The following is a 72,089-nucleotide window of genomic DNA, read 5'->3' as shown; positions in this document are numbered from 1 at the left end:
CCCTGAGAGTTTGCCAATTCTTAGCAGGAACTCAATCAAAGATTATATTCAGGGGCTACTAACAGGAGGCAGACACATCAGCAGAAAATTTGGAAGTCCCAGTTAGCTTTAGAGATAAAAACTGGAGATCAGAGCTAACAAAGTACCCATATGTGTAGGGTGTAGGACACTAGTGAAAAAGATATGTAAGCAAGTGAGCCTGGTATTCTAATTCCAAATTCTTGAATTCCTCAAAACAGGAAGATACAAAACTAGGACGGAAACAGCAAAACAGCTGAAGGATGTTTTCCACAAAAGAGGCAAAAATTAATAATCTTCCAAGGAGAAAAAGATTTAGTGAGCAAGCCCAGGTTCCAGTTTCAAAGACTAAAGTCCTAATTGCAAAGAGAGAACATTGGTTAACAAAGCCTTACAAAAACTGCAACACATTTCTAGTCAGCTGAAATCTTGAGCACATTAATTTGTGGTGAACCTTCTCTAAAAGAACTTAAATTACTTAGGTGTTTGCTAAAGAACCCAGATCCTTTAGAATTTATCACATGCAATGCCCAATATCATGTCATAAATTATAACACTACTTGGAAGCAAAGTGAAAAGTCAGACAATAAAAACACATACATAAGACCCAGTTACTTGAATTATCAGACATAAAATGTTCAATAGCTATGATTAATACAGTCAAAAATAGATTATAACTTTAAAATATAGCAAAGAATATAAAAGAACATAGCAATGAAAAAAGTTCTAATATTGACGCAAATAGAGTTCCAGAAGCAGAGCGTAAACAGAACAGAAACAATACTAGAAGAGATAATTGCCTAGAATTTTTTGAAACTGACAGAAGATATGATGTCACAGTATCAAGAATCCCTACAGACCTCAAGAAAGAAAGATACAAAGGAATCCACACCTAGAAACATCAGAGTAAAACTATTGAGAAAATTAAGATGTCATTGAGAAACACCAAAAATATCCCTAGATAAATGGTAAAATACACTATTTTTATGAACAAGAAAACTCATTATTATAATACAATAGACTTCCCAAAATAACTTATAAATTCAAAGCAATTTCAAACAAAACCCCAGTAGGATGTTTCATTCAATTTGACAAGCTGTTTCTAAGATGTATTCGAAAGAGTAAGGAAATATGAAGACACTCCTAAAAAAGAATGAAGTGAAACACTTGTCCTACAACAGATTGAGGCTTTTTATAACACAATGTGATATAGGCTCAAAAATAGATAAATGACCCAAAAGTACAGAAAAAAGTCTAAAATTAGACCCATGTATAAATTAAAACCTATTTCATTTGAGTGCTGTTATGGTAGATCCTAGGAGGAGGAAAATTTTAAATGCTACTGGGCCACAGGTCGTCCATATAGAAAAGAAGAATAAAATGGTAATGTACAGTAAATTTGACATGAAAACAAATATCAGATGGATTACATTTTGTGAAAAGCAAAACTAAAAGCATATAGGAAAAAAATAACTCTTATCCATACTATAGTTAGTAAAGAATTTTTTAATTAAAATATAAAAGCATAAATTCTAAAGGAATAGTCAAATTCAGCTATATAATAATTTAAAAACTATTATTAAAACAATATTTAAACCATTCGAGGACAAGAGAACAATTGGGAGAAGTATTTGCCCCACATTAACCAATGAATGGATTATTATTCATGATGCATATATGTAAGACAGTGAGAAAGAAGAACAAAAGGTATAAATAGGCATTTTACAGATACATCAATAACCAAAAAAAAAACAACAAAAAACTCCTCTCTCTTACGATAATTGTAGATAAGCCAGAATGGGATACCATTTTAAAGCCACATGAGTAAAAGTGAAAAAAAAGTTTAAGTTTTATAGTACCAACTGTTGCATGAATGTATAGCAAAGGAGATACTCATACACTACTGTCAACTGGTAGAAACTGTCTGTAAAACAGCTTAGTAATAATTAGTAAAATTGAAGACGCTTATTCCATAGGATCCAGTAATTCAACTTTTTGTTACATATGTTCTACAGTAGGTCTTGCAGAAGTGTATCAGGAAAAATGCATGCAAGACTCATGGCAGCATTGTTTAAAATAGCAGGAATTTGAAGGAATAAAAAGTCACTTATGAGTAGAATGACTACCAAAAAAGTATCAAATATTCATACAATGAAATACTACATACCAATGAATAAATATAAATTAAAGCTTCATGTATTAACATTGATGAATATCTCCAGCAGAAAATTAAGAGGGGAAAAGTAATGCAGAAGTGCACACAGTGTATTTTCAGTTTTAAATGTTTATGTTGTTTATGACAAGTTAAATATATAGAAAACCTATAAATAAAATCAAAGACATAATAAATAAAAATTCCAGATAGTAATTACTTCTGATTGGAGGGATGGATATTCAAATCTTGTACAACAGGCTTCAGTGGTGTAATGTTTTACTTCTTAATGTGGGCATTTGCACTAAGAAATGTACATTATATTTTTATTTACACTTGTTATATCTGCTATACACCTTCTAGTATATACATGAGATATTTCTAATATATTTACAGAATAAAAATATGCAACAATGATAATTCTTTGTTGTACAAAATATGAAAAAATTAAAAAATGTTTTAAATTAATGCATATATGCAATTATTACTGTATACAGGAAGTTCTTTCAGGGTTAAACTATATAAGTCAAACATGGATGATTGTTATAAACATTGTATGTTGGCTACACAGTATCAATTCCTTCCTGCCTCATTTCTCATACAACCTCATTTTTTTGTTTTGTTTTTATGTCTATATTTAATGTTCAGACAGAAAGAAAAACTCTCCATATGATCCCACCTTTAACAGGAACCTAATCAACAAAATGAACAGGCAAGAAAAATATAACCAAAGACATGAAATGGAGAACAGGCTGACAGTGACCAGAGAGGAGAGAGGAGGGGATTATAGGGGAAAAGGATGAAAGGTTTGCAGGAATACTTGTAAAGGACACATGGACAATAACAAGGTGGGGTGGAAACAGGGGAGGGGGGTGGGGAAGGCTAGCATGGTGGGGAGGGGTGGGGGGGAAAGGCAGAAAATTGTACTTGAACAAAAACATTAAAAAAATGTTTAAAAAAAGAAAAGAAAAAATAAAAAAGAAAAAAAAGAAAGAACTCTGAATAAGCCCCAGCAACAGTTATTTGAACAGGAGAAGAGGTGACATAAATTGGCCAAATTAATTTTACCCAATCAGACTAAGAGAAGTACTTATATTCCATGTTTGGGGAGTTTATTTTCCTAATACACATAAACAAGGAATCATATAGGATCAAATGCCACAGATGGATATCTGGTGACCAAAGGAGGGCCAAGCATAGGGTAAGACAGACTAGAAAAGCCCAGTGAAGAGAAAATACCTGTATCTTTGAAGACAAAACTTGAACCAGTCCTAATTCCAGATTACTATGTACATGAGATAAACTTATAGATTAAAGGCAATGTGCATTGAAGTTTCTGCATTTGTAACTGAAATCAGACTGACTGATAAATTCATTGAGAAGGTAAAGATTAAGACAGGAAAGGTAAACAAGTAGGTATGGGCAGACAACGACAAATGGGTAGGGCATTTGTTGGATGAAAAATATTTTTTGAAATGAACTGACCTTTTGTTACTTTGATTCTGAAGGACCAGCTCTTCTTTGCTCCATTTTAGTTATTCATCCTCAGAGTGGACCGTATTTGGTGACTTAAATGTCAATATGGTCAATGAGTCAACGTGGAGAACATCCATCCCCCTCTGAGGGTAGCACACACTTTGTAGGAGTAGAAGGAAGCAGGAAGTAAGGGTTCATTCTGCCTTTCACCACTGCCTTTTATCCTCATTTGCATCCTATGATGCCCTTTCTTAACAATTATTCTGAAAATTCAAGTATCTGAATATACAAATGAGAAACTTGTAAACTTTAATTTTACATTTTTAAAAAGTATATCTAGGACTCCTACTTTGAGAGGTAGCCTAGCCTTGAGGTAGTCACATAAATAAAGTTTTGAATTCTAGCTCAACTACTCATTAGGCATGTGATATGAATTGGTTGCCTAATCCCTCTGATATTTTCAGCTGTAAAATGGTGATGTTATATAACCTGACTGATGTAGCTCAGTGAATGGAGTGCAGGCTGTGAACCAAAGTGTCACAGGTTCGATTCCCAGTCAGGGTACATGCCTGGGTTGCGGGCCATGACCCTCAGCAACCGCATATTGATATCTCTCTCTATCTCTCTTTCTCCTTCCCTTCCCTCTCTAAAAATAAATCAATAAAATTTAAAAAAATGGTGATGTTATAATGAGATTTAAGATTTCAGTAAGTCAGTATGTGTAAAGTACCTACAAATAAGGAGGCCCTATTTTAAGTGCTATTCCCCTATCTTCTCCTCTTTCAGTTATGAAGGATGTCCTTGATAAGTTTGCTTTGTAGCACTATAAACATAACATCAACTTTGAAGAAAGTGAATGTCACACAATAGATATATATGAGGTGGTTAGATTGACCAGTTAGCAGGTGAGATTATCACTAAAATCAGTACAAGTAATATGTGTTAACTAAATGAGCCATCACATTTGCATTTTTAAAGTTATGCAAATACCTGGATCCAAGATGGCAGAAGGAGTAAGTGGAAACTACACTAACCACCTCCTACGACCAATCTGGAATTACAACTAAATTATACAGAAGTCATCCAGAATAACCACCTGAACACTAGATGAAGAGAAGCCTTATAACCAAGGACAGATAGAAGAAACCATTACACCACACCAATACTGGTAGGCAGTGCAGAGAAGGCATGGCAGGGCTGGTTGGGCTCCCACAGGCAGTAGCTGAAGTTCCAGAGGGATATTTCGGTGGCCAGGTGGAGAAGTTCCCCCTGAGAGGTGTGGGGTATAAACCCCAAGCTGAGCTCCCCAGCATATAGTACCAGAGTTGGAAAGGAATCCAGATAACATCCAGCTGTGAAAAGCAGCAGGGTTTCTGTCTGCCCACCTGGGAGAAACTGCTGGAGATGCAGGGAGTCTCTTAAAGGGCCAACACAAAATTTCATTTGCAACCACTTACCATGGGCTCTAGAAGAGGGAGGGGCAGAGTCGACTAGAGATGCATGAGGGAAATCCAGAGCTAGTGACTCTGGGGAGAACTGAAGGAATAGCTCCAAAGATCCCTGTGTTGAGTCATTTTCCATACTGCAGAAGCCATCTTTCTCAGGCAGAGCACTCCTCTCCTATTGGCAACAGCCTGAGGAGAAACAATAGCCCCATCCACAGGAATGACTCTGCCCCACCCTGTGGTGTTTAAGCCCAGCTGCTAAATACAGCTTGATAAGATTAACAGCTGATCAGTTTAAGGGCTGAATTGTATAACAGCTAAAACAGAAAATACAAAAAAGAAGCCAACATGGAAAGAAAAAGAAAAAGACCCCAGATGAAAAAACACAAGAATTCTCCAAAAGAAAAACTAAATGAAATAGAGGCAAGCAATTTATCAGATAGAGAGTTTAGAATAATGATTATAAGGATACTCAGTAGCATGAAAAAAGACATAGAAACCATACAAAAGGACCAGTCAGAAATAAAGAACACAATATCTGAAATAAACAATACATTGGAAGGAATAAACAGTAGGTCAGATGAAGCAGAGGATCGAATCAATATTTTGGAAGATAAGGTAGAAAAAACATCCAGGAAGAGCAGCAAAAGAAAAAGTAATTTTAAAAAATGAGGAGAACTTAAGAAACATCTGGGACAACATGAAGCATAACAACATCCACAATATGGGAATACCAGAAGGAGGAAAGAGTGAACAAGGGATTAAGAACCTATTTCAAGATATAATGACCAACAACTTTCCTAATCTGGTGAAGGAAAAAGCATACAAGTCCAGGAAGCTCAGAGTGTCCCAAACAAGTTGGAATGAAAGAGGCCTACATCAAGACACATCATAATTAAAATGACAAGGCTAAAAGACAAGGAGATAATGCTAACAGCTGCCAGAGAAAAGCAGGTAGTTACTATTAAGGGAGCACCAATTTGACTGTCATCTGATTACTTAACTTTTCAGGCCGGAAGGGAGTGGCATGAAATATTCAAGGTGATGAAAAGCAAGGACCTACAATCAAGGCTAATTTACCAGGCAAAGGTATCATTTAAAATTGGAGGAGAAATAAGGAGCTTCCCAGACAAGACAAAACTAAAGGAGGTTTTTTAACACCAAACCAGTAATACAAAAAAAAAAAGTTAAAGGGCTTACTTTAAGAAGAAGAAAAAAAGAGAAAGAAAAAAAAAACGCAGTAAAACAGTATAACAATAAAATGGCACTACATATATATCTATCAATAATCACCTTAAATATAAATGGCTTAAATATTCCTAACAAAAAACATAAGGTAGCTGAATGGATAAGAAAATAAGACCCATAAATATGACCCATCTCAGATCAAAAGATACTCAGAGATTAAAAGTAAAGGGATGAAAAAAGATATTTCATGTAAATGAAAAATTAAAAAAGCTAGGGTAGGTAACAGTACTTATATCTGACAAAATAGACTTTAAAACCAAGAGACAAAGAAGGACACTACATAATGATAAGGGGAACAATCCAACAAGAGGATATAACCCTAGTAAACATTCACACACCCAATGTAGGAGCACCTAAATATGTAAAACCAAATCTTAATGGACATAAAGGGAGAGATCAACAGAAATACAGTCACAGTCAAGTGTTTAAACACCCCATTGACTTCAATGGATAGACTTCCAGGCAGAAAATCAACAAGGAGACAGTGGCCTTAAATGAAACACTAGATCAAATTGATTTAATTGATATCTTCAGAGCATTTCACCCTAAAAGAGCAGAATACACATACTTTTCAAGTGCTCACAGAATGTTTTTAGGATAGATCATGTTAGGACACAAAACAAGTCTCAATATATTTAAGAAGATTAAAACCATACAAAGCATCTTCTCTGACCACAATGCTATGAAACTAGAAATCAATCATAAGAAGAACAATGAAAAACATGCAAAGACTTGGAAACTAAATAACATGTTATTAAACAATGAGTGGGTCAACAATGAGATCAAGGAAGAAATCAAATGATACCTTGAAACAAATGAACATGATGATACAATTCAAAATCTGTGGGACAATAAGAAAGCAATCCTATGAGGAAACTTCATAGCATTATAGTCCTGTCTCAAAAAAAAAAAAAAAGGAAGAAAGAAGGAAAGAGGTCAAATAAACCATCTAATTTCACATTTAAAGGAACTTGACAAATAACAACAAACAAAGTCTAATGTGAGTAAAAGTAAGAAAATAATTAAGATCAGAGAAGAAATAAATGAAATAAAGTCTAAAAAAATGATACAAAAGATCAATGAATTCAAGAGCTGATTCTTCGATAAGACAAACAAGACTGGCAAACCTTTAACCAGACTCATCAAGAAAAAAAGAGAAAGGACCTAAATAAATAACATCAGGAATGAAAGAGGAGAAATAACAAATGACACCATAGAAATACAAAGGATTGTAACAAAATATTATAAACAATTATATGCCAACAAACTGAACAACCTGGAAAAACAGATAAATTCCTAGGAACATACAATCTTCCAAAACTAGCCAGGAAGAATCAGAGACTCTAAATAGACAGATTACACCTGATGAATTTGAAGAAGTAATCAAAAAACTCCCAACAAACATGAGCCTGGGACCAGATGGCTTCACAGATGAATTTTACCAAACATTCTAAGAACTAACACCTCTCCTTCTCAAACTATTTTATAAATTTCAAGAGCAGGGAAGGCTCCCAAATACATTTTATGAGGCCAGCATTATCCTAACTCCAAAATCAGATAAAGACACTAAAAAGAAAGAAAATTATAAGTCAATATCTCTGGTGAACATAGATGCTAAAATCCTCAACAATATTAGTAAACCAAATACAGCAATGAATCTATAAGATCACACATCATCATCAAGTGGGATTTGTTCTGGTAAAGCAAGATTGGTACAACATTTGCAGATTAATAAATATGATTTCCCACATTAAAAAGGAAGGATAAAAACCACACAATCATATCAACAGATGCAGAAAAGCTTTTGATAAAATCCAGCCCCATTCATGATCAAAATGCTCAGCAAAGGGGTAATAGAGGGAACGTACTAAAACATAATAAAGACCATATATGACAAATCCATTGCCAGCATACTCAATGGGCAAAACCTACACATGCTCCCCTTAATGTTGGGAACAAGACGGGGATGTCTGCTTTCACCTCTCTTATTCAACATAAGTCTTATTCAACTGGAAGTCCTAGTCACAGCAATCAGACAAGAGGAAACAAAGGCATCCAGTTTGGAAAGGAAGAAGTAAAATTGTCTTTATTTACAGATGACATGAAACTGTACATAGAGAACCCAAAGTATTCCACAAAGAAACTACTGGAACTGATAAATGAATTCAGCAAAGTAGCAGGATACAAAATTAATATCCAGAAATCAGTTGCATTTTATATGCCAATAATGAGCTAACAGAAAGGGAAATTGAGAAAATTATCCCATTCACAACTGCTTCAAAAAGAATAAAATACCTGGGAATAAACCTAACAAAGGATGTAAATGATTTGTACATAGAAAATATAAGACTGAAGAAATTGAAGAAGATACAAGTAAGTAGAAGCACACACCATGTTCATGGAGAGGAAGTATGAACATCATTAAAATGTCCATACTACCCAAAGCAATTTGTAGAATCAACACAATTCCTATCAAGATTCTAGTGACATTTTTCACAGATGTAGAACAAATATTTCAAAAATTTATATGAAACCACAGAATGCCCTGCATAGCAACAGCAATCTTGAGAAAGAAGAACAAAGTTGTAGGAATCATTACCTAATATTGAACTATACTGTAAGACCATAGTAATCAAAACAGTCTAGTACAGGCATAAAAACAAACACATACATCAGTGGAACAGAATAAAGAGCCCAGAAATGAACCCACACCTTTACAGTTAACTAATATTCAACAGAGGAAGCAAAAACATACAATGGGTTGAAGATAAATTATTCAATAAATGGTGTTGGGAAAATTGGACAGATATGTTCAGAAAAATGAAATTAGACCACCTTCTTACACCACACACAAGAATAAATTCAAAATGGGTTAAAGACTTAAATATTTGACCTGAAACCATAAAAATCATGGAAGAAAACATAGGCAGCAAAATCTCAGACATTGCTTGTAAGGATTTTTTTATCAGATACATATTCCCAGGCAATGGAAACAAAAGAAAAAATAACCAATTGAGACTACATCAAACTAAAACGTTTTTGCACAGCAAAAGAAATCAACAAAATTAAAAGGCAGCCCACAGAAGGGGAGAATATATTCTCTGATAGATTTGATAAAGAGTTAATATCCAAAATTTATAAAGTACTTATAAAAATCAACACCAAAAAAACAAATAACTCGATTTTAAAAAAATGGGCAAAGGATTCAAATAGACACTTCTCCTAAGAGGACATATAGATGGCCAATAGACATATGAAAAGATGCCCAACACCGCTAATCATCAGAGAAATGCAAGTTAAAACCACAATGAGATACCTTGTCACACCTGTCGGAATGGCTATCATCAATAAATAAACAAATAACAAGTGCTAGTGAGGATGTGGAGAAAGGGGAGCCCATTTGCACTGTTGGTGGGAATGTAGACTGCTGTAGTCACTGTGTAAAGCAGTATGAGGATACTTCAAAAAAGTAAAAAGGGATCTGCCTTTTGACCTAGCAATCCCACTTCTGGGAATATATCTGAAGCAACCCAAAATACTAATTTAAAAGAACATAAACACACCTAAGCTCTTTGCAGCATTATTTACAATCTCCAAGGTATGGAAGCAGCCCAAGTGTCCATCAGTAGATAAGTGAATAAAACAACAATAGGACAATTACACAATAGAATACTACTTGGCCATAAAAAAGAAGAAAATGTTACTCTTTGCAACAGCATGGATGGACCTGGAAAACATGGATGGACCTAAGAGAAATAAGCCAGTCAGAGAAGGACAAGTACTATAAGACTTCACTCATATATGGAGTCTAATGAACAAACTAAACTAACAAGCAAAACAGACAGCTCATAGATGGGGAGCAGGTGACAGCTAGGGGTAGTTGCGGGGGGGGAGTCAGGAAGTAGAGGAATTGAGCAAAAAGGAAAAAGAACTCATAAACATGGACAACAGTGTGGTGATTGCTGAAAGTGGGGAGGTAATAGGGGACTAAATGGTAATGGAAAAAGAATACTATAAAGATTAAATCAAATAAATAAATAGTTATGCAAATGTCTATTAAAATCTATAGCAATGTTATTTCTTCTGACTTTAGAAAATAAATTTTAAATGTTTCTTTTAACTCAGATTTGAGTTATTCAAAATATTCAAATAGAATTCAAAAGCAGTGTTCTTATAAAAACTAAAACTCACAAATCCTTATGTTAAATAAGATTTTTAAATATTTTTATCACATCTCCTGTGGTGGTTCATTTGATGTTTCAACCTAATTGGGCTTATATTGCCCAGTTACTTGTCCTACTACCAGTTTAGATGTTTCTGTGCAGGCATTTTTTAGACGTGACTAACATTTAAGTCAGAAGGCTGAGTAAAGCAGATGACCCTCCATAGTATGAGTGGGTGTCATCCACTCGATTAAAGTCCTAAAGAATAAACACTTTCTTCTTCAGAAAGAAGTAGTTCTGTAAATAATACTGCAGTGAGCACAAGTGTTCAGACAGATATCTCTGAGATAGTTATTTCGTTTCCTCAGAATATGTATCTAAAAGTGGAATGTAAAATCTTCTAAAAGTATATAGAAAGAGAGATCAGATTGGGCGTTGCCAGGGGTGAAGTATAGGAGCTGGGGAGAATGGGTGAAGGGAGACAAAGGGTACAAACTTCCAGTGATAAGATGCGTAAGTTCTGGGCAGGTAATGCACAGCATGGTGAGTACAGTTAACACTGTCTTGTATATTTGAAAGTTGCTAAGAGAGTAGATTTTTTAAAGTTCTTAGCACACACATACACAAATTGTAATTACATGAGGTGATGAATGTGATGACTAAAATTGTGTTCATCATATGTCAGTTATAGCTCAGTCAAGCTGGGGGAAAAAAGGAGAAACAATTCTACCTCCAAACTGCAACATGGAAATCCCACCTGAGCACCCAGTCTGAGGATTTGGCCTGAAAACTGAAACATCAACTCTCACTTGGATTTTGAATCTGCATGTCTGCTCGTCTTCTCTACATATTTCAGACTCACCAACCCCCACCACAATGTGAGCGAGTTCTCTCTATACATATCCTATTGTTGTGTTTCTCTGGAGAATTCTGACTGATATGTCCACTGAGTCACAATGTGAAAAAACCTTGAAAGATAAAGGTAGGCTTGATTGATTAACACTGAACTATACTCTAATTTTCTACAATTAAATATAATTTTTATGGATAATATGGCAATTCTCATGTTGACCACAAAGGATAGTGATTTTTAAAAATATTTTATTTATTTTTAGAGAGAGGGGAGGGGAAGGAGAAAGAGAGGGATAGAAACATCAATGTGTGGTTGCCTCTCACGTGCCCCCCACTGGGGACACGGCCTGCAACCTAGTCATGTGTGCTAGACTGGGAATTGAACCAGTGACCCTCTGATTTGCAGGCTCGGGCTCAATCCACTGAGCTATGCCAGCCAGGGCAGGATACTGATTTTTTTATACTCTATACTATATAGTTTTTAGAAACTCAGTACCAAGGAGAAGCCATTCATCAAATTTACAACTTTTCCTGTGTATCTTTCCTCAATATCTTCTGTTAAATCTGACTTCTGCAGTGATAAAATACCACTGCTTTCTGTGGCCAATCATGTCCCACTACCACATGATTACACTAGCAGTAGGACAGTGTTAGCACCTGTCAGATAAGTAATGGTCCTCCAAGGATTATAATTTTGCCTACTGTTTTTAATAAAATCATTGCTAATCTATGAAACCATAACATCAGACCTCTATCAAGAAAAAATAAAATCTAATTTTATGGAGTATACATGTGAATGAGATTCATATTTCAAGGTGTTTGATGGGTGAAAATTCTAAATAATCATCCCCAAAACCCAAGAAATTAAACCATTTGCAAAATCCTCATAAGAATTTACATTTACAGCCCTGGCTGGTATGGCTCAGTGGATTGAGAACCAGTATGCAAAACAAAGGGTCGCTGGTTCAATTCCCAGTCAGGGCAAATGTCTGGGTTGCAGGCCAGTTTCCCAGTAAGGGGTGTGCGAGAGGTAACCACACATTGATGTTTCTCTCCCGCTCTTTATCCCTGCCTTCCCCTCTGTATGGATGGGTGGTGCAGTGAGGAGTGGTGGGGAGAAATGTAAGACGACTATACTTGAACAATAAAAAATAAATAAATACAAATTTTAAAAAAGGATTTACAATTGCCAATTAATTGATAGCAAGATACATAGTGGGATCTTCCTCCCCAAAATTGTGGCATAATGTCAGAAAAAAATAAATTAATTAACTTTTACATTTGTATTGATAAATGGTAAGAAAATTTAAAAGGAGTAGAAATTATAAACCACTTCTGAATAATGAAATTTCCATAGATACCAACTTTTATGTGTGACTTCAACAATTTTTATATTACTCTAAAGTTAAAGTAGGTTTCATCCGCTTAAAAATACCAAGAGATAAAGCGTGACCTCAATTAGCTTTATATCTTAGTCATGTTAATAGCCTCTATGGTGGTTAGTAGAAACATAATAATTCTTTTATTGCTAGTATTAAATTAAAAATTTGGGCCATTAGAGTAATTTAAGTGAAAATAGATAGTGTCAATTACCCTGTCTGTGACAAAATTCCAATATAGCCGGTGGGTATTTTTGATTATCTGAGCCTCGTTAGTCATCACATCTCTATGAAATTTTTCCCCTCCTCCACTGCTAATGTCTTTCCTTCTTAAATCAGCCACTTTAAATTTTTGCCTTAATTTTTAATAGCTTTATTGGGATATCTTTGACAATGCTCTTCACATCTTGGTTGAATGACTCAAATAAATTTTGTTCAAATTACTTGCCTCCCAATTTCCCTTGTCAATTCATTTTACACCCTCTAGCAGACCTCATTGCTTTTCTCTAATCTCAGAACAATGTCACTTGTTTCCTGATCAGATTTCCTCAGTTTCCATTGCCTATGGGATGAACTCCTAATCTAGTGTGGCATGCCAGACTCTTCATTGTGGTTCCTCTACTTACTTTGTAAATATTCTGCCATTGCAACCCAGACTATGGATATATCTTTCGCTGTAGATGAGACCTTCTCAGGCCTCTACGCCTGTGCATAGGATATTCCCTTTCTCTCCCCACCAAATCCTTACCCATCTTCTCTGATGACAAATACTATTCATATTTTTAAACCAATCATTTCTTGACACTCATCTCCAAAGCATTTTGTCAGTCTTCTGCATGCTCATAGCACTTTTATTTATGCCACTGTCATAGCACCTATCAAGTTGTACTATAATTCCTGTGTACACACTTCTTTTTGCCATGAGACAGCACATCCTGATGAAAGGAACCATCTCATACTTTCTTGTGCCCCACCTAGCATCAATGACCACAACAGTGTCAGCACATAGTAGGTGTTCAACACTTACTATGTATAAATTAATGAAATGACTTTCTTTTAAGTAAACAATTGCCTCAAGCAAGGAATTTTTGAAAAAAGAATTTAGTGTATAGTCTAGATTTGGGCATAAGTTTTCAAATTTTAAAACTAAATATAATTCAAGAACAAAGTGTTCTTTCAGTTCATTTAATCTGGCCAAACTCACTGTGCTGCAGAAGACCTGGCCCCTCCACTGTGCTTGACCTGATCTGGTTCATGCCTACTGCTCTAACCACAGTGTGATCCACTGTTCTCTCCTTATGGGATGTTATACCATCGTCTACAGCATCATAAACTAATCATCTTTGGAGAGATACCTCAAGATCCATTGTTTGAAAGGCAGATCTCTCTTTCTTAGCTCATTATTTAAAATGGTGGCTCAACATATAATGTAATTTATTATTTTCTAATTATTGCCTGTTTTTTTCTAAATAAACTCAGATGATCCTTCAGAAATAATTTACACTCTGTACATATTTAGGAAACCCTGTTGCCCTCATCTGCATCACACCTAAAATATGCCAGTCATAAAGTCTTTATCAAATTATTTTTGATAGATTTTGAATGGAAGGGGTATGTCCAGAGGGTATCCAGCCATTTATTGAAGAAGGTGCAAGATACAAGAAACATCGAAAATAGGACAATGATGCTTCAGTCTCCTTCAAAGTAGGCACCTTTGCACCTCACACAGTTTTCCAAAGGGACATCATCTGCCCCATTGTATTTTCCTGAACCTCATAAATGGTCTGAAATCTCTTTCTTTCCAAAGGTGATTTCAGTTTTGAGAAAAGCCAGAAGGCACAGGGCACCAAACCTGGGCTGCAGAGGAGCTGACTCACCTGGGTGGTTTGATGTTTCACCAAAAAACTCTGTACAAGATGTGATGCATGAGCAGGCATGTTGTCATGATGATGCTGCCAATCACCAATTGCCCATAGCTGTGGCCTTCTGAATTACCCAAATAGTTTCTGTGAAGGGCTTCACACAAAGCATCACACATATTCAAGCTTAACACAAAATTTGATGTAGATTTGTTGTTCTACTCACTCAGTAGTTTTGGATGCGATGGCCACACAGAACACATGCTCACTCAACAGCATCTACTGCCCCCACTGACTGGCTAGTACAGTGAAGTTGTCATTGTTCATGCATGCACTTTCCAGTACACTCTCTTTTGCTGCCAGATTATATCGACATTGCACAAACCGTTCTCATTATATTAACAATGGCTGGACATTTGGGGGAAAGACCTCATATACTGAGTGAATATATACTTCTTTTTTTCTAATTGTTGTTCAAGTACAGTTGTCTCCATTTTTCCCCACCACTGCCCTCCACCCCAGTCCCTACTCCCCACCCTTGATCCTGCCCCTCTTTGGTTTTGTCCATGTGTCCTTTATAGTTGTTCCTGAAAACCTTTCCCCTTGTCCCCCATTATCCCCTCCCACCTCCCCTCTGGTTACTGTCAGTTTGTTCTTAATTTCAATGTCTCCAGATATATTTTGTTTGCTTGTTTGTTTTGTTGATTAGGTCCTGCTTATAGGTGAGATCATATGGTATTAAAAAAAAGAAAAAAAGAAGAAAAATTTAGGAAATGGGCAAAGGATTTTTGCCCTGAACCTTTGTCATACTTCTGCATGAACAGGTTTATAAATTTAAAAGAAAAGAGAGGAAAGTACTTAGCTTTCATAAATAGCTGAATTCTGATTCTATTCTTCCTGAACTAGTTCATTTTCTAGTTGATAAAGCCAGCTTGTAGGAAGTAAATACAATTTATTAAGTGGAATTTTGTGTTGCATAACAGATAAGCTATGATTGCAATAGAAAAGTCTCATAAAGGCCTGAAATGTAATTTATAATAAATATAAAGGCTCCTGAAGGGATTGAGAACTCTTGGATACTTTTCCATGAACTTATAATAGTCATTACTGACAGCATACACATTTTTGTGAGATCACAATTTAAATCTTTTCCATTATATTCATATACCACATAGAAGAAGCAAACTCAGAAAACTTAAGTTCATGCTGATATTATGTGTGTTTATCTTAATGAAGGCATTCTCCAAATAGGTGGGAAAAATATAAATAAAATGCCAATTTTCTTATATTAGTGTATATATTTTCTAATAGAGCTTTCTTGTTGCTAAGTGTATATCATTATGGCTTGTAAACTTGATATGCACAATGAACTTGATATGTGGAAGAAGAAAAGGAAAATCTGAATAATTGTCTCAGTTCTGCCTCATACTAGAGTCTTATGACCTTGAGCATCATATTTGACAACTCTCTTAGTTTTCTTTTTATCCCAAGAGATCAATAATCACTATATTATTTACAGAATGAATATAATAATATAGTGTTATAATAGGAGAAAATAATATATAAATATTCTTATAAACTGTAAAACTAATATATTTAAATTATTATTACTTGGGTATTTCAGCATTTTAATTTAATTTATATAATTTAGAAGTATGAAAGATGTGACTTTTTAAATTGAATTTATTGTGGTGGCATTGGTTAATAAAATTATAAAAGTTTCAGGGTTACAATTCTATAACATACCATCTGTATATTGTATTGTGTGTTTACCACCCCAAGTCAAGGTTCTTTCCATTATCATTTATTCATGTTTTACCCTCTCCTACCTCCCCCCACCACCCTTTCCCTCTAGTGAGGGAATCATCAGTAAATCATTATACTGTTATCTGTCTATGAGGGTTGTTTTTTTTTACTTAATTCAGTTGCTTTTTTCACCAGCTCCCCTATACCCTCCCATCTGACAATTGTCAGTCTGTTCTCTGTATCTATGTGTCTGTTTCCATTTTGTTTGAATTTCTTCTTTAGATTCAACATATAAGTGAAATCATATAGTATTTATCTTTTCATGACTTCCTTATTTCACTTAGCATAATGCTCTCCAACTCTATATCCATGTTGTACCAAAAGGTAAAATTTCCTTCTTTTTTTTAAAAAGGTTTTATTTTTATTTATTTTTAGAGAGGGAAGGGAGGGAGAGAGGGAGAGAAACATCAATGTGTGGTTGCTGGGGGCTGTGGCCTGCAACCCAGGCATGTGCCCTGACTGGGAATTGAACCTGCGACACTTTGGTTCGAAGTCCGCACTCGATCAAACTGAGCTATGCCAGCCAGGGCTGATTTCTTTCTTTCTTAATGGCTACTAGTATTCCTTTGAGTAAATGTACCACAGATTTTTTATTCAGTCATCTACCCATCTACCTATGGGCACTTGAACTGCTTCCAAACTTTGGCTATTGTAAATAACATTGCAATAAATATAGTGGTGCATATATTTTTTCAAATTAGTGTTTCATGGTTTTTTTAGATATATTGCTGGAAGTGGAATCACTGGGTCATAAGACAGTTTGATTTTTAAATTTTTGAGGTAACTTCACAATTCTTTCTACAGTGGCTGCAACAGTCTGCATTACTAACAAGAGTGCACCAGTGTTCTCTTTTCTCTACATCTTCTCCAGTGCTTGTTTGTTGATTTATTTATGATAGTCATTCTGACAGGATTTAGGTGATGTCTCATTGTGGTTTGAACTTACATTTCTCTGATAATGAGTGACATTGGGCATTTTTATAAATGTCTATTGGCCACTGTATGTCCTCTTTGGACAAGTGTGTATTTGGGTCCTTTGCCCATTTTTAACTGGATTGTGGTATTTGGTGGGGGGTGTTGAGTTTCATAATTTCTTTATGAACTTTGGATATGAACCCCTTATCAGATATATCTTTGGCAAATACATTCTCCCATTCAGTGTGTTGTCTTTTCATTTTGTTGGTGGTTTCTTTTGCTAGGCAAAAGCTTTCAAGTTTGATGTAGTACTTTTTTAAATTTTTTCATTTGCTTTCCTGGCCAAGGAGATATATCCAAAAACAAATATTACTGCAAGAAATGCATGAGATTTTATTGCCTATGTTTTCTTCTAGTGTTTTTATGGTTTCAAGTCTGTTTAAGTCTTTAGTCCATTTTTAGTTTATTCTTGTGTAAGGTATAAGAAAGTGCCTTAGTTTCATTTTTTCCACACAATTGTTTAATATTCCCCAAATCATTTATTGAATAAAATGTCATACTCTGGTTTCTATTCAGATTGTATAAGTTTTTTGCCTTATTGAATACATTATCTTTATCCCATTGTATGTTTTTGCCATTTTTATCAAAACCTAATTGATCATAAAAACATGAGATTATCTCTGGGTCCTCTATTAGGTTCTGTTGATGTGTGTGTGTGTGTGTGTGTGTGTGTGTTTATGCCAGTATCATGCTGTTTTGATCGTTCTGGCCTTGTAGTACAATTTAATATCAGGTAGAGTGATTTTTTCCAGCTCTGCTTTTTATTAAGACTGCTATAGCTATTCAGTGTCCTTTACAGTTCCATATAAAGTTTTGGAATATTTGTTCTACTTCTGTGAGATATACCATTCTTTTTTCAGTATCCTATAATTTTCTGCATACAAATCTTTTAGATCTTTGGTTAAATGTATGTCTAGGTATTTTATTTTTTGATGCAATTACAAATGGGATTATTTTCTTAGTTTATCTTTTCAATAATTCATATTTTATGTGTAAAAAATCCACTAATTTCTGAATGTTATTTCGTAACCTGCTAATTTACTGAATTCATTTGTTAGATCCAGTTGTTTTTCAGAGGAATTTTTAGGGTTCTCTACATAAAACACCATGTCATTTACAAATATGACAGATTTACTTCTTCCTTTCCAATTTGGCTGCCTCTTATTTTTCATCATGTTTGATTGCTGTAGCTAAGACTTCCAGTACTATGTTGAATAAGAGTGGTGAAAACAGACATTATCATCTTGTTCTAGATCTTAAGGGAAATGCTTTTAGATTTTGCCCATTGATTACAATGTTGGCTATAGGTTTGTCATACATAATTTTTATTACATTGAGGTATGTTTCCTCTAGTGCCATTTTGCTGAGAGTTTTTATCATAAAAGGATGCTGGATTTTTTTTACATATATTAATATATTTTTAATTTTTATTGATTATGCTATTACAGTTTTCCTAATTTTTCTCCCTTTATCTCCTCTCCACTCTGCCCCCCACAACCCTCCAGCTTTCCCCTCCCTTAGTTTATGTCCATGGGTTGTACATATATGTTCTTTGAGTCCTCTGTTTCCTATACCATATTTAATCTCTCCCCATCTATTTTATGCCTATAATTATGCTTCTTCTTCCCTGTACCTTTTCTCCCTATTCCTCCCTTCCCATCCCCACTGAAATCTCTCCATGTGATATCCATCTCTCTGATTCTGTTCCTGTTCTAGTTCTTTGTTTAGTTTTTGTTTTCATTGTTTTCTTTTTTTAGGTTCATTTGTTGATAGTTGTATGTGTGTTGTCATTTTACTGTTCATATTTTTTATCTTCTTTTTTCTTAGATAAGTCTCTTTGACATTTCATGTAATAAGGGCCTGGTGATGTTACACTCCTTTAATCTGACCTAATCTGGGAAGCACTTTTACCTGCTCTTCCATTCTAAATGAAAGTTTTGATGGACAGAGTATTCTTGGATGTAGGTCTAAGAATGGACCTTTCATGAATGGACCTTGCCTTTCATGACTTCAAATACTTCTTTCAAGCCCCTTCTTGCCTGCAAGGTTTCTTTTGAGAAATCAGCTCATAGTCTCATGGAACACCTTTGTAGGTAACTGTCTCCTTTCCCCTTGCTTCTTTTCAGATTTTCTCTTTATATTTAATCTTGGGTAACTTAATGATGATGTGCCTTGGTGTGTTACTCTTTGGGTCCAGCCTCTTTGGGACTCTCTGGGCTTCCTGGACTTTGCCAGATTGGGGAAGTTTTCCTTCATTATTTGTTCAAATAAGTTTTCAATTTCTTGCTATTGTTCTCCTTCTGGCACCCCTATAATTTGGATATTGGAGCATTTCAAGTTGTCCCTGTGGTTTGTAAGACTCTCTTCACTTTTTTAAGTTCTTGTTTCTTCATTCTGTTCCCCATGGATGTTTATTTTTTTCTTTTGTTCCAAATCATTGCTTTGGGTCCTGGTTTCCTTCCTGTCACTGTTGGTTCCCTGAATATTTTGCTTTATTTCATTTTGGATATCTGGCATGTGCTTTTTCAGTTTTTGACCAAGCTCAATCAGATCTGTGAGCATTTTGATTACCAGGGCTTTAAATTCTTCATCAGATAGGTTGGCTATGTCCTCATTGTTTAGTTCTCTTCCTGAGGTTATGTACTGTTCTTTCATTTGGGCCATATTTCCTTATCTTGACCAGCTGGTAAGCTGTAAGGGGTTGGGGCCTTAGGTATTCACCCAGGCAGGGCAACCTTCTTTGCTGTGCTGCAATGCTGCTTGTGGGGGAGGGGCCAGAGAGGGAACAATTCAGCCCCCCTGCCTGTCCCTAGCACACTTTCGGTGGACTCTTGTGTGAGACTGGGAGTTTCTCCCAATTTAGCAACCACTGTAGCAACTCTGAGTCTATTTCCCCTTAAGTCAGCCCCACCCCCAAGGTCCACCGACTCACCGAGGTTTATCCCAGCTGACCAGCTTCACGGTCCACCGCCTTACCAGTCTGGTTGTTCTGATTGATTTTGTCTTTAATTCCTTGATTGTTGGAGTTCAATGCAGTTTGGTTTTCTGGTGCTTTTGGTTGTTTATTGACTTTAGATTGGTTGTTATCCTCCTTTTGGTTGTGTAAGGAAGCAAAGGGTTTCTACCTACACCTCCATCTTGGCTGGAACTCCAGATGTTGGATTTTTAAGATTTTATTTATTTATTTTTAGAGAGAGAAAGGAAGGAGAAAGAGAGAAAGAGAGAGAAACATCAATGTGTGGTTGCTGGGGGCCGTGGTCTGCAACCCAGGCATGTACCCTGGCTGGGAATCGAACCTGCAACACTTTGGTTCGCAGCCCGCTAGCTCAATCCACTGAGCTATGCCAGCCAGGGCCAGTAGTTGGATTTTATCAAATGCTTTTCTCTGCATCTATTGACATTATCATGTGGTTTTATTCATTTTGTTTATGTGGTGTATCATGCTTATTAATATGCAGATATTGTACCAAGTTTGCATACCCAGAATATATTCCACTGACCACAGTGTGTGTTCTTAATGCACTGTTGGATAGGGTTTGCTAATATTTTTTGAGGGTTTTGGCATCTATATTCATAAGGGACAGTGGCCTATAACTTTCTTTCTTTATAGTGTCTTTATCTCATTTTGAAATTAGGGTAATGCTGGCCTCAAGAAGAGCTCGTGATTGATTTCTAGTTTTATACCATTTCAGTTCTAGGATCTGCTTCATGTGACTTTAATCATCTTAATTTATAGAGACTTGTTTTGTGTCCTTACATTTGGTCCATCCTAGAAAATATTCCATGTGCACTTGGAACTAATGTATATTTTGCTGCTTTGGGGTAAAATGCTCTGAAGTTATCAATGAAATTCATCTGATCTAGTGTGCTCTTTAAGGTAATCATTTTTCTTGTTGCTTTTCTGTCTGGAAGATCTGTCTATTGAGATCAGTGGGATATTAATGTCCACTACTATGACTGTATTAATATCAATCTCCTCCTTTATATCCATCAGGATTTGCTTTATATATTTAGGTGCTCCTATGCTGAGTGCATAAATGTTAACAAGGGTTATATCCTCTTGTTGGATTGCTCCCTTTATCATTATGAATGTCCTTTGTATTTTTATAGCCTTTGTTTTGTAGTCTATTTTGACAGAAATAAGTATTGAAACCCCAGCTTTTTTGTTGTTTGTGTCTCTTTTGTTCTCTGATGGGTCTCTTGTAGAGGCCAATTTTAATGGGTTTTCTAATCTATTCAGTTCCCTACATTTTTGACCGGAGAATTAAGGTGACTATTGATAGGTAGATATTTGTTATATTGTTTAAATCATGATCCTTTTTATTTCTCCTCCTCCTCCTCTTCCTTCTCCTCCTCCTCCTTCTTCTTCTTCCTCCTCCTCTTCCTTTTCTTCCTCTTCTTCAAGCAGGCCCTTTAACATTTGTTATAATATTGGTTTGGTAATAACAAATTCTTTTATCTTTTTCTTATCTGGGAAGATGTTCATTTCTTTTTTAATTTTAAATGATAGGCTTGCTGGGTAAAGTAGTCTTGGGGTAGATCCTTGTTTTCATCACTTTGAATATTTCATGCTGTTTCCTTCTATCCTAAAATGTTTCTATTAAGAAATCAAGTCACTGACTAATGGGAGTCCTGTAAGTAATTAAATGTCCTTCTCTTTGCTTTTAAAGTTCTCTCTTTGCCTTTAATCTTTGGCATTTAAATTATGAGGTATCTTGCTGTGGGTTTCCTAGAGTTCATCCTGGTTGGGCCTCTGTGCATCCTGGATTGTGTCTTTCTTTTTCCTTCACCAAGTCATGGAAGTTTTCTGTCAATTTTTTTTTCAGATAGTTACTTGATATCTTCATCACTCTCCTCTCCTTCTGATATCCCTATAATGGAGATGTTGGTTCATTTTATGTTGTCCCAAATGTCCCTTAACTACTTACAATTTAAATTTGTTTTTTTCCTGCTCTGATTGGGTGTTTTTTTCTCCCTTGTCTTCCAAATCACTGATTCAGTCCTCTGCTTCTTCCAACTTACTGTGTTTTCCTTCTAGTGTATCCTTCATTTTAAATATTGCATTTGTTATTTCTGACTTTTTTTTATTATGCTTTCTATAATTTTTATGCTTACTATCATTGTTTAATGATAGTAATGATACTACATTAAAGGGATTGCCTGTAGGAGTGGACAGTGCTGGGTGGAGGGAGACAAAGGAGGAAAAATCAGGACAATTGTAATAGCATAATCAATAAAATATAATTTAAATATATATATATATATATATATATATATATATATATATATATATATATATATATAGTCTCTAGTTGATATAAGCAGCTGAGACTTCAGTGCATTATTCATTTTTACATATATAACACCCAAAAATCTAATAATAGTTTTCATTGATTTTATCCATTCTTCCCCTTAGTTCCTTGATATCCTGATAAACATTGTTTTGAACTCTATATGTGGTATACTGCTTGCCTCCATAAACAAAATAATAATGTGAAAATACCAGGATACCCACTCTCAAGTAGGAAACAATAACAAAGACAATTTTGTGTGGACTAAAATAGATTTTACAGGATGGATATACATGGTATATTATGGCAACAAAATCTAGCCAGAAGTATCTTTAATGATAAAAGTCAGGGAAACCTCAAGAATATTTAAATCTACTGATAATTTTAAAATAATTTCCTTAACTATTAAAAACCATAATTGAGATATTATTTTGAAAATTTAATAATAGTTTTATACATTCTTTCAGTCTACTTGGTGGAAAGTACAGCATCATGTAACAAGTTAAACAACTTCAATAGGCTTTTTTATTATGAAGCACTGAAAGTGTGGAGCACTGAACACTTAAGAAAAACACTACACTATACATACAATGAACAATACTGAAATGCATTAAATATATTATTGTATCTTCATTTCACTGAATTTATATGACCTTGAAAATGAGCTTACAGATAACCTCCTATTTAACATTGATAAAAAAATATTAACATTGATAAAAAGCATCTGTATTGTATTAAATGCATGTAACTGAGAGTAAATAAATTTTATGAATGAAATATAATTTATACAGTATGAAAAACAAAAATCATGTATTACTTTGTTTTCAATAATTACATAAGTTATAATTATTCTTTCAGATAGGCCAAGCTGCCTATAATCCTAACCAACATCAGTATCAGTAAAATCAAGAAAGCCAGATAGTATATACTTCACAATGTAATATAATAGAAAGTATATACTACCACCATTTGTTGGTCTTCAAAATATAAAATAAAAAAATCAACAAAGACTTTATTATAGGTATCAAAACACAGAATGTCAGTATCAGCCTGACAACATAAAAGTAAAGTACAGTCTTCACACTCTGAGAAATGGAGAAGGATAGGTTAGGTTCTTTACTACATTAAAGGGATTGCCTGTAGGAGTGGACAGTGCTGGGTGGAGGGAGACAAAGGAGGAAAAATCAGGACAATTGTAATAGCATAATCAATAAAATATAATTTAAATATATACATATATATATATATATATATATATATATATAGTCTCTAGTTGATATAAGCAGCTGAGACTTCAGTGCATTATTCATTTTTACATATATAACACCCCAAAATCTAATAATAGATATATGCCTTATTTAGAGAAGAGAAAAGGGAAAGTAAAGATTATTTGAGCTGATTCCCAGAAAACTCAGCTAAGTCAAAAGATAATGCCTAGATCAGATAAATTCAGAAATAGTACTGTAACTATGTTCTCGGGATAAAATAAAGCCCTTCATGAGCCAGTGTATGAGAACTGATGCTCAGAAAAGCTCAATGTGTTTGTTTTGAGCCAAAGGGCTGGTGAAGGCAAAAAATTGTTGCTTTTTTCATTATAATCCTGTATTGTTTTTTTACTGTTGTGTAATTCCTATAAACTTAGTGGCTTAAAACAACACCTATTTATGAGTTTGTGGTTGTACAGTTTAGAAATTCAGACATGCTATGACTAAATTCTCTGCTTAGGATCTCAATGGACTGAAGTCAAGACTTTGATAAGGCTTGTGGCTTTCATCTGGGCCTCAGGATACACTTAAGCTCACTGTTTGTTGGCAGAATTCATTTCTTTTTGGTTGTGGGGCTGAGGTCCTTGCTAGGTGTCAGCTGGGGGCTGCTTTGAGCTTCTAGAGATCACTCACATTTCTCATCACATGGCCCGTCCACCTTAAAGCCTTGACACTGAATCCTTCCTGTGCTTTGAATCATTCTGATTTCCTCTATTGCCACCAGCTGGAAAAAATCCCTTCTTCTTTTTAAATTTTTATTTTTTGTGATCAGAACACTGAATAGGAAATCTACCATCTTAACAAAATTTTAAGTGTACAATACATTATTGTTGACTATAGTTACAAAACATTGATACAGAAGATATCCAGAGATTATCCATATTTTCAACTGAAACTTTACCCCCACTGATTAGTAACTCCCCATTCCTCCCCAACTGGCAGGTGTGGCTCAGTTAGTTGGAGTGTCATCCCTATACCACAAAAGGTTAGGAGTTTGATTCCCAGTCAGGGCACATGCCTAGGTTGTGGCTTCACTCCCTTGTTGGGGTGCGTATTGGAGGCAACCAATTAATGTTTCTCACATCAATGTTTCTCTCTGTTTCTCTCTCTCCCCACACTCCTTCCCTTCCTTTCTCTCTAAAATCAATAAACATTTTTAAAAATATTTTAAAAAAGAGAAGAAACAGGAGGTTCTTATCAGAAGAAGAAATAACAAAGGGTAATGGCTTTCATGAGAAAATTTCACGGGAATGAGAAATTTAGCTTGGATATGACCATAGGTCTAGACAGGATGTCATAAGATTAGGATGGTACCATGATCATGAAGCCAAGTTGGAGGTGCTGTTCATTACAGTTGAGAAAGTCAAGGATGGGCCATTGATTCAAACACTGAAATTAAAAAAAAGAAACACATAGTAGGAAGAAAAACCTAAATAGAGTGGTGCCATGAAAAAGAGGGAGTTGAAAAAAGGAGAAATGGAATGTGCATGCGAGGAAGAGAAGGATGCTAAGAATTCTTAAGCACTTTTGTTCACATTCTGTCAATGTTATAAGGTGGGTAAATTATCAATATATTATTTATAGTTTTTCAGTTGAAAAAGTGATGCTCAGAAACTTTTAAGTAAATTTACTAAGATTACACTCTTATTAAATGACAGATATAGTACTGTACAAAACCTTCTGATTACAAATCCAGTAGATAATCAGCACCAATTTTATTTATAAGCTTTTTCATTCTGGATGAGAACATCGGTAGAGGGATGAAAGCTAAGAATCTTTTCTGGAAACATGATAAAAACAAAAAAACTTTTCCAAAAATAATGAGGCCTACACTGGCATGTATTTTTTTTCTTCTAACTGAAAGCTACTACACTGATGTTTCTCTAATGAGGTGCAACATAGCCATGCTTGAAATAACTTTGGGTATTTAGATGACTTTTATTAATCTCCTTATGAAAGACCCTGTTCATTAATTAGGTTGGGCAGCACAAAAGCACAAACAGTGACACTCCTGTTTCAGAATGTCAGCCAGAATCTAATTAGAAATTAGTGGCTGAAAGGACTCAGATATTTCTACTTACCTTGGTACTGGCTTAAAAGTACTCAGCTATTATAAATCATTTCATGTTTGAGACAGCATACGTAGGGGAAGCCTAGGGTAGAGGGGTTGTGGGTGAGTGTCAGATCACACATCAAGGTCAAGGTTAACTTCCAGACAGTCTCTTTTAAACTTTCCAAAGATAAAGAGGATTATTCAGAAAGTAAAGTAACAAAATCATCGCTTTACCTTTCTTCTCTCTCCATGGTCTTTTCCTTCCCCACCCTCCTTTGCACACACATACACACAAACATACATATATGCACACAAAACCACCACACACATGATCCTGAAGCTGTTTACAAAACTACATGTGTGTAATAATATAGTTGCTTATACTTTTATCTAATCAATCTTTATTCCTTTCAAATTCTAAATTGTGTTGGGAGGTCATTAAGAAGACAAGACAGACCACCAGTCTGACCCAAGAGCTGGTCCCAGACAATTGGAGGCTCCTCCCTCTCCAACTGGACTGGGTATGTGCCTGAGCCCTGTTAAGGCCACCTGTGTGTGACTGACCCCAGTTAAGGCCTTTATATAAACGTTTAAGATTTGGCAGATGGGTGTAGAAATCTACTACCACTCATCCTGCAGCTTCCCAAGACAAGCCTCATAAGTAAGTTTCCTTGTTTATTAATCCTGCCACTTATCAACCTGGGGTGGTTTGGCTTTTTGTCTAATCTCTCCTTGCCCTCTACATGCAGGGCTAGTTTCAGAATACATGCACAGAGTTCCTGGGAAGCTTGTGAAGGAACCAATTGACAAAACAGACAATTTCATTTCTCTCTCTCTCTCTGTCTTTTTCCCCACCGTAAAAAATGCCCCAAACCACTTTTCAGTGAAATTTCCTAAACACTTATTCTGTCAAAATCCTAGGAGTGAAATTTCTGTTCTGAAGCATGGAATAATTATTGAGTGATTTTAGAGATCCAGTAAGTCCATTCAATGTCCAAGGGTAATACCATGAGGAATAAACATTTCAATATTATCAATTACCTTTATATAATTTTATATAAGTTGGATGGTTCCTTTCATGCAAATGTGTTATATAATATTACTTTGCTCCTCAGCTCTATATGGGCTCACATTTGCCTTAATATTGTTTTCTAAATCAGTTCAATGGGCTCTAGTTTTCAGCTTTTTGTCTTGAAATCATAAGACAATATATTAGCCTGTAAACTATATCCCACTAGAGAATCTCTGTATGCTGAATTCGGTAGTATGTCTCAGACAAGAACTGAATTATTTTGTTGTCACTTCTCATTACTTTCTAAAGAAATGTGGCATACAAAATGTCTAACTTTGCTCGAGATAAATGTCTATTAAGTGAATGAAGTGACTGAATTGGAAGTTTCACCATTACCATGAAACATATTTAACAACTTAAAGGAAAACCCAGTGATCTTTTCCTGGCACTAGTCTAGACTAAGTTTCCTCTTTGCTCAGAAAGCTGGATGGTGTCTCTTGCAAATAGGGATAGTAGTAGGAGAATGGCAGGTTATAAAAGGGAGAAGATCAATACTACCCAAAAACATACATGGAAAATTTACCCATAGAAAGTGCCCTGCACAAAGTAAGATAAATGAGAATATATGTGAAGCAAAATGAACTCAAAGCAGAATGCTAAATTTTAAAAAACCAAGTCTAGGGAAAATTTGAATTCCCATATATATTGTGTTGAATTTGAAAAGAAAGGGTAAGATGAATGGTCAGTCTGTGAAGCTTTGCCTTCTCAATTCTTTCTACTCAAATTCTTAAGCAAGTATCAGCAATATTTACTACTGATAATGGCATTACTGATATGTATTCCTCAGTTTGTCTCTTTTCCATGGATTAAGAGAGTTAGATTTAGAGGCAATGTGGAGTTTATTTAGTCTATCCTCCCTGTAAATAAAGAACTTGAATTCTGGAGAAAGGAGTGACCAGATCAAAATTGTATGGTCAAGAGAATCCTGCCCACCCCTAATGTTATCTTTACCCTGGGATGATTGGATCTGATCTTGTCTTTGATCTCTGGGCTTGACCCAAGGCAGCCCTCTTCCTGCTGTGATACAGGTGTTGATGTGCTAATCAATCTCTGTCATAGAGTCTGAGCTCTTCAAAAGTAGGAAACACCTTTGGACTTTTTATTTCCAGCTTACATGCCTGGCAGGGAAAGGGTATACAACCATCATGTTCGTTTATACTCATCCCAAGTGAAATTTAATCATTCCACTTCTAATTTCAATACTTAGGAACTTGGGTCTACCTATATTCCTATTCATATTTATTCTCCTTCTATTGAGTCCTTCCACCTCCTGAATCTACCTCTCATTATCTCATGCATGCTATGGACCAGCCACACGATTTCCTTAAATTAACCCATTCAACTGGCTTTCAGATTCTCTTCCTTTGCTCAGCACTAGAGGCCTTAACATGTGCTCACCAAATCCTCTTTCTATTTTCTCCTGGACATACAGCTAGACTACCTTTTCCAAACTTCCTTGCAGTTACAATACATAATGCTACATAGTTGAGATCTGGCCAATAGAAAGTCAAAGTGATACATGTCACTCCCAGGCCCAATCCCATAAAAACATCCAACACAATCCTTTAAGATAAATGAAAAGAATTCTGGAAAATGCAGAAGATAGGTCATGAAATGGAAGGAACCTGGATCCCTGAGTTACTGGTTCTAGAGGAAAATTGACCAGGAGAGTCATTCAGCCAGGAACACTGTTTAGAATTGGTATGCAAATGAAAAATAACTCATTGTCCTAACCCACTAAATTTTGGGGGTTGTTTGTGGTAGCAGTTCACCTATTACATATTTAATATTCTCATGCTGTTCCTTCTTTCTGGAATGTGCACTCAAAACTTTTCTACTTGACAAAGACATACTTAGCTTTCAAGATTTAGTCCAGGGGCAAACTTCTACATGAAATTTTCCTGACAATCCCTTGCTTCTCCTCCACAACCCCTGCAAACCTACTATATCCTCACTTTACTTATACTCCTGCCACCTTCTGAAGCCAGTATTTGCAGACCCCTGCAAAAAGCATAATGCCTAACCCATAATAAATATTCAGAAGATATTGAATTCATGAATTAAAGAATTAATTCTTTGCACAATTTCTTCCCTTCAATGTTTTTGAATTGGGCTCAGGAAAAATCCTTTAGTTTATTATTATTACTTTTCATCATGCTCTTACCTACTTCTTTCACACTGAAGATGCTCTTTCCTGCTTGCCAAGCTGTCACTAATTCCCTGTTAGGATGTCAGGGAAATGAAACTACCACAGTCATATGGGTGGAAATAATTTACAGTTGCAGGATGTATACATTTGCTAAAAAAAATTTACAAAACCTTTTCCAAATCAAGTAAAATCTGGGCCCATGTTTCCAGTCATTAAACATGGAAAAATACTCAACTTAAGTGATTCCTGGAGATATTCTTTCATCATTTTTATTATAAAAGTGCCCCAGGGTCTGAAACAATCCCCTGACCTGAGAAGTCCTTGTGCTTTCCAGTGTGACCACTAAGTTGGTGCTGCTCAGTCTTGTGGTGCAATAGAGAACAAATGTGGGGCCAGTGATACTAAGTCTGGTTCTTGTCTGTGCATCATGAAGAGAAAAGCATCTCTCCTGTTTCCTGATTTTTTCTTTGTAAAACTTAGCCAACAGGAAAACAAGATGTAGTTCATTCTACTAAGTAGTTTTCTTGCCAGGAAACATTTATAAAATATTAGTTAAAACAGCAAGCATACTAACATTCTGGCTTAGGACAATCATTTTACCTCTATTTCATGATTTACTAAGAAGCTGAAAAATAAAGGGAGAATTGGAATTAATGGGTTATAAGAACACAGAAGTTTTCTAGAAGCAAAGTTAAACTGTTTGACAGAAAGTGACTTATCTTTAGTCAAAAACAAGTAAGGAGTAACAGTAAACATACTTCAGAGATTTTGTTATTGTAATACAAATATTTGTAAGAACTCTAAATGAAGTGATATTTGTTCTACCTTAAAATATAACCTCTTCCTCAAGGGAGAATAAGCATGACTTAAAGCATAAACAAATAAAAAATATAAAGCAACCCTGAGAATGACCTTTTTGTATAAAATTCACCATCTTCTGGTGCCTTGTTTGACCTACCAGATCCTATTCTAAGTGCTGAAATGCAAAGATAAATAATAGATAACTCCAGCTCACAATTAGTTTCAAATCCATCTTTGAGGATATAAGATAAATACTGGTACAACAATATAGAAAGTGATACAACCATAGAATAGAGAAATCACAAACAAGTTACAAAAATAATATAGAAAAGATTCAGCATTTTTGGACAAAAGGAAAAAATCTGTTGCTTCTTTAACTGCTGCTGTCTGCAGAGTATTTTTTTTTGGCCTTTACTGTATTTACTGTGAACCCACCGGAATCATATCATCTTATGTCATGCACTTCTTCTGGAATTAGAATTTTTGACATTTATATTTTAAATCCACACATGGCATATGAGTAAAAACTAAATTTCCAAAATGAGTAACAAACACTATTTGCTATCAGATACTTTAAAAAGTACACTCAACACCACTTGCAATAAAATTATATTAGTTCTTACATGCTAGCTTGAGCACATTTCCACCAAGGAACTCAACATTTGCAAACCATCTGTGCAGTTTGTTTTTTACTGTTGTCTTTAACTACTAAAGTAATGTTTGGCTCTAATAGAAATTAGTGTCTATGAGATATTAAACATGAAATGTTCACATGAGAAGAGCAGCACTAGCAGAATAAATAATTATCCAACTTTAAAATGTATCAGTTATGATTATTTAGCCTAAGGAATAGATGAAAACACAATGAAAAATAAAGAAACAGAACCAGAAAGACGTGTAGGACACTATCAAGCAAACCAACACCTGCATAATGAGTACTGCAGTAGGAGAGGTAACAGATAAGGGGGAAAATAATATTGGAAGAGATACTGACCCCCAAACCCCAACAGTTTATGACAAATCTTAATTTACACATCCAAAATGCTCAGTCAACACCAAGCAGTATACACCCAGAAAGATCTACACCTAAGTGCACTGTTGAAAGACGAAGAAAGAATATCTAAATCAGTGAGAGAAGTAACTTGTCATGCACGAGAAATTGTTCAAAGTGATTTCAAATCAAAAATCATGGAGGCCAGAAGGCAAGATATAATACACTCACAGGGCTAAAAGAAAGAAAGGGTAAAACAGGGATTCTATACCAGCAAAACTATCCTTAAAACACAAAAGAGAATTTAAGATACTCCTAGGTTTGGGAGAAAAAAAAATCTGTCACTAGCAAGCCTACACTATAAAATATGCAAAGGATATCTTTAAGACTAAAATGAAAGGATGCTAATTAGTAACTCAAATTCACATGAAAAAATGAAAAGCCCTGGTAAATATGATAATATAGTGCTGCTATGAACATCAGGGTGTGTATATCTTTTTGTACTGGTGTTGCAGGATCTTTAGGATATATTTTCAAGCTGGAATCACTGGGCTGAAAGGGAGATCCATTTTTAATTTTTTGAGGCAACTCCATAATGCTTTCCACAGTGGCTGCATCAGACTGCATTCCCACCAACAGTACAAAAGGGTTCCCCTTTCTCCACATCCTTACCAGCACCTGTTGTCTGTTGATTTATTGATAGTAGTAATTCTAACAGGTGTGAGGTAACATCTCATTGTGGTTTTAATTTGCATTTCTCTGGTAATTAGTGATGTTGAGCATTTTTTCATATGTCATAGCAGCACTATTTACCAAGATCTGGAAACAGCCTAAGTGTCCCTCTGTAAGTGAATGGATAAAAATGCTATTCTACATTTACATGATGTAATACTATGCAGCAGTAAAAAAAGAAGAAACTCTTACATTTTGCAACAGCATGGATAGACCTGGAGAATATTATGTTAAGCAAAATAAGCTAGTCATTGAAAGACAAATACCACATGTTCTCACATATATGTGGAATTTAGTGAACACAATAAACTAACAAAAAAAATAGAAACAGAAGCATAGATACATGGGACAGACCACAGAGGCCATAAAGGATGTAGGAGAACAGAATGAAAGATGATGGAGGGATTAACCAAGAAACATTTATGCATAACATATGGGCATAGACAACAATATGGGCATTGACTTAGGGAGGGGTGAGGGTGGACCGGGGTGGAGGTGGAGATAGGGAGAACAATGGTAATAGCATAAACAATAAAAATAAAAATTAAAAATATGGTAATATAGGTAGATCTAAAAGGCAGCATAAATGTATTTTTATTTGTACTTCTTTGCCCCTTTTATCTGATTTAAAAGGCAACTGCATGAAACAATAATTATAAAACTGTGTTGATGGCTTGTGTTATACAAAAAGGGAAATGTGTACAATAATAATGGCACAAACAAGAGGCAGGGAACAAAGCTACTTGTATGCTGTTACATGTAGTTACACAGTTCATTGAAATGCCCAAGACGGCCACTGAGAAAATAACTTTCAAAAATTTCATGAGAAAACCATAAAGGAATTTAAATGATTCAGTAAAAAATATTTCTTTTAAGAAATGCAATTATGAGAAAAGAGAGGAACAAAAAATACAATGTAAAAAAATAGCAAATAGCAGACAAAAATCCTATCTTATTAGAAATTATTAAATGTATTTGGGCTAAACACTTCCTCAAAATGCCAATGATTGTTAGACTGAACTTCTTAAAAGTAGAGGCTGTCTACAAGAGGTACACTTTAAATCCAAAGCATAAAGAAGTTGAAAGTAAAAATACATGTAAATAGTAACCAAAAGTGGGCTTTATAGCTATACTAACGTCAGACAAAGCAATAGACTTTAAAACCAAATTGTTAACTGAGATAAAAAATAACATTTAAAATACAGTAAAGATTAAATCAAAAATAAATGTAAAAATAAAAATAAAATTAGAGTGTCAATCCATTAAGAGTGACAATCACAAGTATACATATATACACCCAATATCAGAGCTCCAAAATACATGAAGTAAAATTTAACTGAATTGAAGAAGAAATAGACAATTCAAAATAATGGCTGAAGACTTCAATATTCTACTTTTAATGATGGATAAAACAACTGCCTAGCAGATCAGAGAGTAAAAATATTTGAACAACAGAATAAACCAACTAGATCACAAGACATATATAGAACACTTACCAGCAAAAATGCACATTCTTCTCACATGCACATGGAACAGTCTCCAGGAGAGAAATCTCACAACTCAACAATGGAAAGACAAATAACCCAATTTTAAAAATGGCTAAAGAATTTGAATAGACTTTTTAAAGGAAGATATATAAATAATCAGTAAGCATAGAAAGATATGTTCAGTCATCAGCCATTTGAAAAATGCAAATCAACCACAATGATTTACTAATGCAAATCCACTAGGATGGCTATGTTTTTTTAAAAAAATCGCAAGTGTATGAAGATGTAGATAAACTGGAATATTCAGATGTTGGTGATGGGAATGTAAAATATGGCAGCATCTCTGGAAAACAGTTCAGTGTTCCATTAAAAATTTAATCATAGAGTTACATTTATCTCAAAAATTCCACTCTTACTTACCCCAAAGAAATGAAAACATATGTCCATATGAAAACTTGTGTATGAACGTCCACAGGCCAGTGCTCAATCCGCTGAGCGACACCATTGAGGGCTCCATGAATGTTCAGTTTAGCATTGTCCATAATAATAAAAAATGGAAACAAATCAATACCTATCAGCTGATGAGTGGATAAACCAAACGGTATAACCATACAATGGACCATTATCCAGCCATAAAAAGAAATGAAGTACAGGTTGCTATAAAATGAATGAAGCTCAAACACACAGGTAAGTGAAATAAGCCAAACACAAATACTCACATACTATATAACCATTTACATGAAAAAATATAGATTTAGTAAATCCACAGAGGCAAGCAGATTAGTGGTTGGCAGGGGGTGATTGGTGCATGGGGTGGGGAACAGAGAATGACTGCTGAATGGATAGGGGGATACTTGGGCATGATGGAAAGTCCTGGATTAGTTTGTCACACAACTAACTGGTCACACAACTTTGTGATATACTAAAAACTTTGGGTCATACACTTTTAAAGGGAATTTTATGGTATATGAATTATGTCTCGGTTTTAAAGTATTCATGGTTCTGCTACTAACAAATACCACTAATAAAATTCTGTCAATTTGAAATTGCCATATAAAGAGGAAACTACCATGTATTGGGTACCTTGTATGTGCCTGGTATTTCACATTCTTTGTCTCCTTCAGCCATCCCATCATCCTTCACAAGTACACTGGCACAAGTAAACTGGCATTTCAAGAGATAAAAATAACTTGATCAGAGTCATATTACTAAGATGTGAAGAGATAAATTCGAATTTAGGTTTTTGATTCAAAATTCTCTATTGTATGCCCCAAAACTTGTGTGGCTGCTAAGGAGCAAATATGCTCACAGTTTCCTAATTAGGACCATAACGACTGGTTCTTTACCTGCCAGCTATGAAAGCTGAAGTAGGGTGGTAATCAGCAAGAAGATGCCAAGCCAAAAAAGAGCTGGCTGTCTTTTTGGCTCTGTATCTCTAACAACATTGTTACAGTCAGGCTGGTGATTAGGAGGGGGAGTGAAATAATGAGTTGGAATGGGAAGCAGGACAGTATTCCACATACAGAGTTGAAAATGATTTTTCAATTTGTCTACTTTATTTCAACTTCACCTGTCATTTGTAGTAATAAAACTTTCCTCTGACACCTAGACCTCCCAAGTGTTTTGCAATTGTCTTTTATTATTATAGTAAAAGCTATAGTATTATAGCTTTTGTAAACAACACATTGATTACTTGAACTGTTCTATCCAATGAACAAAGTAAATCTTGAAAAAGTCAAAGAAAGGCAAGGCCTGGCATGGGTGTAGGTACACAATCAGAAGTTATAGAGAGAAGGTGAAATGGATTGTTATAGTTTCAAAAGGGAACTGGATACCAACTATGTTTTGTGCTTACACACTTAGCTGCCTATGGATGGTAAGCTGAGAAATGGGGGGTAAGAGTGGGAAGGAGACTCTTCACTTCCTCATATCCATTAAATTTTAACCCTGTCAATGAATTACCCACTCGATAAATGGTTAATTAAAGTTGTTTTTAATGAGAAAATAGAATGCTATATTTTGGGAAAAGTACTCAGATTCCTTTGAGAGTGGCTGTTTTTGTTCCAAGCCAAGCTGTGGGTATATGTAATGAGGGGCAGCAGTGGATGGCAAGGAGAGCTGTCCTGGCTCCAGGCTGTGAAGGGCAAAGAGCTTAGATGAGAGGCAGTCAAATAGAGGAGAAGAATTCCCCTGGCTGGAAACAGTAGAGCCCCTGGAAAGTCGTGGAGAATGTAGGGCACGAAAGCTGTTCTGCTCTTTATAAGAATTATATTGAATCTTTGAGCTCTCAGATCATAGATACAGGTAGGAAGGAAAAAGTCATAAACAAGCCTCCTAAGAGTTTTCCTGGAAATAGCAGACAGGCTAAGAACTCTCTTTCTAGGGCCAATAAAATGGTATCAAAAAAGTTCACAAACAAACAAAGGTGTCGTACTTAATAACTGATGAAACTTTCGAGGGACATCAATGGGCCCCCAAAATGTGGCTAAACCTGTAAATCTGAAGGCAAAAGCCCGGGAAGAATCCCAGTGCTGACATAAATTACTGAGCAACCTCAGGACAATTATTAAGCTCTTTGTGTTTCTATTTCTTCATCTGTAAAAATGGCAAGAACTGTAAGTTGTTACTGTATTAAATAAATAAGATTAATGGAGGTGTTAGCAGTAGCTCTAAACTTTTTCCAGCTATAAAAAGTACTATGTACAAATGAAATTTTACTCAGAGTTTCATTAAAATAGATAAAAGTTGAATTTTTCTAGTTGAGTAGGGGTTGAGAGGCAACTAGTTTTCCACTAGGACTCTGAAGTTTCAAGCACAATTTGAAACTCACTATCAAATTAGGAGATTTCTAAAGCTCTTGTAGTACACAAACTTCTGTATGTCTATTTCCTTGGTTTCACAAGTTGAGTCCTTCCCAGGCTGCATTTAAACCATAACTAGCTTAAACAGTGATTGAATACATTAAAGATTATTGCTCTTATGTCTTTTAAAAATATATTGTTCAATTGTTAATTAACATTAACAATTATATTTATTTCTCTCACTTTTAATTCCATTTAGTAAAAGTGGCAGCATAGTGCGGTAATACATGGAAACTGTTGCTCAGTCTCAGGGTAAAGGAGACAGAAGAGAAGGCTAGGGACTGTGAATAACAGACTCAGAGATGGAGAGCAAGATGACCAGTGGTGGGGTGGGAGAGGTAAGGAGGTGGAGGGGTTGAGCAAAAAGGCAAAAGGATTCATGGATATGGACAACAGTGTGGTGATAGTCGGGGGTTGGTGGGTATAAGGGGACTAAAGAGTAATGGAAAAAATACAATAAAGATTAGATTTTAAAAAGCTAATTAACAAATAGTTTCTAATCAGGGCATTATCCTATTGAGGGAAGTTTTAATAAAAGGATTTTTTTCAAAAAATAAAATATCCAAATATGGCAACACAAATATGTATTCTCACATGGCAGAAATCTCCTCTGGGAACAATTATATTTAATGGAAAATACATGTAATAATAAAAGAGAGCTATTAGTTCTCCTCAGTTTATTCCATGCATTTATCCCATGAGTCCCAGATGATAAATCCAAAAACAGTGGCTAAGGCCTTGAAGTCTGAAGTCAAAACTGCCTGGGTTGGAATGTCAAGGAAACTCCCCAGTGTCACACAGGCTACCCTTTGAGAGCCCCAATCACAGCTGATGGCAACAGTCACAAAAGCCTATATGTTAAGGGCCTTTTATGGTCATATGCCTACATCTACATTGGCAACATTCAAGATAGCAAATTACATGAGCTGAACAAATTCTTACATTTAACAACCAAAATATTTGCTTCCAACAGAAAAAGAGCTTTATTTAGTATCACTAAAGGCATTTCCATGTGTTTTTTATTATTAATAAAAATGTTGGGGGTCTACAGAGTCACACAAACATTTTATAAACATCCTGAATGGCCATCCCTGGGAGAAGCCAGTGCAAATGTTCTGGCAGTTAAAGTTATTTACATGCTTTGACATTTTCTATGAAAAATAACTAAAAAGTCTTTAAAATATGCATATACATTTAACAATGTAGGTATGGTAATTAGTGTGTGTGGTTGGGAAGAAAGAGGGAGAGAGGAAGGGAGGAAGAGAATCAGATCTCTCAAAATTCTGATCCCTTAGAAAAATCTAGTACTCCAACTATAGATGAAAATCACATTTAATTTAATAAATGAGAAATGGCTGAAGGTTAGATTTTTCTAGGCATAGCCTTCTATCCAAATAATGTATATTTGAACATACATGTCAAAAACTACTTCTCAGGAAATAAAAGAAAATGACTTCAAGCAGTTTTCACTATTTTTATTTGTTTTCCATGTTTTACCCTTCGGGTTGGGAAATTTGTTTGTTGTCAGTCATGTCTTTAATTACTATCATATTTCATTTGTGAATATATGTATTGAACTAAAATAAGAAGCCCTCAACTTATAGATATTGCATGCAGTGTCAGAAGCAGTTACCAAGCACTTTGGGCAATCAGGTGTCTAGATGTCCATCATGTGGGGGGAGATCTCACTGTAGCAGATGCTGCCTCTGATTTTGACATTCAGGGACAAAGTTTCCAAAGGTGTTCTACTTTTTAATTCTTTTATAACAAAAGCAACCCATGACTTTTGTTATTAATAAAGCCATTAGTCATAGCACAGATTCATCTTGAAGAGATGAATTGCAGACCCTGAATCCTACAGACTCTAAACGTGCATGTGAGGAGAGAAGCATACTTTCTCAGCCGAGCTGATAAATATTTTCCTCCTAGCTATCATGACAAAAATTTGAAAAAGAAGGAAGGAGGTACATCATAGCTGTATTCTAAACCAGGTAATACAAGCAAGTGAAGGCAACTTTCTTTTCAAGGTTATAATGCCCCCAGAACTTTCCTTCCAGTTGTGCATAGCTTAGTTACTATTTTAGTAAATAAATTCCACTAAGATATTAACAGAGAATAAAAGAAACATCAGAACTAATATGAGCAACATATTTTTTGTGACTTATTTTTGAACAACAGGGTGGTCCTAAAAGATGACTACAAATGTGTTTCCTTCTGGGAACCACTGGGAAGAAGTAGAAACAATGTTTTCTATCTAAATGTAACTTGGAGTAAAACTTGTTGCCCTCGTTTCCAACCAAATTGCCCACAGGCTCCTATGTAGTGATTCCAAAGTGACTATTGCTAATTTATTATCCCAGAATATAATTTCTCATTGTATAACACCATGCCAATTATATAGGGAAACAGAAGCAGGCAAGGTCCTGTCTATAATGAATTTTGAAATCTCACCAGAAAATTCAGAGGCAAAATACAGTTGAGTTCCAATCTGATCATCTCAGAGTTCAGAAGTATGTCCTAAATTAGGACTTTTCAGTCATTGTTTCTAATAATTCTACTTCTTTATTCTTTTATCATGCATTTTTTCACCTAAACTGTGAAAATAATCTCATGGCATTTTCCATAATTATATAATCCTTTTGGGAAATTACTATTATTCTCTGCAGCCTCATGAGCAGCTGCTTGCAGAAGAAAAAAAATGCTTAACTTACTAATGAAGAACTTAATATAGAAAATACCAGTCCTCTATAAATAATTTTAAAAATCAGCCTAACATTTACTAATGCTTCCTATATGCTAGGTAGTGTGCTCAGCAATGAGGCTGTCATAATAAAGACATATTGCCCAAGGAGAAGATGGGGTGGGGACAATGACAAACAGGATGGTCCGGTGAGAACATCAAGTGCAAAGCCATGGAGAGCTGCAAACAGTTCCATGTGTCTGGAGTGTAGGATGTTGTAGAGTAGGTGACATTAGATAAAGAAGAAATATATATATATTTATCCTTATACATGCAGGAAAAATATTGGAGAAGATCACAAGAAACTTAACACTGCTTTGCCTGGGGAAAGAGCAGTGTTCATCAGGGGTGGACAAGAGTCTGCATTTGTGTCATTTAATACTTTACCCCATATGTTTCAATTAAAAACTATTAATTAAATTACTCATCAGATGTTTAATTCATATCACTTCTGCAATATCATGAAAATGAATTTTCTAGAGAATAGAAAAAGGCATATGCTGGGTGAAAGGGAAACAGATTAAAAAGGATAGGAATAATTTATGGGCAACAGGAAGTGGAGTAACCAGGAACATGTGCTATGATTACTGGCTCATGGTTAGAGCTGAGTAGTGCCTATTAATTTATAGGAAATTTTCTCCATGATTGGCTGCCAACTTTTGTATAACTGTCAGCAAGCAAGTGGTCAAGGAGTAAACTCAAGGACAAGACACAAAAGTTGTTGGAACCAGAGAGGAGATATAATAATTCATCAAAGGATTTTTATTGCTTAAGAAAGTGACACCAACAGAGGACTGATGAACTGAGTAAGCAAAGTCTGTAAATTGCAAAGATGCCACAGAATAGTGAGGGAAGGGGCAGAAAGAGGAGACATTTTGGTCAGCAAGGGAGACAAGGTTTACTGTTTCAGAGAGGAGCATCAGACATGGTAGCTGAAGTGCCACAAAAGTAAAACTTAATAGAAGGTACAACTTAGAAAGTCAGGGAACTTTGAGTCTACAACAGCTATGGTGGTTTGGACAGATGAGTTGCCTAGAATGATGTTAGGATTCCTGGATCATGTCTATAAACAGGTATTCTTTGCAGTAGTGGGAATAAATTCACCTGTGGCTGGGCTAATCCCGGTAAGGTACAAATAATGGTTTGGTGAAACAGTGAAGGAGAAAAATCAATCTATTTTAATGGAATATAGATGAGAGTGTAACTACTTCTGGAAGTTTCTCGGAAGACTTGCCAAAGAGGTGATGTTTGAGGCAGATCTTTAAGTTTAAGTAGAAATTCAACAGGCAGGAAAAAAAGTGGGAGTTTTCACCCTGAGAGAAGGGTATGAACAGAGGTTGGGTTTTCTGTTTCTGTCCAGTGAATTATGTAGCCTAAAATTTGAGTTCTGAAAACTGCTATTTCACTCTGTTACACAAGCAATTATTTGACTTGTCCTTTCATTTAGGAAAATTGACCCTTTCCTTATACTAATGTAAATAAGTCATTACTCATGAGATTTGTTTAATGTTCCCAATTATTTTGATTAGTTTCTTTTGCACATGGAGACAATAGCTCAACCTAGTAATTCTGGGGAAAAATTCCTTAAAATGGCTGCAAATTATATAATGAGTATATTATAAATGTTACTCAAATAATTAGAAATTGAGTTGTTTGCTTTTTTTGAAATTCAATATCCAAGAAGTGTCTACAGTCCTTGGGGGGTAAGACTTTAAAACATACAATTTAAGAGAAACTCGTGTATATAGTTTGGGGGACCTGCTGCTAAGTTGGCAGGCCAAAATAATTAGTAATACACATCTCCAACAACTCTATAAATCAAGATATATTACAGAGACGTTTCCTACTCCAATATGAAAAAATATGAAATGTCTTCTGAGGATAGTTTTTAAATTTTGATAAGGTATACAATTCTTAGCCATTGTATTTCAAAAATAAAGCTTTAAATAAATAGAGGAATAAATACATAATTGTCAGTCATAAATAAAAACCCCAGCTTTGAAATTATCAGACATAGGTTTTGTTCTGGTTCATCCTCCTGACCCTTAAGCAGTATGTTAAAATAATAAAAATAAATAAAATGAGTTTTCTTTGCTGCTTACACAACACAAATTATTCCTCATTTTGACAAGGAACTAATTACAACTCTCTTTAAAATCACTAGTAAAAATTCTCAGGTATTTTATGCAGATTAATTTTCTATTTTTTGCAGTTTACTAAAATTCTATTTATTTGAGCCATTTTTATATTTTTTAAAAAGATTTTATTTATTCATTTTTAGAGAGGGGGGAAGAGAAGGAGAGAAATATCAATGTGCAGTTGCCTCTCCTGCGCCCCATGCTTGACGCCCACAACCCAGGCATGTGCCCTGACTGGGAATCAAACTGGTGACCCTTTGGTTCACTGCCTGCGCTCAATACACTAGCTATACCAGCCAGGGCTGAGCCTTTTTTATTGTTGTTCAAGTACAGTTGTCTCCATCTTCACCTCCCATGTTCCCCCACCCAACCCATCCCTGCCTCCCACCCTCAAACCTACCCCCTTTGGCTTTATCCATGTGTCCTTTATACATGTTCCTTGATGGCCCTTCCCCTATTATCCCCCATTATCACTCTCCCCCTCCTCTCTGGTTACTGTCAGTTTGTTCTTTATTTCAATGTCTCTGTTTGTATTTTGCTTGCTTTTTTGTGGTACATTTACACAATGGAATACTATAGAGCAGAAAGAAAGAAGGAGCTCCAACCCTTTGCGATGGCATGGATGGAACTGGAAAGCATTATGGTAAGTGAAGTAACCTAGGTGGTAAAAGAGAAATGCCACATGATCTCACCTATAAGTGGAACCTAATCAACAGATTAATTTTCTATAAGTTAACTTAACCTTGGCCTCATACTCTTTGTCTCTCCACTCCAAAACAAAGAATCTAATTCTCAGGCAACTTTCAAGTCGACCAAAGGAGAGAGTGAGGAAATGAGATCAAGTTTCTGCCTAACCACACTTAGCATCTCACCAGGAGAAAACAAGCATGGACTATATTGCCAGTGAGGATAAAACATAAGTACTGTCACAATCAACATGTGTGGAAACATAAAGAAACAGTTACTGAGCCTGAGATTAAGGATCAAAACAGGCTTTGTGAAGGAAAGATATTTTTAGTCAAACTTGGGGACAGATGTACTTTCAGCAAATGAAAAGGGGATAGAGAATAATCCAGGATTCCAGGCTGAGTGAAGGAGAAGGATTAAAAGTACAGGCAATATTGAGGAAATAGCAGAGTGAAGGGAAAGTGTTGTCAATGAACAAGTGTAAAGGACCCACAGATGAAGTGAAAGGGGGGTAGAATTGAAGGTGAGAGGGGCAAGGGAAAGTGGTGGTGGGAAAATGGAGACAACTGTATTAAAAATTAATAAAAATGATTAAAAAGAAAAAAGAGGACTTCTGGCAAGATGGAGGCATAGGTGGATGCACCGTACCTCCACACACAACCAAGATTAGAACAACAATTTAGAGGCAGAATAACACCCAGAACTGACAGAATTTATCTGAATGGAAGTTGGACAGCCAAGAAGTTGAAGTACACCCATTCATCCAGACCAGTAGGAGGGGTGGAGAGGAGGAGCAGGTGCGGGTCAAGGCGCGAGGAGATGGGGAGAACTGGGCGCGTAAGGCAACCGAGTGCATAAGCCTTCCAGGACGCTCAGGATTGTGGCGCAGTGGTGGACCCTAAGTACCCAGGCGGCGGCTGGCAGACCCAGTGAGGCGACATTGTGGACCAGGGCAGAGCATGCAGCCCAGGATCCCAGGGGGGTTGCTGAGGCCCCAGGAGAGCAGAGCTGCCACCATTGTTCCCTCCCACCCCCACCCCCACATACAACATCACAATCTAGCGACTGGGGTGCCCAGCCCAGGTGAACACCTAAGGCTCCGCCCCTCACTGTAACAAGAGCAACCAGACTGGAAAAAAAAAAAAGGAGAGAGAGAGAGAGACATGTCTCCAACAGACGAACAGATCAGTCCCCCAGGACTTATCCTTTTGAGCAACCAAGAGATAGCCAATCTATCAGATGCACAGTTCAAAACACTAGTGATCAGGAAGCTCACGGAATTGGTTGATTTTGGGTGCAAATTACATGAAAAAATGTAGGTTACCATAAAAGAGATGAAGGAAGATGCATGGGGAACCAATAGTGAAGGGAAGGAAACTGGGACTCAAAACAATAGAGTGGACCAGAAGGAAGCAAGAAACAACCAAGCAGGAAAGCATGAAGAAATAAGAATTCAAAAAAATGAGGAGAGGCTTAGGAACCTCCAGGACATCTTTAAACGTTCCAATATCCGAGTTATAGGGGTACCAGAAGGGGAAGAGGAAAAGCAACAGATTGAGCATGTATTTGAACAAATAATAAAGGAGAACTTCACCATTCTGGCAAAGGAAATAGACTTCCAGGAAATCCAGGAAGCTCAGAGAGCCCCAAAGAAGTTGGACCCAAGATGAAACACACCAAGGCACATCATAATTACATTAGCCAAGGTAAAAATGAAGGAGAAAATCCTAGAAGCAGCAAGAGATAAGGGGACAGTCACCTACAAAGGAGTTCCCATCAGACTGTCAACTGATTTCTCAAAAGAGACCTTACAGGCAAGAAGGGGATGGAAAGAAATATTCCAAGTCATGAAAGATAAGGACCTACATCCCAGATTGCTCTATCCAGCAAAGCTCTCATTTAGAATGGAAGGGCAGATAAAGTGCTTCTCAGATAAGGTCAAGTTAAAGGAATTCATCATCACCAAGCCCTTATTTTATGAAATGTTACAGGGACTTATCTAAGAAAAGAAGATAAAGAAAAAACATGTATAGTAAAAGGACAGCAAACTCACAATTATTAACAACCACACCTAAAGCAAAACCAAAAGAAACTAAGCAAACAACTAGAACAGGAACAGAACCACAGAAAGGGAAATCACATGGAGGGTTAGCAACAGGGGAGTGGGAGGAGGAAAGAGGGGGAAAAGGTACAGAGAACAAGTAGCATAGAATGTAGGTTGAAAATAGATAAGGGGAGAGTAAGAATAGTATGGGTAATGTAGAAGCTAAAGAACTTATAAGTATGACACATGGACATGACTAAAGGGGGGGATATGGGTAGGAGAGGGTGTACAGGGTGGAGGGGAGTGAAGGGGGGAAAATGAGACAAATTTAATAGCATAATCAATAAAATATATTAAAAAAAGAAAAAAGAGATGCTCACCATCATTTATCATTAGAAAATTTCACATTAGAAGCTTCATAGTAAGAATGCGATGACATATTTCAGTAACAATAAGGAGAACAATGTGGCTAGGAAGGCACAAGGTAAGACTTGTAGAAGAATGTTTTAAAATGAAGATTTTATTATTGTTCAACAATAGTGAGACCAACGGATCAGAAGATGACTACCACTGAAAAGATAGTTTGTTACTCACGGTTCCCAAGAAAAGGGGGCATGTTATACTATGTGAGGCTACATGGTAACCACCAGGGACAGTTAGAAGGCAGACAGAGTGAGAGAAAAGCATAGGCAAGAGCCTTTATTAAAGTTTCCAAAAAAAGAAAAGGTGAGACAGGGTAGGCATGGTTAGGATTGACTAGTTTCAATAATTTCAGTGGGATCTGGGGTATAGGTTCCAACTTACCAACGTACATGGCCCTGAGGTGGTTAGGACATATGGAGAGTAGGTGGTTAGGGTGTGGGCTCTGTTTGTATATGAAAGATGTGCTCATGGATGAGTCATTTGTTATCTCCAAGAGCTTGGCTAGGCTTGAAAAGTACAGTCTCTCTCTGGTCATCAAGAACTTGGTATCTAGAGCATCAAGAATATAGAAACATTTATAAGTAATACAGAAAAGATGGTCAGAGATAAGGGGTGAGGCAGAGTGAAATGAGGAGCCAGGGAAGTGTTTTTATCTGATTTAAGTTTTTAAAACATCACTGTGATTGCTTTGTTGAGAATAGACCATGGTGATCAAAAATAGAAACAAGGAGATGTGTTTCAGGATGTGGCATAATTGAGCTTAATGATTAGCAGTAGAGGTGGATAGAATTGGCAATTTTTAGAAAGTATTTTGAAAGTGGGATAAAAGTATGTACTGAGAGAGATTAGATTTTGAATTTGAAAAGATTTCAGAAAGAATCCAAGCACTGTGGTTTAAGCACAGGAAAAGATGCAGTTGTCAACTGAGATGAAGAAGTCTGCAGGCAGCACAAGTCTTTATTTGGGCCTCCCAAAAGCAAATCATGGGACAAGGATGAGATGTTTACATGGCAGGCGATCCCAGGAAGCAGGAGTGATGGAGCACAGTTAGACAGGTAATGGGGTTTGATTCCAGTGGGATCTCTCAGAAGCAGACAGAATGCTTCCCAGAACTTTGTTTGAAATATGGAAATACTTATCCACCAGCTCCCAGTCTTCTGCTTGAGGGTTTTCTCTAGGACCACTCCTTTCTGGGATGCTCCAGAGCACAAAATTAGGGTCCTGTCATGCTGGAAAAGGCACTGGGGTGATGGAACAAGAATGGCACCTGTATCAAATGGGCTCTGTCAATTCAAAATAAGTTTGAGAAGTAAATTTGAGCTCATATAAAAGTATAAACCAGCTAAAATTGAAATCAGAGACCTCTCCTACACAATTTAGAGCAGCAGGTCACTGATGGACATGGTAAGTTGGACATTCAAATGCAAAGGTCAGACAGACAATTGGATATCAAGACTGGAGTTGGGAGATAAGTCTGAAATGGAGATATAAACTAAGAAACTGGCAACACATAGCTGGTATTTATAGGTACGGAACTGGAAAAGATCAATCACCCAGTGAGCATATGGAGAGATGAAAAAGAGAGATAGAGACAGAGACAAAGAGAGAGTACAAAGGCTATACTTTAGGACACTCCAAAATTAAGACATTGGGGAGAAAAAAGGTGTCAGTAAAGCAAGGTAAGTAGTGGCCAGGGGAAAAGAAACACAGAGAGAGTAAGAACATGGTATCCTGGAGCCAAGTGAAGAAACAACCAAGAACAAAGAAGATTAACTTTGTCAAATGCTCTGGTAGGTCAAGGATTATGAGACTAGAAGTTGTCACTGGAAGGTCACAAATGAGTTCTATGAAACAAATGGTGTCTCCCAGTTTTTGTTGATATTGCCTTAGAGTAATAAAAACATTAATAGGTGGGCATTAACCTCCCTTCCCCAGTCTTTTTCAAACACTGCTCTGTCGACTGGTATGTATAAAATTACCAATGAGCAATAACAAATTACAGAAAAAAGATAAGGTAGCATTTCTTGGCAGAGTTAGGGTGATAACTCTTCTTTCTCTATATTTCTTTTTTGTTTTTATGAATGTAGCAGCTTTATTTTTATTTTTATTTTTATTTTTTTACTATAAGATGAACTCCTTCTTTTAATTTAATCTTTGTTGTATTTTTTCCATTACTATTCAGTCCCCTTAGACCCAGGCGGTCCACTGCATGGACCCAGGCAGTCACCACACTGCTGTCCATGTCCATGGGTCCTTGTTCCCTTTTGCTGGATTCCTCCACCCCCTCACCTCCTTCCCCAGTTCCTTTTCCAGCTGTCAGCCTTCTCTCTTTCTGTGAGTCTGTCCCCATTTTTCTTGTTAGTTCTGTTTGTTCATTAGATTGTACATATTAGTGAAATCATATGGTATATTTCTAATTAAAATATCTCTTTTGCCCTGGCTGGTGTGGCTCAGTGGATTGAGTGCCAGTCTGTGAACCAAAGGGTTGCTCGTTCAATTCCCAGTCAGGACACATGCCTGAGTTGTGGGCCAGGTTCTCTAGTGTGGGGCATGCAAGAGGCAACCACACATTGATGTTTCTCTCCCTCTCTTTCTCCCTCTCTTCCCCTCTGTCTAAAAATAAATAAATAAAATATTTTAAAAATATCTCTTTTAATGAAATTATGATGCTCTTTTCTAGAAATATTAGTTATATGCATAGCCATATTCATCTTCAGCATAAAAATATATATGAATATTATGCTAGAAAATTCAAGACTCTGGGAGTGATTATTTTAACCTACAAAACTGAGTATCAGATAAAACTAGATTTATTTAGTTAGGAGTTATACATGATAGCTGGGGGTGGGAAAAGCAAAACAATATCTGTATTGGTGAGGAGAATGGAATCAGAAAACAAAAATATTCTTCCATTACTTTTCCCTAACATTTTAACCATAGTAGATGAGACATATATATTATGTAATTTATGGTTCACCCAAGTAAAAAATAATAATTTTTCTGAAGTGCTAAGCTTGTTGAAGAGTTTACTATTACAGGAGACTACTATGAAGCCTCTGACACCTGCTGTTTTTTTTACTTGCTGGGGGATCTTTATTACCTCTTGCTTCAGAACTGCTTGTTAAGATTCTGCTCACTCTCTTTTTTATACCATTCTTTTTTTCTCAATTATCCTAAAAACTCAAGGATTTAGAAATTGTAATAAGCACTTCTGTAATGACAGATAATTTCTCTCTTCTTAAGGGTTACATTTTGTCTTTTATCTAACTGTTTAGGGTAGATCAGGGGTGTCAAACTCATTTTCACAGGGGGCTACTTCAGCCTCGCGGTTGTCTTCAAAGGGCTGAATGCAGTTCTAGGACTGTATAAATGTAACTACTCCTTAACCAGAGTCAAGGAGCTCGGCTCTGCTGCCAGGTAGAAACAAGGTGCTGGGCAGAATAAAACAAGGTGGAGGGACGGATTTGGCCTGTGGACCTTGTGTTTGCCACCTGTGGGATAGATGCTTAGCTCAGTCTTTCTTCTTTAGAGATACAAAATTTCATCCTTCATATTTCTATCTAAAGTCCATCTTTCAAATGTGATGTATAATATGTGTATATTATTTAGTTGTTAATATTTCCTAATATTTATTGTGATATCTTTGACCCATACGTTTTTGTGTCTTCTTAGTTACTTTTAGATACTGATTTTCAATTTTATAACATAGTGCTAAGATAATATGAGTTTTATAATACTAATTCTTTGAGATGCAGTAAGGCTTGCTTTATTGCCTAATATTTGGTTAATTTTTGTGTATGCCCCAAATTAATGTATATTCTGCAGCTGCTGAACATAATAAAATGTGTTCATTACATCACACTCATGTACTTGTTTTTAATAAGTCTAAGTATCGTTGCTGATTTTTTGAACTGTTTTTTCTATCATTGTGACCTAGATTTTTTTTCACTTAATTAAATGTATTGGGTGACATTGGTTAATAAAACTATACAGTTTCTATTGTACAATTCTATGATATATCATCTGCATATTGTACTGTGTGCCTACCAAACAAAAATCTTTTTTCCATACATTTGACCCTTTTTATTACCCCCACCTCTTATCTCTGGTAACCACCATACTCTATCTATGTCTATGAGTTTTTGTTTGTTTTTCATGTTTGTTCATTTGTTGCTTTTGGTTTAATACCTCACATATGAGTGAAATCATATGTTTCATGACTTTTTCTGCCCAACTTACTTTGTTTAGCCTGACATTCTCAAGATCCATTAATGTCACAACGTGCAGTATTTCATCTTTTCTTATGGCTGAGTAGTATTCCATTGTATATATGTGCCACTTCTTCTTTATCCAATCATCTATTGAAGGACACTTTGGTTGTTTCCATGTCTTGGCCACCATAAATAATACTACAATGAATATAAGGGTGCACATATCTTTGCAAGTAAATGTTTCCAAGTGGTCTAGATAAATATCCAGAAGAGGGCCTGCTGAGTCATATTGTAACAATTAATTTTTTGAGGAAGTGTCATACTACCATACTGTTTTCCATAGTGGCCACACCAGTTTTTATTCCCACCAGCAGTGAATGAAGGTTCCTTTTTCTCCACAACCTCTCCAACACTTGTTGTTACTTGTCTTGTTGATATTAGCCATTCTAACAGGTGTGAGGTGGTATCTCATTGTAGTTTTGATTTTCATCTCTCTATTAGAAATGAACATCTCTTCCTATATCTGTTGGCCATTATGTATGCCTTCTTAGAAGAAGAGTCTGTTCAAGTCCTCTGCCCATTTTTAATTGGGTTGTTTGTTTGGTGTTGAGCTTTGAGTTCTTTATACATTTTAGATACTAACCCCTTGTCAGAGTTTTTGTTTGCAAATAACTTCTCCCATCTGGTTGGCTGCCTTTTTGCTTTGCTAGTGGTTTATTTCACTTTGCAGAAGCCCTTTAGCTTCATATGGTCGTACTCATTTAGTTTTGCCTTTATTCCCTTGCCTTTGGAGTCAAATTTATAAAATCCTCTCTCAGACCAGGTTCATAAATTTATTACTTATGCTTTCTTCTATATAATTTATTGTTTCAGAGCTTACATTGAGGTCTTTGATTCCATTTTCAGTTAATTTTTGTATATGGGGATAAAGAGTAGCCTAGTTTCATTCTTTTGCATGCGGCTTTCCAATTTTTCCAGCACTATTTATTGAAGAGGATTTATTTTTATCTCCTTTGTCAAAAAATATTTGCCCATATACATACAGATTTATTCTGGGCTATCAACTTTCTTCCATTGGACTGTGCATCTGTTTTTCTGCTGATACCATGCTGTTTTGATTATTGTCATTTTGCAGTATAATTTTAAGTCAGGGAGTGTGACTCTGGCTTCATTCTTTTTTTTTTTCTCAGAATTGCTTTGGTTATTCAGGGTCTTTGTGGTTCCATACAAATTTGATGATTTTTTTGTTCTATTTCTTTGAAAATGCCATTGGGATATTAATAAGGATTGCATTAAATCTGCATGTTGCTTTGGATAATATGGCCATTTTAACTATGTCAATTTTTCCAATCCATAAATATGGAATATTTTTTCCATTTGTCTGTTTTTTTTTCAATCTTTTTCTTCTACTTTAAATAAGCTTTTTATTTTTTTAATTACAGTTGAAATATATTATATTAGTTTCAGGTGTATAATGCAGTGATTAGACATTATATAACTTACTAAGTGATCACCCCAATCTAGTACCCATATGACACCATACACAATTATTACAATATTTTTTACTATATTCCAAATGATGTACTTTACATTCCAGTGACTATTCTATAACTACCAATTTGTACTTTAGTGACTTCACCTTATTCACCCATTCACTAAGCCCCCAACCCACCTGGCAATCACCAAAATGTTTTCTGTATCAATTAATCTATTTCTGTTCTGCTTGTTCATTTATTTTGTTTTACAGATCCATTTTGTCTGGTGCAAGTATTGCTATTCCAGCTTTCTATTTATTTGTTTGTTTCCAAAAATATTCTTTTGGAGTATTTTCTGAAATATTCTTTTCTAACCTATTTCTTTCAGCTATCTAAAGTGTGTGTCATTCTAGCTAAAGCAAGTCTCTTATAGACAGCGCATAAGTGTCCTTTTTGTTATCCATTCACCCTCCACATGTTTTGATTAGTGCATTTAATTAATTTGCTCTTAATATAAGTATTGATAGATATTTACTTATTGCCATTTTATTATTCATATTTTTTCTTTTTGTTCTTTTTCTTAAAGGAGATCCTTTATCATTTCTTGTAATACTGGTTTGGTGGGAATGAACTCCTTTAGCTTTTTCTTGTCTGGGAAGATTTTAATCTATCCTTTCATTCTAAATGATAGCTTTGCTGGGTAATGTTGATTGTAGATCCTTACTTCTCACCAATTTTAATATTTCATGCCAATTTCTTTTGGCCAGCAAATACTCTGTTTCTTTTTTCTGTTTTTTTTTGTTTGTTATTTTGTTTTTTATTATTGTTCTATTACAGTTGTCCCAATAATCCCCCATTGCTCTCCCCTGCCTCACCCACCTACACTCCAACAGTCAACCCCACCATGTTGTCCATGTCCACAGATCATTTATACTTGCTCTTTAACTAGTCTCTTCCCTATTTTTCTCCCTTGTCTCACTCCTGCTCCCCTCTGTTCCCTGTCAGTTTGTTCCTTGTTTCAATGCCTCTGGTCCCATTTTACTTTCTTGTTTGTTTGTTTTGTTCATTAGGTTCCTGTTATAGGTGAGATCATATGGTATTTGTCTTTTATCGCCTGGTTTATTTCACTTACCACAATACTCTCCAGTTCCAGCCATGCTGTCGCAAAAGGTAAGAGTTACTTCTTTCTACCTGCTGTGTGGTAGTCCACTGTGTAGATGTACCAGTTTTTTGATCCACCCATTTACTGATGGGCACTTAGGCTGTTTCCAGCACTTAGCAATTGTAAATAATGCTGCTATGAACATAGGGGTGCATAGGTTATCTTGAATTGGTGTTTCAGAATTCTTGGAGAATAATCCTAGCAGTGGAATTGCTGGGTCAACAGGCAGTACTAATTTTAGTTTCTTGAGGAAATTCAATACTGTTTTCCACAGTGGCTGCACCAGTCTGCATTCCCACCAACAGTGCACCAGGGTTCAATGACGCAAGCTGGGCACTCTCAGTGTACCAGCCCCTCCATACGGGCTGTGTACATCCTCCATGATTGCCTCATTGGGAAGGGTTTACCCCCAGACCTATGACCTGTGAGGGCTGGCTGCAACCACTGGGATGGATCAACTATGCAGAGTCCGACCCCATGAAACAGGATGTACTTCAGCAGGGACCTCGTGCCTACTGATTCTGTCCCTTGTGGAGGAGGTTGCTGCCCAGTCAGGTGCTTTGACTTTGGGGCCTCTTTGGAGGTGCAGGTCAAGGTCAGCAACCACCTTTACCTGGCCCAGGATCACTTGGCATGAGCTACAAAGTGATCTGAAAATGGCTGCTACTTTTACTGGGTTTGGCTACTTGTGCCTGGGAGAGGCTCATTGCTGCTAGTGCTGCTCCTGGAGTGATTTAGCAAGAAGCATGTAACATGCTCAGGCCAGATGTTACTTGTTTGAGAGATTTTAGAAATATCCAAAGCATGAGTCAAACATGTCATTTGTATGGAAAAGTTACCAGAAACAGCTTGAGGGGGCTTATAATTTGGGTGGAATGGTGTTTCCAAGAATCACCAGGACAAGGTAAACCATGTAAGCCAGGTTGATGAACACTCAAATATGGCGTGGGCCTGCTGGCATTTTGGGGAGAGGGCCCAGAAAAGGAATAATGGCCTCTGCCCACCCTTCAGTCTTGGAGAAAGCTGTCTTTCTATCTCTTGCCCCAGTGGTAGACAACTAAATTTCTCTCCATGTGTCCCTGCTGCCTTTGAGTTGCTGCCTGAGTGCTGGAGCTCAGAGTGAGTGAGTCTGAGTAAGTTCATGCATGGACACTTTAAAAGGAATGCCTAGGACTCCAGAAGTCCTTTAACTCACCCACAATTCTAGCTGGGTTTTACAGCCACAAGTTATGGGGACTCTTCTTGGCACTGGAACCCTAGGCTGGTTGGACTGGTGTGAGGCTGGGACACCTTGCTTCTCAGAGGAGACTCCAGTATTGGATATATCCTTCCCTATTTTTATATGTCACATATGGGTATAGAAGCAGCCAGTTAGGAGTCTCTACCCCTCATACTAGGCTCAATGTGGTTTATTTAATCCTTAGCTGTAGGGCTTTTGTTCAGCTAGATTTCAGGCTAAATGATGGTTTTTTTATAGTTTAATTATAAATTTGATGTGGTTGTGGGGGGATTCAAATACCACATTTACTATACCACAATTTGACCAAAATCCCCATCACTCTCTTTCAATAATGCTTTGTAGTTTTCAGTGCATAGGTCCTTCACATTCTTTGTTAAGTTTATTCCTAGATATCTTATTCTTTTTGCTGCAATTGCAAAAGGAATTTTTTTTTTCATTTCTTTTTATTAAAATGTATTGTTAGTATATAGGAATGCAATGGGCTTTTATATATTGATTTTGTATCCTGCAGCTTCACTGTATTTACTTATTATTTCTAAAAGTTTTTGGTGGATTCTTTGTTTTCTATATGAAGAATCATGTTATCTGCATAAAGTGACACTTTTACTTCTTCATTTTTAATTTAGATACCTTTTATTTTTTCTGTTGCCTGAAATCTCTGGCTAGGACTTCCAGTGCTACATTGAATAACAGCAGTTAAGGTATACATCCTTGTCTTGTTCCTGATCTAAGAGGGGTTCATTCCAAGGGCACAGGGTGATTCAACATACCCAAATCAATTAATGTAATATACCACATTAATAAAATAAAGGAGGAAAATCATATAATCATATCAATAGATGTAGAAACAAGCATTTGATAAGATAAAACATCCATTTATGATTGAAACACAATAAAATGGATATAAAAAGAAATACCTCAACATAATAAAGACTATATACAACAAACCCTCAGCTGATCTGATACTCAATGATTAAAAAACTAGATATTCTTAATGCCTATCTTCATGGTGGAATGGTTTATTTTCCCCTATAGTTTTGTTGTTTTTTGCTTCATATGTTTGTAGTCTTTGTTGTTGGAAATATACAGCTTTAGAATTATTTTAATATTATGAAGTAACATTGATTAACTCATGTAATGCTTCTGTCTCTTGTCTATTTTGTATGACATTAAAAGGCTACAATCAATTTCCTTTTTATAATTTTACTTTGAAAATTTCTGTCATTATGTTTTAGATGTGTCTCTTTTAGGCAGAAAAAGTTTAGGTTTTAGTTTGTAATCTAACAATCTTTATTTTTTAAACTGAACATATCATTATTTTGTATTTATTGCAATTATAGATAATTTTAGATTTATCCTTCTATCTTACTTTGTGCTTATTTTTTAATATATTTTATTGATTATGCTATTACAGTTGCCCCATTTCCCCCCATTTATTCCCCTCTGCTTGCACATCCTCTCCCACCTGCATTCCCCCACTTTAGTTCATGTCCATGGGTTGTACATATAAATTCTTTGGCTTCTCCATTTCCCATACCATTCTTAACCTCCCCCTGTCTATTTTGTACCCACCATTTATGCAACTTATTCTCTGTACCTTTTTCCACCCTGTCTCCTCCTACCCCAATGATAACCCTCCATGTGATCTCCATTTCTGTCAATCTGCCTGTTTTAGCTGTTTGCTTAGGTTTTTATTTTTTTTGGGGGGGAGGGTGGTCAGTTGTTAATAGCTGTAAGTTTGTTGTCATTTTAGTGTTCATATTTTTATCTTCTTTCTCTTAGATAAGTCGCTTTAACATTTCATATAATAAGGGTTTGGTGATGGTGAACTACTTTAACTTGACCTTATATGGGAAGCACTCATCTGCCCTTCCATTCTAAATGAAAGCTTTGCTGGATAGAGTAGACTTGGATGTAGGTCCTTGCCTTTCATGACTTGGAATACTTCTTTCCAGCCCCTTCTTGCCTGTAAAGTCTCTTTTGAGAAATCAGCTGACAGTCTTATGGGCATGCCTTTGTAGGTAACTGTCTCCTTTTCTCTTGTTGCTTTTAAGATTCTCTCCTTATCTTTAATCTTGGGTAATGTAATTAAGATGAACCTTGATATGTTCCTCCTTGGGTCCAACTTCTTTGGGACTCTCTGAGCTTCCTGGACTTCCTGAAAGTCTATTTTCTTTGCCAGATTGGGGAAGTTCTCCTTCAATATTTGTTCAAATAAGTTTTCAATTTCTTGCTCTTTCTTTTCTCCTTCTGGCACCCCTATGATTTGGATGTTGGAATGTTTAAAGATGTCCTGGAGGTTCCTAAGCCTCTCCTCATTTTTTTTTACTCTTTTTTCTTCATTCAGTTCTGGTTGAATGTTTCTTTCTTCCTTCTGCTCCAAACTGTTGATTTGAGTTCTGGTGTCCTTCCCATCACTTTTGGTTCCCTGGAGATTTTTCTTTCTTTCACATAATGCATTGTTCATTGCTGCCTGGGTCCTTTTTATGCTGCTGAAGTACCCAGTGAGTTCCTGGAGCATCCTGATAACCAGTGTTTTGAACTGTGTGTTTGACAGGTTGGCTATCTCTTCATCACTTAGTTGTATTGTTTCTGGAGCTTTGACCTGTTCTTTCATTTGGGCCATTTTTTTTTGTCTCAGTGCACCTGTTACATAGTAAGGGGTGGAGCCTTAGGTGTTCACCAGGGTAGGACAACCCACATCACCAAGTTGTGATGCTATATGTGGGGGAGGGGCCTGAGAAGGAACAATGTTGCTTCCTCCACTCTCTGCTGGTTTTCAGTAACTTCCCCCACTACCCACAATTGAATTGGGCCCTTTTGGTGCTGATACCCTGTGGGTGAGTTTGTGTACATTCTACGACCCTGTGAGTCTCTCCAATGAACCCTCCTGTGAGGCTGGGAGTTTTTCCTGATGCCTCAACCCCCACAGGTGTTTTCAGTCAGAGGTTTAAGGCTTTATTTCCCTGCACTGGGACCCTGGGTTGTGTGGTCTGTCTCGCTTCCCAGTTGTTGTTCCTCCCCATATATCTGCACGTGAATGTGGGACCTGGTCCACCATCCGCTACCTCGTAGGGTCTGCCAGCCTCCACCTTGCTGCAAGTCTTCTCCACCCACCTGCCTGTCTCCATGCCTCCTACCAGTCTGGATGAATGTTTCTTCTTTAACTCCTTGCTTGTTGGACTTCCATACAATTTTATTTTCTGTCAGTTCTTGTTGTTTTTTGTTTTTAAATTTGTTCTTGCCCTTCTTTTGGTTGTGCAAGGGTCACAGTGTGTCTACTTATGCCTCCATCTTGACCGGCAGTCTAGTTATTTTGTGTTTATATTTGTTCTACCAGTTCTTTGTATGATCTTTCTTCCTTTTTATCTTCACTTATATTAACCACTTTTCTCTCACCCAATTTTTCCCCTACCAGTTTACATTATACATTATTATAATTATAAAATGCTATTTTACACTATTATAATATATCATAATGAATAATATTATATTATTTTAATAATTTTTAAATTTATTTTATTATTCAGATAGTATAAAAGAAAAGATAAAACTAATCTGCAAGGGTTATTTATTTACATGAATGATTTAGAATGCCCCTAGAAATAAACTAGACTAATTTGTAGAAAAAAATAATAATACTTAAACAACTCAGTAGAAATTCAATCAAGGGCCCAAATAATAAATAAGTCATCTAAGTATTCAAGAAATATCCACTCAGAAACCTTTGTGACTATGCAAGTCTGCAGGTAATTTTGAAGCATATAGTTTACATCAATAAACAATAATTAGATATCACCTCAACCAATATGCTCCATGGGGGTAGAAATGTTTGTGTCTTTTATTCATTGTTATATCTCTAGGTGCTAGAATAAAGCCCAGTACATAATAGATACATATTTGCTGATTAAATAAATGAGTTAAACATTTTAACAAACCTTAAATCCTCAGTGACTTGATAAATGCAGGATTGTGTTGAATATTTTTTATTAATCTTTCCAGATCTACTCTACAAACTCTACCCTGCTCTGTGCCCCATGTGGTGGACATTTATTGAGTCCATCAGGATTTTCCTTGTTATTTGACTTCAATTAAGTCAACCAACGACAGGCGCTGGCAGGAAATAAGATGGTAAGAGAAGTAGAAGGATGGGTATTTTCCTGGCTCCATCTCTCACAAATTGCCACAGGCTGGCTATACCTCTCATCCCTAAGCCACCACCCTATAACATTGTAACTACCCTTTCCAGGTCCAGATACTCACTTCCATTCCTTGGCACTTCAGACCTAAGAGTGGTAACAGTTCCTTTCTTTTGTTTGCCTTGGGGCCACAAACCAGTGCTTATTTGTTTCCTTTAAACTTGTCTGCACCATTGCAAATACAGTCAGATGTCCGGATCCATGGAATCCACATCTGTGAATTCAACCAACCACAGATCAAGAATATTCAGGGGAAAACTGTCACATTGTACTATGTAGTTAGACATATGATAACTGCATTTGTACTGAACATGTATAAACTTTGTTTTTCTTATCATTATTCCCTAAGCAATACAATATACAATAACTATTTATATAGCATTTACATTGCATTAGATATTTTGAGTAATCTAGAGATGATTTAAAGTATATGGAAATATGTTTTAGTGTATATCAGTAGATAGTTCACTTTTACAACTAACTATTATCCCATTATATGGCATACATCATTCTGTTTATCCATTCACCAGTGCATGGAAATTTTGTGTATTCCCACCTTTTGTCTGTTATGAATAATGCTGCTATGAACATTCACATATAATTTTTTAGTGAACAGATATTTTCATTTTTGTTGGGTAAATATCTAAGATGGAAATGGGTTGTATGATATGTTTATATTTAACTTTCTAAAAGTAACTGTAACTAGAATGGCTATAATCAAAAAGATAATATAAGCATTGACAAGCATGTGGAGAAAAATGGAAGCATCAAATTGGTAGAAATGCACAATGATACAGTTACTTTAGAAAATAGCTGGACATTAATTTCAAGAAAGTTGTGAGATGAAGGTTCTATAGTGTAAAGGAATCTTATGTATTTTAACCTAAACCTACTTCCCATGCACACACAAATGCACACATACAAGATCACTAAATACTGCAGAATGAAAAACTAAAACTAAAACACTCTCTTAAGTTTTCACTAGCAGATGATTAGTATAATAATAGCCCTACGGGAATAGTGCTACTACATGGCCTGTTTAAACTCATGTTGAATCAAGACATCAGATGGCTACTAAGAAAACAGACATGACCTTGAAGTGATAGTCTAGCAAATTAATACTTACAAAGTTTCAAATTTTTAACCTCACATTAATCAATGACATAAACTAAAATTTTATTTATATTTTACATACTATTATTCAGTTGTTTCTTCCTTATTATAAGAGCTTAAAGATTTTATTTTAACTGTACCAACATTAGTTTAGAAAGCTCTAAGCTGCTTTATATATGTATAATTGAGTTGAACCTGCTGATTTTCCTTGGGAAAAAGTCTAGTGTCATTTTCCTGTGATTTAAATAGTCACTAGCCTGGAGAAGTTTATGTTCTTTAACTTGAAAATCGATATCCTTTTATTATCATCATTAACAACACTGTGATTTCTATATAAGAGTATCTCTAAGTGGTTTCTGATCAGTAGCAGCACTAGTTAACGAGTAGATCAAAGGTTTAATTTACTTGTCACATTATTCTTCTGACTTAGAATCTGTGACCAAAGAATTGAAGTAGCTTAAAAGTCTCAGTGTACTTTTTCTTTTCATTTAATAGTTTGCTGTGACACACACACACACATGCACACACACACAGTTTCCCCCTATTACCAAACTCTTCTTATAATGGGATGCAAATTGTATTCAAGTGACCATTCTCCAGCATAGAAGTTTTAAAAGAAAACTAACCTCCAAATCTTCACTTGGCTATTATTCCCTAAAAGGGCAAGACACTAACAGACACAACTTATTTAATTATGCCTTCTCCAACCCACTAAAACATTAATGCCTCTAATACAAACTACACAATGGATGTTTTTTCCAAAGTGGACTTTTGGACACTAGACTATTGGATGGCAAGGCTAAGTAGCCATCCTGTCAAGGTTAAAACTTGTTGTTGTTTATGTGATAGTTTATGAAATGTTTTCTTTCTTCTAACTTTTAAATACACACTCAACATCTACAGTGTAATATTATTAGAGCCGTAGACTCTAAGCAATGTAGCACTTAACATTCTAACTGAGGGAACTATGTAATATACCAATGAATAAAATAATTACAGACAGTAATAAGTACCATGAAGGAAACCAATAAGGTGATATGCCAGCGCATGGCAGAGTGGGGACTGGTCAAGGAAGGTCAACTTGAAAAACTGACATTTGAGCTGAGATCCAAACACAGATTCAACCATGCAAACATCTCAGGGAACCGTGGTGTAGCAGAAAGAGGAGAAAAAAAACAGAAAAAGCAAAATTGGCAAGGTCAAGGAAGAAAAAAATGCCGATTGCTTGAAGAGCAAGAGAGTGGTAAAAGGACTATGGAGATGTAACCCCAGGCCAGAACATTTGGAACTTGGATTTTATTCTAAGTGCCATGAGAAATCACTGGAATATTTTAAACAGATGAATGTCATGATCTTTTTGCCCAAAGAAATTACCCTGGCTTTTAAATTTTAACTCATTTGAAAATGTACTCAACAGGGCAAGAGCTGCAGAAGCAACAGTACTCACTCCTTGTGGAATAACACTGTGCTGTAGGCTCTAGCAGCAACGTCATCTAAGATCATGCTTTCCAAAGCCAGGGCCACATTAGAGTCACCTAAGGACTTTCTATAGCTTTTAAAACCACAGAATTCTATGTCTTACTGCTTAAAGTTTCACATTCAAGGATCTGGGGTTGATGCCAATAATTTGTATTTTAAAAATCCCCCCAGTTGCTGCTGGAGCACATCCCTGCTTTAAAACCCCTGACCTAACTAAGCCAAACACATCTGAAAATAAACAAGGAAATGATTTTACATGGTAAATAAAATTTCAATATAAGAAAACTGTACAATGAATAGACACTTTAAAAACAATTTTCTCACAAATATCCCTCAAAAAATATTAACAGATGAGCATACGGGTACTCACATATTCCCTTCAGTCTTCCTTCCGTCCGCCGGCCTTCTGATCCCCTTTCCAGCCTGCAGCCTGTCTTACCGCTCGGCGATGGGTTTCCTGCCCGGCACACATGATCTGCGTCAAACTGTACCAAGCAATTTAGGTTTACTTTGACCTCTAACCTGATGTTCAGTCTCAGTGCTACTGTTCCCTGACAGACTTCTTTTGATTTTCCTTTACATAATCCTTTAGGATGTCCATTCTAGGCATGGTCTCCCTTGGTTACTATAGCAGCTAATAACTCCTGCTTCTGTATTTCATTCTGAAACCCTAGCAATGGGATTTGCCTGGTGTGGCTGACCTGGCTAATTGTGCTAAATATTCCCTCCTCTTCTACTACTCTCTGCAGCATAGCTATGAGCTCACATCAGCCTAATCCACATTCACCCTTGGTGGTGGACCAGAGAGCTGAGTAAATTGAAGGGATTAGGCCAGACGTTATACCCCAAACAGATAACTTCCCTGAGCCTGAGTAGCAACGCCCTCATCCCCTCAGGAGCTGAAGGTAACATCACTTTTAGCTCTCACAAAGGAGTAAGGACAACCTGCCTGTGCATGTCTCCTTTTTATTCCCCTACTCTAATTCACCAACTGGGATGTATTTTTCTCACTGAAATTTCAAAACAGATTTTGCACTGCTTTTGTAACAGGCAGATTTGTTCCATCTCTCCATATTGACGCAGTTTTTTAGATGCTTCTCCCGGGGGTGGATCTCCTCTGTGAGCAATGGCACTTCTCTAACTCAGTCTAGCCCTGATGACAGCCTCTCCTTTTCTGGAGCCCGCCCACTTTCACACAGGAGTTGAATGACTGTGTGTCTGAAGGAAGATTTTAATTTATCTGGGCACTATGTGGCAGTGACTTTGACTCTAGAAGCTCTCTTTGAAATAATCCTGGAGCTTGGCCTGAGCAGGGACATTCGTCAGTTGCCTTGTACAGTTCCATGAATAAGTGCTGCCTTCCTCAGGCATGTCCCACGACCAGGGAGACCTCTCTAAAATAGGAGATAGCAAAACGTCCTCCTCAAAGAGCGGTGGTTTTTGTCTGGGGTTTTACCACCTCCAAATGAACATTTTTGGACTTTAGAGAATTTGGGGGAAACTAGGGGTATTTTTGATTATCACAAAAGTTAGAGGGCACTGTTGGCATTTAGTAGTATATATCGGGGAAGGGGGAAGGATCCTCTATGACCTACAATGTTAAGAACACTAGCACAATGAAAAATTGTTTCAAGTCCTGCGTTATTCTTCAATGTCCCACAAAAAAAATTGACTTAAATGAAAAATCTGCTTATAAGTTTGTGTCTAGAATCTAAGCTCACTTTACATTTAAATATAAAGGTATTTTTGTACAGTTACAATGTGTTGAGTTTAATATACTGAATTATGCAGGGATACAACTACAAAGTAAAACATGGAAGTGTTACTTTGATTTGTTAGAAAGTCTAGCAAGAGTTGTTCATTATTTCAAAAATTTGTGTCACCATTAACTGTGCCACTTCTGATATTTGAATTAACTTTATCAATCTTGCCCTGGAACTGCCCTGCTCGCAATGATTCTATGTATGGGGAACACCATCCAACCACTTCACTGCACTTTCTAGAGTGGTTGTGCCTATGCATTTGCATATTAATATACACATTTTATTGTAAATGTCTCTCCTTGGATTTCTCATTTACATAACATTACAACATTATATTTATTTTTTAAAAATATTTTATATGTGGTAAGCTATAGCATCTATGAATTTTATTTCAGGAGAGTAAGGATAGTATTACAAAACACTAACTAGGAGAGTTTGTCTGATAAGATTAGAAATCTCTTCTTAGATGAAAGAATAGACTGTATTTTATAACAGCATGCCTGAGGATATCAGACTACTGGCAGAAAATCCTATTTGTGACTTAACTTTCTTATACCAAATATAATACGAACAACTCTCATTAATTGAACTGTGCTATATACTATTCACATACTATATCTAATCCTTAACTCTCTAAGGTTGGTAGCAGTTATTATTAATTCTATTTTATAGGCAAGGAAATGGATGCAGGACAAAGATGAAACAATCTGAACAAGATTATACCATTTGTAAGTGATTTGATCCAAGTCAATCAAATTCCAGTGCCACTGACTGCCAAAGACAGGGATGGACAGAATTAAAAACTGGAAAGGCAAAGAAGTTGGCAAGTGGCTAGGAACAACCATGCTCAGTTTGACTAAATGAGTTACGGAAAAGTGAAAGCAGAGAACAAACAGGACATTCATTACTATCCATCCTCATCTCCCTCGTCCTTTATTCTAATATTAGGACCCTCACTCAAGCCCCTGCAATTTCCCAGCCTTCTCATACTCTGCGCACAGCACTTGAAAAGTGGATAATCTGAATTTAGATGTGCTATATTTGTATAATACACATTAAATTTCAATGGCTCAATACAAAAATGTAAAATATCTCAATAATTTTATGTGTGCTATATATTCCCATGATAATATTGTATATGCTGACTAAAACTATATTATTATAATTAATTTTATCTGTTTCTTAATATGTTTCTAACAGGCTATTAAACATTTTTAAAGTCTACACATGTGGCTTACATATTATTTCTATTGGACAGTGCTGAGATAGGTAGTTTTCCCACACTTTAATATCCCTTTCTTATACAACAAAAACCTGCAGAAGATTGGAGCCTTGTGAAACTGCTTCCAGGAGTGCTCATACAGGCACTGGAAGGAACAGGAGAAAACCACATGGGTGCATGTGGAGGGGAGGGTTAGCAGAAGTTGCTGCACATTTTCATGGTCATTTTGGTCACTCAGATTGCAGGAACCATGTCTTCATTCACTATTTATTACTATTGATTTTTTCCCAGATGCTTCCCACAACTTCCAGCACAAAGGAGCAGTAGGCAAAACCTAGCACAGAAGCTATGTTTGAATATACAGGTAAAGAAAAGAAAATATTTAATGTGTTACCAAAATATGATCTTGTTTATATTTTCGAACAGTGAAGAGGCAAATTACTGGCTCGTAGTTCTACCCAAACTCAGGCAAGAAGGCTTAGCTCATTATAGATGGCAACACTAGAAATAATTTAAATATAAACTAATTAAAGGAAAGGAAGTCTATGAACTCTCAAGATAGTCCCCCATTATCAGACTCTGATTTCTGTATTATAATTTTATTAATGATAATTTAAAAAGCACCAACAGAAAGAAAACTGAGTTCAATGAGGTTGACTACAGAGACCAATTACAGTGCTTTTACCTCACACTTATGAACTGCATATTTCAAGTAAAGAAAAGGCTTATAGACCCTAGCTGGTGTAGCTCAGTGGATTGAGCACGGGTTGCAAACCAAAGTGTCGTAGGTTCGATTCCTAGTCAGGGTACATGCCTGGGTTGCAGGCCATGACCCCCAGCAACCACACATTGATGTTTCTCTCTCTCTTTCTCTCTCTCTCTCTCTCTCTCCCCCTCCCTTCCCTCTCTAAAAATAAATAAAATCTTTAAAAAAAGGAAAGAAAAGGCTTATAAACAAAACATGTGTACCAATTCAGTGTTTGTAACACATTGTCTATTTACTATTCCTTATGCATCCTTATGTGAATTATTAAACATTTTGTCAAAAAGAAGGAAGGGGAGGGAGTGAGGGAGGACACTTTAATTCTAGATGTCCAAAATGATTATTGTCTGTGATTATTTCTTCCCATCTTATTTCATGGCCTTTAGAGAAACTCAGCATGCTTGTTAGGTACACAAGGCCAGAAAGCAAAGAAGAGCTTCTAATTATTACATGGATGACAGTGTGAAGCAATCATTATAACATTTTGGCTCAGGTCTCTAAGCTCATTACTGGGCACGTGCCCATGAGGACCATTTGAGAATCTTTGCAGCTGAGCCAGCCAAGATGCAGAGGAACTACAAAGTTCTTGCCACATCAGTTTTCTGGAGGAAACTAACAAAATGCAGCCACATTTTGGAGACTGTTTAGCTTTCAACTCAAATGTGATCTTGTCTCAAAAGATGTTTCTGGACCCCAACACAGAAAGGCACTTTAAGTCTTTCTGCCTATCATAATTAGGTGGCTATATGTCTGTCTTCCCCACCAGACTATAACCTCTGCAATGGCAAGGAACAGGTTTTATTTCTCTTTGTATCTCGACTAACACCTGGAACTTAGCATTAAGGAAGGGTTTGTAATTGGGTTTATCTCTCTTGACTGTTCTGAAGAGAACAGCAGAGAGGAAGTACTGGCAAAAGTACATCAGAATGAACTGAACAATTGGCAGAGCTGAGTGATCATTCAGACTCCACCACTTAAGGTTTGCTGGGTTCTGCTTTGTTCTCTGTGAAGCAGGAGAGCTCACCTAACCTACCTCCCAGGTTCACTTTGCGTTCAGCCCATTACAGTACTGCTACTCTTTGTTTTGAAAGTCTAAAAATGTTTCCATTTGTTGTCTAAAAAGGAGTGGCTACGTTTAAAAGGATCTAAAATATCAAAACTATACAAAAAATGAAATTAAGCCAACTTCTTACAGCATACACAAGAAAAGCTCAAATTGGATTAAAGACTTAAATAGAAGACTCAAAATCATAAAAATCCTAGAAGAAATCATAGGCAGTAAAATCTCAGACATTTTCATAGCAATCATTTTTTGTGATCTATCTCTCAAGCAAGAGAAACTAAAGAAAAAGTAAATGACTGGAACTACTTCAAACTAAGAAGTTTTTGTACAACAAAGGAATCCATCAATAAAATGAAAAGAAAACCCACTGAATGGGAAAATATATCTGCCAATGATACATCTGATAAGAGGTTAATATCCAAAATTTATAAAGAACTTATACAAATTAACACACGAAAAACAAACAATCCAATTAAAAAATGGCCAAAGGACCTGAATAGACACTTCTCCTGAGAGGACACACAGATGACCAGTAGACATACAAAAAGATGCTACACGTCATTAATCATCAGAGAAGTGCAAATTAAAACAGCAATAAGATTATCACCTCACACCAGACAGACAGAATGCCTATCATCAATAAATGGCTATCATAAAAAAAAACAACAAGGGTTGGCAAGAATGTGGAGAGAAGAGAACTGTTTTTGCACTGTTGGTGGCTATGCATATTGGTGCAGCCACTGTGGACAACAGTATGGATATACCTAAAAATATAAAAATGGAACTGACTATGACCCAGTGATTCCACTTCTAGGAATATATCCAAAGAAACCTGAAATGCAGATTCTGAAGTGTATATGCACCCCTGTTTTCATTGCAGCATTGTTTACAATAGCCAAGATTTAGAAGCAGCTCAAGTTTCCATCAGTAGATGAGTGGATTAGAAAAAGCTGTGATACATTTACACAGTGAAATATTACTTGGCCATAAAAAAGAAGAAAATCTTACATTTTGTGACCACGTGGGTAGACCAGGAAAGTATTATTCTAAGTGAAATAAGCCAGTCAGAAAAAGACAAATACCATATGACTTAAATTATATGTGAAAATCTAATGAATTAAATAAACTAACAAACAATATGGAAGTGAACTCGTATATAGAGAGAATAGACTGACAGCTTTCAGAGGGGAGATAGATTGCAGGGCTGGATAAAAATGGTGAAGGAACTATGGAAACAAAAAAACCCTCATAGACACAGACAACAGTATGGTGATTACCAGAGGGAAAACTGGGTGGCAAGGGCAGAAGAGAGTAAAGGAAAGATAAATGGTGACCTAAGGAGACTTGATTTTTAGACAGTAAACACACAATACAATGCACAGATGATATATTATAGACCTGTACACCTGAAACCTATATAATTTTATTAACCAATACCATCTCAATAAACTCAATAAAAATTAAAATGATAGATAGATATATAAAATGATCTGAGAAGATCCAGATTGGGGAATGCAAAGCTGGAAAAACTATATTAATATCCTAAGAAGAAAACCTCAGAAGAAGAAATATTATAAGAAATAAAAAAGATATCACAAAAAACAAGACAGAGAAGATATTACATAATGACAAAGAAGTCAATCCATCCAAAAGAAATAATTCCAAATTTGTATGCACCTAACGGAGGTTCAAAATATAAAGCAAAATCTGGAAAATGTAAAAATTAAAATAGACAAATCCAAGGGTAAAATTGAATATCCAACTACCTTCTCAGTGCACAATAGAACAAGTAACAGAAAAATAGGTAATGGTATGGAAGACCTGAATAATGTTATTAAGCAACTGAACTTAATTGATATGTCTAGAGTCTTCCACACAACAACAGAATATAAATTCTTTTCAAGTACTCAGAACATTCACCAAGATAGACCACATCCATGACTAAACCTCAAGAAATTTAAAAGAATTTAAATAATACAAAGCATGTTCTCTGACAACCTGGATTCAAACCAGAAGTCAATAAAAGAAAAATATCTGAGAACTTCTCAAGTATTTAAAAATCAAGCAAAACAGTTTGTAATAACTATGTCAAAGTAGAACTCACAAGGGAATTAGAAAACACTTTGAATTTACTAAAAATGGAAAAAACAACATTTATGAAATGCAGTTAAAACAATGCTTAGAAAATTCATAGCAATAAGTATTTACAGTACAAAAAAAGAAAAATCAATTATCTAAACTTCTATCTTATAAATATAAGGGGAGGGGAGAGAATGGCAAATCAAACTGAAAGAAATCATAAAGAAAAGAGTAATAAAGAGCACAACAGAAAGCAATGGAATGGGTAATAAACAAAATTTAAAAAAAAAAAACAGAGAAAATATTGAAGAATCAAAACTGGGTCTTTTTTAAATCAATAAAATTAAAAACTTTATAGCCACTCACCACAAAAAGAGGAAAAAGGCTCATATCAAGAATAAAAGACAAAGCTACAGTCTCTAGAGATATAAGATAATAAAATTATTGAATGACTTCTTACACTAAATATTCCTTTATATCTGTCTCTCTTTTTTTGTTCAACCTTTTTTGGGAGGAGGAATTAATGCATGATGCTGTGTATGGTAATAGCTAATTAATCTCATTGTGACATGTCACTGCACAAATATACCATTAATTTCTTTATCCTACAATAGATTGGTTTTAAATTGTCTTTATGTTTTTAAATTGTTTTTAATGTTTTTAAATGTTTTTAAAAACATTTGTTCTTAATGTTTTTAAATTGTCTTTATTTAGGGACTATTATAAATAGAGTTGCTATGAACATTCTTGTATATGTCTTTAGGTATACTTAACAAACTCAGTTTTATTAGATATATATTTAGAAGAAGAATTTCTGAATTATTATTTATGTATATGTTCATTTGCAGTATGTACTACCAAATGATTTTTCACTGTGAGAGTGAATTTATATTAATTTAATCATTAACATATGAGTTGCTCTGAGTTATATGCAGGATTCACAAATTCTTATCTTCATTATAGTTGAAAGTATTTATTTCACTTTTTTATTATATCTTTTTTCCACTACCATTTAGTCCCCTTACGCTTCCCTCCCCCCTGCCCAATCACCACACTGTTGTCCATGTTCATGAGTGCTTTTTCCTTTCTGCTCAATCCCTGTACCCCCTTACCCACCTCCCCAACAGCTGTCATCCTGCTCCGTATCTATAAGTCTGTCTCTGTTTGCCTGTTAGTTCAGTTTGTTCATTAGATTCCACATATGAGTGAAATCATATGGTATTTGTCTCTCTCTGATTGGCTTATTTCACTTAGCATAATGTTCTCCAGGTCAATCCATACTGTTGCAAAGGTTTTGTTTTTGTTTTTTTTTTACCAAGTTTATTGTATATTTTTATATTGTTGTTCAAGTACAGTTGTCTCCATTTTTACCCCACCACACCCCCAACTCCATCCATCCCTACCTCCCACTCTCTAACCTACTCCCCTTTGGCTTTGTCCATATGTCCTTTATACATGCTCCTTGATGGCTTTTGCCCTATTATCCCTCTCCCTGCTCCTCTCTGGTAACTGCCAGTTTGTTCTTGATTTCAATGTCTCTGGTTGTATTTTACTCGTTTGTTTTGTTGATACAGATGAGTAGTATTCCATTGTATGAATGTCCCATAGTTATTTTACCCACTCATCTACTGATGGACACTTGGGCTTCTTCCACATCTTGGCAGTTGAAAATATTGCTGCAATGAACATAGGGATGCCTATGTTCTTTCAAATTAGTGTTCAGGGTTCCTTTGGCTATATTCCCAGAAGTAGGATGACTGGGTCAAAAGGCAGATCTATTTTTAATTTTTTGAAGTATCTCCATACTGCTTTCTACAGTGCCTGCACCAGTCTACATTCTCACCAATAATGCAGAAGGGTTCTTCCCCTCTCTCCATGTCCTTGCCAGCACTTGTTGTTTGTTGATTTATTTGTGGTAGCCATTCTGACAGGTGTGAGATGATATCTCATTGTGGTTTTGATTTTCATATATCTGATGATTAGTGGTGTTAGATATCTTTTCATATGCTTATTGGCCATCTGAATGTTTTCTCTGGAGAAGTGTCTATTCAGGTCCTTTGCCCACTTTTTAACTGGATTGTTTGGTTTTTGGTGTTGAGTTTTGTAAGTTCTTTATAAATTTTGGATATTAACCCCTTATCTGATGTATTGGTGAATATGTTCTCCTATTTAGTGGGTTGTCTTTTCATTTTCTTGATGTTTTCCTTTGCTGTGCAAAAACTTTTTTGTTTGATATAGTCCCATTTGTTTATTTTTTTCTTTTGTTTCTCATGCCTAGCGAAATGTGTCTGATAAAATATTACTACAAGCAATGTCTGAGATGTTGCTGCCTATGTTTTCTTCTAGGATTTTATGGTTTCAGGTTTAACATTTAAGTTTTTAGTCCATTTTGAATTTATTCTTGTGTGTGGTATAAGAAGGTGGTTTAGTTTCATTTTTCTTCATGTATATGTCCAATTTTCCCAATATCATTTATTGAAGACAGTATTTATTGTCATGCAAATCCCTTTTTTATTTCCAAAAACTGTTTACCTTTCTCAGACATAAGTTGAGCACATTCAATGCCCTAATATGTGGTGACTGGAGAAAAGATGGAATAAATATTAAGCTCAAATGGTTCCTTTGATTATCTTCTCACTGTCTTCAGATGAGGGAAACATACCCCCATTTCTTCCTTTTAGAAGACTGGAACTCATAACAACAATGGCTTTCTCTTTTTTATTAAGTATGGTAAACTATATATAACACAAAGCCATTTTAACATTTTTATTATTGTTCAATTACAGCTGTCCCAATTTCCCCCCATTGCTCTCCCATCCCCCCTCCCTCCACTCCCTTTGTCATTCTCCACCCTGTTGTCCATTACCTTGGATCCTTCACACATGTTCCCTGACTAGACCCTTCCCCTTCTTGCCACAATTATCCCTCTTTCCTCCTCCCCTCTGGTCATTGTCAGTTTGTTCCTTATTTCCAGGTATCTGGTTCCATTTTGCTCATTTGTTTGTTTTGTTCATTAGGTTCCACTTATAGGTGAGATCACACAGTATTTGTCTTTCATTGCCTGGCTTATTTCACTTAGCATAATACTCTCCAGTTTCATCCATGCTGTCATGAAGGGTAGGAGTTCCTCTTTTCTTTCTGCTGGGTAGTACTCCATTGTGTAAATGCACCAGTTTCTTGATCCACTTTTACTGATGGGCACTTAGGCTGTTTCCAGCACTTGGCGATTGCAAATAACACTGCTATGAACACTGGGTTGCATAGATTCTTTTGAATTGGTGTTTTGGGATTCTTAGGATATAATCCCAGCAGTGGGGTCACTGGATCAAAAGGCAGTTCCACCTTTAGGTTTTGAGGAAATTCTATACTGTTTTCCACAGAGGCTGTACCAGTCTTCATTCCCCAACAGTGCACTAGTGTTCCCTTTTTTCCACATCCTTGCCAGCAATTGTTTGTTGATTTGTTTATGATGGCCATTCTGAGAGGTATGCAGTGGTATCTCACTGTGGTTTTAATTTGTATCTCTCTGATGGCTAGGAATGCTGAGCATCTTTTCATATGGCTATGTGCCCTCTGTATGTCCTCCTTGAAGAAGTGTCTGTTCAGGTCCTTGGCCAATTGTCCAAATACAATTTTCAATTGTATTGTTTGTCTTCCTGGTGTTGAGTCATATGAGTTCTTTATATAATTTGGATATCAAACCCTTGTTCAAGGTAACATTGGCAAATATATTTCCCATACATTTGGTTACCTTTTCATTTTAAGGATGTTTTCTTTAGCCATGCAGAAGCTTTTTAATTTGATATAGTCCCTTTTGTTTATTTTTTCCTTTATATCTCTTGCCCTAGGGGATGTATCAGTGAAAATTTTGCTTTGTGGGATATCTGAGATTTTCCTACGTATCTTTTTCTCTAGGACTTTTATGGTGTCATGACAAAGGGAGTAGAAGCATAAAATGGAGTAAAAATCGCCTCTTTAATAAATGGTGTTGGGTGACCTTGACAACTACGTGCAAAAATATGAAACTAGACCACCAGCTTACCCCATACACCAAATAAACTCAAGATAGATAAGACATTTTAACCATTTTAAGTGTAAAATTCAATAGCATTAATTTCATTCAGTGTTGTATAACCATTACCACTACCCATTTCCAGAACTCTTTCATCATCTCAAACTGAAACTGCCTTCATTAAACAATAAGTCCAATTATCCCCTCCACCCAGACTGTGGCAACCATCATTCTGTCTTCTGTCTGTATGAATCAAGAACTTTCCCTTAAAACTCCATCACTAAATTGTTTGCCTATGTTAAGTTAGCCTACCTTTTCATGACCTCACTTCCAGTATAATGCCAAAGAGTCATGAAACATATTCTTGAACACATCCTCTGAGAAAATTGCATCATGGTGTAAAACCCTTACTTTGGAATTTTATTCTTTGTATATGTTAGTGGCTCAGTCAAAATTTCAAAACCATGACAAAAGCATGAAACCTTAGTGAATTACATTTTTTTCCTTTAATCTTCCTGTATCTCTGACTGTATTTTTGTACTATCAGAATTTTGTCATAGAAGAGTCCCCATTAGTTCTGCTTGCCATAATGTGGCTGATGTTTGAACTTTCTGTTTCACTTTGACAATTTAGGAAGTAGAATAATGTGGGAAATGTTAACTTAATATCTCTACTGTGAATCAATTGAACTGGGCTGAATTTAGCTGATATTGTGGGAGTTAACAACTCAGAATTTCTATAAATGTGTCATCCTGCTAAAGGGCATTCCTACATATTTGCACAGCACTTTTGGCCTCTCCAGTAAACTAAAGATGAGAACCGGTAGTAGTGTTAGAAGTTGTCTCTTTGGGGTGATACATTGAGGAATTGCCCATAAATTGTCTATTATCTATAACAAGTTCTTTTGGAATCTCCTTATGAGCAAAACAGATTCTTCAACTCTCAAATGACACTCCAGCCTGGATAAAGAGCGATCTTTTCCCTCCCCATAGAGAGCAGCATCTGCCTAACAGGAAGAAATATGTATAAATTTGTAATTAATCTTTTCAAATTGTGCTGTAATTTCACATTGCCAGCACTGAAAATTTTCTCCAAACCAGAGTTTAAATTGGAAAGGACCTCAAGAGATCTTAACCCTATTATCATTTCAGGGGCAACTGCCCAAACTCCAATAGCAAATTTCCTACCAACTATATAATAGACAAGATCAGTTTTCAAAGAGTTCAAACGATCCCACAGGGCAGCAAGTAACTTGATAGAAGAGTGAGTCATTGTCACCTACAGTAGATGATTCAACACAACAGAGGGCTTCTCTATCTAAAAGTGTCCCTATGTAAGCTTGGCAGACTTGCCCTATTAAGGGCCAAATAGTAAATAGTTAGATTTTATGGGCCATATAGTCTCTTACAACTACTTCACTTTGTTGTTGTAGTGCAAGAGCAGTCAAAGACAATGTGAAAATAAATGCTTATGGTTGTGTTACAACAACTATATTTACAAAAACAGGCATTGGACATGACCTGGCCCCTGACCATAGTTTGCCAACACCTGCTCTACATAGTCATAATTCTAAATAAGTTTTCTACACCTTTGCACTAAAAATGGTCCCTTGCATTAGAAGGTAACTATGCCTTTCAGGAACCACATGTTACCAAAAATTCCTTATTGTGCATAGCAGACCTACCCCATATCCCTTCAGCCTGAGTTCTCCTGTATGTACTACAGTTAGGTAGAAGGCTGGTAACATTTTATTCTCCTCTATGAATGAGGGTTTTCTACAGAGCTCTGAAACCCAGATATGAAGGTATTAATCCCCCCCAGAGCAAACTTCAACCATGGGAAGATGAGAATCAAGGTATAAATGAGAGCCTCCCTGTCTCCAGACAGATGAGTCTAAGATATGCTTCACGTGAGTTCTGAGGGGATCCCAATGGAATTGAAGTCCAGTTTCCTAAATCATAATCTGTTGATTACAGATAATGTATTGGCATTTTTCCTGTCCTTATCTCACTGCCTCCTTTGTGCTTCCCAAAATCGTTTCCTAAGTCTACTGCTTAAACTTAACATTCTTGTCTTAAAAACAACTTCTGAGACAACCCAAACTAAACTGAATAGATTCATCTATTGTTCTGCTGTTCCTCCACAGCAGAAAAGACTAGAATGCATGACAACACTGGAAACCCTGTAAGTGACAAGGAACA

The sequence above is a fragment of the Phyllostomus hastatus genome, unplaced genomic scaffold (assembly GCF_019186645.2).
Source record: "Phyllostomus hastatus isolate PE091 unplaced genomic scaffold, TTU_PhHast_1.1 phas_contig_80, whole genome shotgun sequence".
Classification (NCBI taxonomy): Eukaryota; Metazoa; Chordata; class Mammalia; order Chiroptera; family Phyllostomidae; genus Phyllostomus; species Phyllostomus hastatus.
This window is presented reverse-complemented; position numbering follows the sequence as displayed.